This window comes from Lolium perenne, chromosome 7 (genome assembly GCF_019359855.2).
Source record: "Lolium perenne isolate Kyuss_39 chromosome 7, Kyuss_2.0, whole genome shotgun sequence".
Lineage (NCBI taxonomy): Eukaryota > Viridiplantae > Streptophyta > Magnoliopsida > Poales > Poaceae > Lolium > Lolium perenne.
This window is the reverse complement of record NC_067250.2, coordinates 181,221,560-181,293,648: the sequence shown is the minus strand read 5'-3', so window position 1 is coordinate 181,293,648 and position 72,089 is coordinate 181,221,560. Positions and strand designations below refer to the sequence as shown.

The 72,089-nt window shown below is 46.2% G+C and overlaps 3 protein-coding genes across 3 annotated transcripts; 2 read left to right on the top strand and 1 right to left on the bottom strand.

Annotated features, from left to right (window-relative positions):
* Positions 1-28,700: 28,700 nt before the first annotated feature.
* Positions 28,701-30,020, top strand: LOC127314880 (brassinosteroid-responsive RING protein 1). The gene has a single exon (XM_051345407.2). It carries the CDS (start codon positions 28,705-28,707, stop codon positions 29,455-29,457), a length of 753 nt encoding a protein of 250 aa, XP_051201367.1. The 5' UTR covers positions 28,701-28,704; the 3' UTR covers positions 29,458-30,020.
* A 24,604-nt stretch (positions 30,021-54,624) lies between these two features.
* LOC127315730 (uncharacterized) lies at positions 54,625-55,347 on the top strand. The gene has a single exon (XM_051346193.1). The coding sequence runs from the start codon at positions 54,625-54,627 to the stop codon at positions 55,345-55,347; it is 723 nt and encodes a 240-aa protein (XP_051202153.1).
* A 3,662-nt stretch (positions 55,348-59,009) lies between these two features.
* On the bottom strand, positions 59,010-68,120 carry LOC127314879 (uncharacterized). Its single transcript, XM_051345405.2, has 8 exons — positions 67,116-68,120; positions 66,598-67,028; positions 66,322-66,514; positions 60,823-60,916; positions 60,558-60,739; positions 60,233-60,477; positions 59,585-59,822; positions 59,010-59,504 (listed from the first exon to the last, which is right to left on the bottom strand). The coding sequence occupies exons 1-5, from the start codon at positions 67,323-67,325 to the stop codon at positions 60,726-60,728; spliced, it is 942 nt and encodes a 313-aa protein (XP_051201365.1). The 5' UTR covers positions 67,326-68,120; the 3' UTR covers positions 59,010-59,504; positions 59,585-59,822; positions 60,233-60,477; positions 60,558-60,725.
* Positions 68,121-72,089: the final 3,969 nt, after the last annotated feature.

Sequence of the window (72,089 nt, the reverse complement as noted above, 5' to 3'; positions counted from 1 at the left end):
GCAGGTTAGCAAATAAAATGAATTGAGAGGATATTATCAAGATCAGTCGAGCTGATCCACCAAATGGACCAAGTCCCAACATGGAACCACAAAGGCAGCTCACAAGGCTGTGTGCACGCACAACATCACACACAAGTCAGGGGAGTCACCAAAATGGTGCCAGGCTCACGCACACACAAGAAGGAGGCGAACGCACCTGGAACAGAAGCACCGCAGCGTGACCATGGCGGTACGGTGGCACGGGCCTACCACGGCAGCGCCAGGCCGCAGCCAGGCCAGGCGTCACCGGGCACAAACGCCCCAGCACCACCACGGCGAGGCACACGGCCGTGCCACCGCGTGTGATTCGCCGGCGAGCGACGAATCGCCGCGGATCACCACGGCCTTGCGAGCAGACGTGTTGGGGGCGAGAAGAGGAGGCGACGAGGACCAGATCGACGCGGTGGATCTGGTGCGCCATCGAGAGGCGGTTCAGATGCGCCCCATCTCACCGCCGGCGATGGCCGGAGGCGGCCGGAGAAATTCGGCGAAGGCGACGACGGCGCGAGTCGCCAGAGCTCGGGAGGAGTTAGGGTTTGCGCGAGAGAGCGAGGAAGGGGACGAGTGAGTCCGACCGAGCCGGACAGGCGGCTCGGGTTCGACCTAACCGCTGGGCCACCCTGACAGGTGGGCCCCAGGGGCACTTTAGTCATTTCACAAATTCAATTAAACCAGAAACTTGGAAATTAAATAGAAAATGAATAAGAGCTGTAAAAAAATAATTAAAATATGAAAACTGTTCAGCATACAATTCTCTATCAGAATAAAATATGAAAAGGAATTTTTGGAGACAAATAATAATAAGTCATAATTTGATGAATATTTAATTCATTAAAAATAAACCACTCTATTTTTAATGATAAATAAGTCCATAAATCCTTTTGGACTTTAAAAACACCTTGAGAACATTTCAAGGTAGTATTTTACCCTAAACAGAGTATCCCCAAATCATTCTTAGTAATTACCTCTTACATAAAATAATAAGCATCGGAAAGGGGGAACAAACCCTAAAAATGGAAAGCATGCATAATTGCTTCTTTAACCATTGCCCTTATCGAACAATGATGATATTTTTCAGTAACAGAGGACAATGGTCAGTCCACACCATCCAACTGCAACACTTTGCAGTGTTCAGGCAAGTTCGTCGCTTGCTCATGTCATTTGAGTATTTTTACCAAATTACTTGCAAAGTACTATGTTTATCACTATTGCATAAAAAAGCAAAACCACTATTTTCATAACTATGAATATGACTATGTGGTGGGCAATGGAACCATGGATTGTGTTGATATGGTGGAGGTTCCATTGCAAGGGTTTATATCCATCTAGGATTAAACAACAAATGTCGTCCAGTGATTCTTGTGCCGTAATACCCATGTTAACCATAAGATCTGGAGTGGGACAGAGTAGTCAAAAGCGTTTCCACCTCTCGTTCATCAACGGATGCACATTACCGTAGACACTTGATCTCGAGAGACAAGCGGTAAGGTGGGGGTCCTGTTGAAGTCCCCACGGTAATGCGGTCTATGATGGGTTGCAACTGCCGGCGAAGGAATTTATGGTAGAGCCCTGAATTGGCGTCGTGGTCGGGGGCCGTCCTTAATTGGTATAAGAGCACCGGCGAGGACCCAGGGTCGGGGATTGCAACAAAGGGTGGGTGTTCGAGGTAGTGGAGGAACATGATTAGCTAGACCTTATACCGGGCCTCACACCAAAGGAAGTGTGGACGGGAAAGCTGCCCGGTTGGCACCAAGGTTAAGATCTCTTATGGGTAAAGCAACACACCTCTGCAGAGTGTAATGAATCGTGACCTGTCACTCCCTGTTCCGGGATTTGGAACTGCGAACGCTGCCGGAAAGGAACTCCATGAAGTTCTAGTAAACCGGTGAAGGCTGACGGACATAGTTCTTCTGAATAAAAGCAACCTCTTGAAGAAATGATTATCAAAACCTGCATTAGTATTAGACTTTCTGGTCTGATATCGTAGCTAGTGCATTAAACACCTCTTTTCTATAATGAACTTGTTGAGTACGCTCGTACTCATACCACTCTTAAATCCCCTGCTTAGATTGTCTGAATCAACTTGAGGAGGACAACGACAACCCCGAAGGAGCAGGAGACATCTACTATGAAGAACCAGACCTCTCCGGAGGTATAGAAGGAGTTGACTACCTCATCGTCTACGGAGCCGGGGAGGGTTCCGGAGGAGAACAAGCATAGACCTACCTAGTAGTAGTAGTATCCGAACAGTGCAAACACTTATCACTTAACTGCTCGTGGAGAATAAATGTATAACTTAGTAAGACTTCTATATTGTAAGTTAAGTCGGGTTCACCTCGAACCTAGGAGTATCCCTCTTAGGACCCAAGAGAAGCTCCAAGATGACATGTATGTATGGCTTGTAATAATAAATGAATGAGTTATGGACCTGCTATGTTCTGTTGTACTACTCTGAGGGATGTAATATTTGCGGATTGGTACTTCGCGAATGTTATATCAACGACTGGCATACTACAACATGCAGTGGTATGCAGGGTCACCACAGTCATACCCTCTTCCATTGGAGGAGCCGCTTGGAGGAGATGAGAGCTAGGGAGAAGGGGCACCCGATCCACCCAAAAACTCTGACAGGGAGCGGACGGGGCGGCTCCGGCGAGGAGGAGGAGCTCCGGCGGCCTTGACGGGAGAGAGAGGAGAGAGAGGCGCGTGGGGGCTGGTTGTGAACCGTTTGCCCCCGCGGCCTCGTCCTCAACCCCTTCAAGACCTGCCCAGGCCGGATAATCCGGCCCTAGTTTAGGGCGGATAATCCGGCCGGGCCGGATTTTTCGGGGTGCCCTGGGGCCGGATTATCCGGTTTTCTGGAAAATTCCAGAACACCGGAAATCCTGCCTATCTTTTGTTGATTATTTGCATAGACCCATATGTGATGCAATAATGTATCACGTCACATATAAGATGCATATTTACCAATAAGATGGGGCAACCTAGATCATCCGACCGAAAATCCTCAAACTCCAAGTTTTTACCAAAACATGACATATGAGTAAGATGGAAATGGCTTATAGATGAGTGAAGGCTTGGGTTTAGAGAGCTCAAACTGTTAATGGTACATGATCACTCAAGTTTACAAGATACGAGCGAATAAGGCCAAACTTGAGTGATTTCCCATAAGAACAAGGAGTGTGTCAAATAAAATCATTAAGATCCAAATAACTCCAACTCTTCACAAAGAAGAGTGTGGTGGCCTAGGCCACCATATATGAGTGTTGTGGCATGGCACCACGAAGATAAATCTTGGGCCCAAACCACTACTCATCATTGAAGCTCACATATCAACATATGATATAAAGAGAATGATTTCTTAATGTTGGTATCATGGGGGGAGGGATAGCTCAATAATTTAAACCGCACTCCCCCTATTTCCATGCCCACATCTAAACCAGATAAAGTTTTGAGACAAAGGTGTGTTTGCAAGATGGTCAAGCTATACTCCTTGAATCAATGATATTTAGCTCATTCCTCAAATAGCAAAACCTTGCTTCATCAAGAGGCTTCGTGAATATATCGGTAAGTTGATCTTTGGTAGGAACCTAGATAAGCTCAATATCACCACGGGCAACATGATCCCTAATGAAATGATTCCGGATCTCAATATGCTTCGTTCTTGAATGTTGCACCGGATTATAGGCAATCTTGATGGCACTTTCATTGTCACATAATAGAGGCACTTTGTCACAAATGACACTGTATTCCTTTAAAGTTTGCCTCATCCATAACAATTGAGTGCATCCACTTGCAGCGGCAACATATTCTGCTTCGGCGGTGGAGAGAGATATTAGAAGACCAACACACCAAGGACCTACCAAGGAATTGGCAAGCCCCGGAAGTTGATTTCTTATCATCCTTGTCTCCCGCCCAATCTGCATCGGTGTATCCATTGAGAATAAAACTTGAGCCTTTCGGGTACCAAATACCATATCTTGGGGGTATCAACCAAATATCGAAAGATTCTTTTGAGAGCCATCATGTGGCTCTCCTTAGGAGAAGCTTGATACCTTGCACACACACCAACACTCAACACTATGTCCGGTCTAGATGCACAAAGGTAAAGCAAGGATCCAATCATGGAGCGATATACCTTTTGATCCACCTCTTTACCATTGGGATCAAGTGCAAGATGACATTTAGTAACCATAGGAGTGGCTACACCCATCAACTCGATCATCTTGAACCTCTTGAGCATGTCTTGGAGATATTTTGCTTGAATGATGAAGGTTCCTTCCCTCAATTGCTTGATCTCAAAACCAAGGAAGAACTTCATCTCTCCCATCATAGACATCTCAAACCTATCGGTCATAAGCTTTGAGAATTCATCATTGAAAGCTTTGTTAGTAGAGCCAAAGATAATATCATCAACATATAGTTGGCAAACGAAAAGCTCCCCATTGACCCTCTTAGTAAAAAGAGTGGGATCGATTAGCCCAACATCAAACCCACGGTCTACCAACAATTCTTTAAGGTTCTCGTACCAAGCTCTACGAGCTTGTTTGAGACCATAAAGTGCTTTATCAAGATTATAGACATGGTTAGGGAAGTTGAGATCCTCAAACCCCGGGGGTTGCTTAACATAAACCTCTTCATGCAAAGGACCATTAAGAAATGCACTTTTCACATCCATTTGTTAACTTAAAGTTATGATGTGATTCATAAGCAAGAAGGATACGGATGGACTCAAGGCGAGCCACGGGAGCATAAGTTTCTCCAAAGTCAATTCCTTCAACTTGAGAGAAACCTTGGGCCACCAATCTTGCCTTATTCCTCACAACATTTCCAAACTCATCTTCCTTGTTCTTGAAAATCCATTTAGTGCCTATAACATTGCGGAACCCCTTTGGCTTCTCTACTAAGGTCCACACTTTGTTGCGCTTGAAGTTGTTGAGTTCATCGTGCATAGCTTCCAACCAATCCGAATCTTCAAGGGCTTCAAAAACTTTCTTGGGTTCCACTAAGGAGATATAAGCATGATGATTGCTAAAGTTAGCCAATTGCCTTCTTGTGGTAACATTTGCCCTTAAATCACCAAGGCATGTGTGTGTTCAAGGCGTTCAAATTGTCTTTCTCTTCTTGCTGGACGACGGGCCTCGATCTCCTCCTTGGTTCTTCTTGGCCTTGGAGGTATCACTTGATCAACTTGATCATTTGGGTCCCCGTCTTGACCTTCAACTTGAGCTTCCTCAATTTATTGAGAGTGCTCAACATCATGTGCTTGATCTTGGACATTATGAGGTGAATGACACAAATTGAATGGATCCTCATTGGAGCCATCATGAAATCTTGGTTGATCTTGTCCTTGATATTGCACACAAGAGGGAGGGTCTTGTTCTTGTTCTTGGGTTGGTGCATCATTTGCTTCACTAGATGGGATTTGTTGATGTTGAGAAGATGAGGGCTCCACCGAGGTAGAGCATAGTCCTTCCCGAGGCGCCACACCGTGTCCCTCAACGGGGCGGAAAAATTCCACACCCATTCTTACTATGGCATCTTGAGGTATTTCATCACCTGCACAAACATCAACTTGCCCCACTTGGGAGCCATCATTTTCTTCGAACTTCACACTACAAGATTCGATGATAATCCCGGAGGATACATCAAAGACTATAAGTGTGAGATTCGGCACCGTAACCAACAAATATACCCTCCAAAGCTTTAGGAGCAAATTTAGATAAACGAACTCCTTTGATTTTGTAGAAGCACTTACACCCGAACACCTTGAAGTATGAGATATTAGGCTTGTTCCCAGTGAGTATTTCATATAGAGTCTTGTTCAAGCCCTTGCGGAGATAGAGCCGGTTAGAGGAGTGGCAAGCGGTGGAGATGGCTTCGGCCCAAAAGTTATGGCGGGATTTATACTCCGCCAACATAGATCTTGCCATATCCATAAGAGTCCGGTTCTTCCTCTCCGCAACACCATTTTGTTTAGGGGTGTATGCAACAGAATATTGATGTCGAATCCCCTCATCACTAAGAAAATCATTGAGTGTATAGTTCTTGAACTCGGAGCCATTGTCACTTCTTATTGCCATAATGAGGAGATTGTGTTGGCGTTGCACCTCAGTAGCAAAGTCAATGATGATTTGTTGAGTCTCATCTTTCTTCTTGAGAAAGTAGACCCAAGTTTATCTCGAATAGTCATCAACAATTACCAAGAAATATTTCTTCGTACCAAGACTTGCATGAGAGGTAGGACCAAAGAGATCCACATGAAGGAGCTCCAAGATCCTCTTGGATGAGATAATAGTCTTGCTTGGGTGCGGAGAGTCATGCATTTTGTCTTCAACACAAGCCCTACAAACACGATATTTGGAAAAAGACACATTTTCCATTAGTCCCACAATATGGTTCCCATTGTGGAGACTTTGCAAAGTTCTCATGTTGACATGGGCCAAGCGGCGATGCCACAACCAACCCACATCTGCCTTTCTGAATAGGCACATCGCACTTGTCGTGGTGGTCTCCGAAAAGTCCACCACATACAAGTTGTGTTCGCGATACCCAACGAAAGCGACTTTTAGAGTCTTGCTCCACAAGAGGACCACAATATCATTATCAATAAAGACGGCGAAACCCATCTTGCCAAGGGCGGAAACGGATAGTAAATTGTAACCAAGGGTTTTGACAAGCATGACATCCACAAGAGTAATGTTGTGTGCAACCACAACCTTGCCAAAACCCAATACCTCGGATGTAGAATTATCGCCAAAGGAGACGGTGATATTATTTATATTGGGCCTCAACTCCTTGACGAGGTTCTTGCCGCCAGTCATATGACTTGTACATCCACTATCAAGTACCCATTTTGAACCTCCGGTGGCATAGTCCTACATGAGATCAATTCTTGGATTTAGGTACCCATTTTTCAATGGGTCCTCTTTTGTTAGCAACAAGGGTCTTTGGGACCCAAATAGACCAAGCAATATAACCATCATAAGGACCAACATATTTTGCATAAACATCACCATAGTAATCTTTAAATAAAACATAGTGAGGATTAGCAACTCCCGCACCATCATCATTAATGATGTTGACCTTAGGGGCTACATCATTAGTAATAGCTTTCTTTCGTGCGGGCTTGTTTTTCTTTTTGTTAGCCTTCTTTGACTTGGCACCATAACCAAGGCCCTCCTTCCCATTGTTTGATCTTTGGTTACTCAAGAGATCATCCAAAGACAATTTACTTTGGGGAGGGGAGGCCTTAGCAAGTTCATCCTTTAACCTAGAATTTTCCTCAATAATATTTGCATGATCACATGGAGGAGTAGAGGTACTAGGTATGTCATATGAAGCAAGCCTAATTTGAAGTTGCTCATAAGACTTGGAGAGGAGAGAGTATTAACTCTTCAAGGCTTTGTGAGCCTTGTCTAGTTTATCTAGATCCTTCACAAGTTTCTCATGATCAACACCAAATTTGGCTTTTTCCTTTATAAGCACTTTAGTCTTAGCTCTAGCAAGATCTCTAGCTTTAGTGAGCTTGTTAATTTTATCTTGAGGCTCTTCAAGGTTTTCTAGCCTCTCTTCAAGAGAAGCTATGGTTTCTGAAAGATCGAGAAGTCGCCTAGAGGGGGGGTGAATAGGCAATTAAAAAACTATTGCGGATTTGTCTTGTAAGAATGCGGAATTAAACTATCGTTTAGTTTACAAGCACAAACCCTAAATATGCTAAGCTCAACTAAGTGTAACAATAGCAACTAGAGCTAAGCAAGATAGGCACAAGATATATGTAGCACAAGTGATACCAAGGTATATGTACTTCAAGCACGATGGCTATCACAAGGAAAGAGAGCTCGGGTATAGAAATAACCGAGGCACGTGGAGACGAGGATGTATTCCCGTGTTCCCTTGCTTTGCAACAAGGTACGTCACGTTTGGAGGAGTGGAGGTCCCACGAAGGATTCCCCGCGCCACGAAGGCTCACCCTATTCTCCGAACCACACCCACAAAGGATTATGGCCCTTTCCTTATGGTTAGCTTTTCCTCCACTCCGGAGATGGCAAGCTCCACAACCACTTCACAAGCTCCACGAAGGAGAAGCTCGGGCCCCTTCACAATCTTCCACGAAGAGATCACCGGGACACCAACCAAGCCAACTAGGAGGTCACCCTCCAAGAGTAACAAGCTCATGGTCTCTCACTCGAACAAATCGTGGTGGAGAGCTCAACACTATGCAATGATGCAAAGCAAGAACACCGGAGGTGTTCAAGTCCTTCACACTCAAATCCCACCAAAGCAACGAATGCTAGGATGAGATTGGAGAGGAAAAACAAGGGGGAAAGTCAACCAAAGACTCCAAGATCTAGATCCCAAGAGATTCCCTCACTTAGAGAAGAAATGGTTTGGTGGAAGTGTAGATCTAGATCCCCTCTCTCAAATCCTCAAATATGAGCAAGAATGGTTGGAGGAATCAAGAGGGAGAGCAAGTTCTTCAAATAGCAACAATGGAGGTGAGAGAGAGAGAAGAACTAGTTGCTCAAGGTGGAAGAAGAGCTATTTATAGCATGGGAGCAAATAAAACTGTTGGGGGGAAAAAGACAAGAAAAACGGGCAAAAAACAGCTCTAAAAAGTGGCCCAGCCGGCTGCCAGGCCGGCTGACCGGATTCTGCGCTGAGGCAGCCGGCGGCCCAGCCGGTCCGGCCGGCCCAGCAGCCGGGTGAGGCTGGGTGTGCGCTGTGCGGCGGAAAGGCCTGGGGCGCGCGGGGCGAGCGGCCACAGGGCAGCGGCGCGCGGCGGGCGGCGGCCCAATACCGCGTGGGCGGCGCAGAGGCAGGCCGCGCGGGGGAGGCGCCGCGTGGGCTGGGGAGGCTGTGTGGGCCGCCGGCGGGAAGGCGGCCCGGAGTGGGTTCCGGCCGGGCCGGGGAGGGCGCCGGGCAGGCCGGTCGGCGGACCGGGCCTGCTGCCGGTTACAGGCCCAACGCCCCTGGATGTGGCCCGGAAGGCACCAGCCCCAGACCCGGCGCGGACCGGGCAGGCCAGCGGCCGGGCCGGTCAGGCCGGTCGGTCGGCCGGTCCATTTCCCTTTTTTTCTTCATTTCTTTTTCTTCTTTTCTCTTTTTCCTTTTTCCCTTTTCTTTAATAACAAATGCTCCCGAACTCCGAATCGCATGAAACCAATTTTGTTTGGAAGATAACAACGAATGCTATCTTATGGAAAGTGAAAACCCAAGAATCTGTAGGAGGGGATTTTATCATGAATATAAAAGGTACAACCTTATATCATGAATAACCGGTAAAATCACCCAACCTTGAAAATGCAATAGAAGATGCATGCGAACTCCGTTTTCGATGAACTTGGGCTTGTTGTAAAGCTAGCAACAAGCTCAAAAACCTCACACCAAGAAATACCAAGAAGCAATAAGGATGTGCAAAGTATGCAAAGGATTGAGCTCCCTAAGACGATGTGATCAAGTTACCCAACCGAGAGCCCCTCTTAATAGTGCGGCTATCTATCCTATAATCCGGTCTCCCATCAACCACCTCGAGACCGGTAAAAGGAAAACCTATCAAGGTCATACCTTTGCCTTGCGCATCCCGCTTGATCTTGATGATAACACTTCACGCTCCACTCAAGCCGGAATGCATCACTTGATCATTGTCGCTTCGTGTATACTCACAAATGCTCCCCCATACACTATGATGGGAAAGCTCCATTGATGCACATCTTCACAAGTCCATTAACATCAAATGGACGGCAAGCTTCAAGTATGTGATTCACTTGAGACGCTCATCTTGAACTTTCCCAACTCAACCTTGTATCTTCACATACTCACATAAGATAGAGCATAGCTAATATTGAGTCCCACATAAGAACTCCATCTTCATTTCTTCTTATTGATCATATCACATATATATATCTTCATACCGATGATCTTGATGCCAATACACAAGATATACCTTTATCTTCATGGCATCCATACTTGAATCCAACACATGGAGAGCAAGTAGTACCTATGGAATATTCCTTCATATAAACTCAATGAAAACATTAGTCCATAGGGGTTGTCATTAATTACCAAAACCACACATAGGGGCAATGTACCCTTACAATCTCCCCCATTTTGGTAATTGATGACAACCACAATAAGAGGGTTTATATAATGAATATTAGTGACAAGTACGCAACTTATCCGAGAATAAGTTGTATACAAGAGGTTGTATTTGATATGGTCAAGTAGCACAAAGCTACTAGCTCATATCAAAACCGGCTCTACTCACACAACTACAACAAATGCAATGGATGTGAGTAGAACCAATATATATAGAGAAAACTCCCCCACAATGTATGCACGTGTGATGAACATGAATTCATTGCATACATTGTCAAGATTAACCTTTGGGATAGTTTCCACTATATATATACAACCATGCAAGACATATAAATGTGGAATGCATGAGAGGCAAAACACTTAAGCACAAACCAAACTTAAGTATAAAACCATTCCCTTAAACCCTCTAAACTTCTCCCCCATTGGCATCGATTGTCAAAATGGGTGAAAAATTTAGAAGGCCAATATAATGTGAGTTCCTCCCCAAAGTGTGCACTTCTCATAATTTGAGTGGAATCAAGTGCACATATCCAATGATGAATACTTGAAGGAAGTCAAACTATATTGAGGATCAAAGATTGCATAAAGATAACATGGTGAAATGAGCTTCAACAAGTAAAGCAAGCAATCAAAGATCCAATTGGACAAACAAAAATATCATGATAAGAGAGATATAGTGCTCTAAAAATAATAAAGCTCCCCAAGGTTCGTGCACAATTTATAATGTTTGCATTTGAATACAATATGCACAAACATGGAATCCTCACTTCCTATATATCATTTAGAACATAACTAAGATAAAGTGAATATGCTTATCAAGAACAACTTGAGTCCAACAATTACGAGATATGAGTGCATGAAGAAAAACAAATAAACCAAGCACTCATAAATCTTCTTTACCAACAACACTAAAATCAAAAGGATAAGAAGATGGTTGGCAAAGAACAAGGATATCAAGGTGATGGATTAGCCCTCTTATGTATATGAGTTTCTAAAGTGGACAAAGTGATCCATAAAGAAACATGCACACACGAGAGGTTAATAAAGTAAATAAAACAAGATATCCAAGATGAAGTCATAAAATATACCAAAGGATGTTTGCTTAAGAAGCATATATAGCCAATGGCTCCAATTTTCACTTATGGTATATATGAATGAACTTCAACCAAGTTAAACCTCAAAAGCATTACAACTAACAATAAGGGAAGTAGAGCTAGTTGGAGTGTTTTGAGAAAGGCAACAAGTATCACAAATACGGATTTATTTCACAAATTCATCAATATTGCACACAAGAGCTCTTTGAGGAATTGATATGCAATAAATTGCTAGAGGGCATATTTGTGATAGGTGAATCATAAAATATGATATATATGTAACCTATCATATGCATCTTCTCAAATTACTCAAATGTTCAATAAGAAGTTTTACTTTAAAAGGGTTTTTCAAGAACCGCAATATTTTTGAAATAAATAATTTCATGCCAAGATACAACCTACAAGAGGTTGGATGCTATATGAGAATGCATGAATAAGATACTTGTTACCGAGATAGCAATGGCTTGATGTAGTAGATAAGAGTTCATCGATCATCCTAGCTTGACTCCAATTCTCATATGGTGACAACACCTTCCTTATAGATGAGACAAGCCTCCATTGCATCTCCAATGTACCTAAAACATTATTCAAGTACATCTTGGTCCCCAAACTTATTGGGTCCAACATGGTTAGACAAACCACAATATATAGGACACACTCCATATAAATATGTGCATATTTAGATGAAATTTGAATTTTATGCACATCTTAGCCATTTAGGATTTGATGGAGTATACCCTATATAATGGATCAAACAAAGCAAGCATGCTACAAATATAAACAAATTACATATAAGCACACATAAAGACTTTAAAGATCCAAGAAAGATATACTTTAGACAAAACACCAAATGAATCGAATAAGGCATAAAGGTGTAACCAAACAAATTTGTTGTCCAAATTATATCAAAGACGCAAATCACAAAAGATTTGTTCAACAAAGTTCAACAAATGAACTAAGAAGAAACCATTGAGCATAAAGGATGAAATAAAGCAAACATGCTCAAGGATATATCTCATTCAAGCAAATAGAATATGTAAGAAGGAATGAGATAGCAAACTCCCCAAAAGAGCAAGGTTCAAACAAAATAAACCAAACCCTATACACTTTTCACAATGGCACAATGTACCGTAAGGAAAAGGTTTGTCTTCCAAAACAAACACTTGATGTGAATCAAGAGAATTTATCAAAAGATTTTTCAAAGGGACACGGAAGACACGTGGGAGCAACAACGATTTCTTGGAAATAATATAAGGAAATAAGAAGCAATCCAAGGTGAAGGTGATCCATAAATTCAACCACATATAAGGTTATCAATTGTCAAAGACAATGAGTATATTGGAAATAATTTCCGGTGGTGAATTGACAAGGATAGTAAGGATCAACTTCACAATAAAAGGCATAGGATAAGTATATAGAATTAAGCACTATGCATGGATGAAGATTCTTGATAGCTTCAATTAGTCAAACAATCACGCACGGCAATGATTAGAATAACTTGAAGCAAATGGTGTCCCAAATAAGATATAGAGATATGTATTTGAGGAAAACCGTACCAAGGATCTCTTACTCAAACAAGAACCAAAAGATGAGCAATAAAAGCTTTTTACTACAAGTGGAGCTTGTTTGAGCAAACATGCCACCTAGGAGCAAGATAGTTAAGAGCATCAACTTTAAGTGGCAAAACCTCATATGTTCACATTTTCTAGGCTTGTGATATGTACAAAACATATTACTCCCCCATAATGTGATAAAACATTTCTTCTAAACACGAGGCAATTAAAAATCGATTAGAGATGATTAATGGACATTTAGAATTTGAATTTCTCATGAGTATGACACACCACATAGTGACTAGATAATCTTGCAATATCAATACTAAGTGGTGCTACCCATATACACACATTTTATAGAAAGAGAGATGCACAAAGCATATCACTCCCCCAAAATGGGATGCTCCATTAATCACTCAAAGAGAGCCAAATAAGATATCATCAAGATGCATTAGGCTCAAAACAATACATAAGTATATGATGAGTCAAACAAACATACTTGAATACACAAGATAAGCAAGTAAGACACAACACATACATACACATATTTGGTACAAAACCAAACATGCAAAGGGGCAAGTAACTTACAATAAACATGAAGAGTTGAAGTATAAGTTACCGCAAAGAGGAACATTGGATATAAGATATAGATGATAATCCATACGACTTGGCTTGGTAAAAATACAATATATGAAGATCCCTTAATTCTTCATGAAGTAGCCAAATCTCCAATGCCCTCCACTTGTACCTATTGATCAAGTTTGAGATTGTTGGTCCCCAACCAAGTTGGGTCCTAAGAGGTTAGTCACAATAGGCTTGGCAACCCAAATGGTTCTTTTCTTGAAACCACTTTGAGTTCCAACAAACTTGGCAAACACATTGCCATCCTTATCCTTCCCTAGAGAATAATCATCATCAACAATTATAGGGTTAGATAAGGTACCACCTAAGCAAGAAGAAGCAAAGTGCCCCTTCTCACGACATAAGTAGCAAGTGTTCCCCTTTCTCTTCTTTATTGATTTCTTCTCTTGGGGAACAATATCTTGATTCTTCTTGGGAAGTGCCCTATCTTCAACTTGAGGTCGAGCATGAGCTTGACCTTGACCTTGTGGCCGTTTCCCTTGTTGTTTCTCACTCAAGTGCTTCTTTTTCTTCAATGGGCATGATCTAACATGATGCCCTTCAACCTTGCACTTGAAGCAAACCAACTTGGCCGGATCCTTGACTTTGTCTTGGCCCTTCTTCTTGTTGCTCTTGCTCTTGGACTTGTTCTTGTTATTGGAGTTGAATCCAAGTCCACTTTTGTCATTGGGGGATTGTTGCACACTTAGCATCTTGTCAAGTGCGGATTTCCCTTCATGACGCTTTTCCAAGTCTTTCTTCAAAGAAAGGACTTGAGCCTCGAGCTCTTTTATTTCCTCTACATGGTTAGTAGAAATACAAGTACTAGAGGAAGTAGAAGCTTCATTGTTAGAGCAACAAGGCAAAGTGAGTAATCCAACACAAGGTGTATCACTAGTTTGACTAGATGGATTACAAGGACTAGCACATGGCAATATAGCATTTGTAGTAGAGATTGTGCTAACATCCATATGAGGCTCACAAGATGTTACCTTAGTGATTCTTGCCTCATGAGCTAACTTTAGCCCATCATAGGAAATTAGAAGTTCATCATGAGAGCTTGAGAGCTTTTTATGACTTTCTTCCAATTCCCTATAATTGCTAGTTAGCAACTCAAGTTGAGCCCTTAGCTCAACATTCTCCTTTAAGGTCGATGCTTCACAAGAATTAGAGTTAGTAGCACAAGCATCAACAATAGTTTTCTCATTTTCATGCATATAGGATTCAATTTTTTGTGTAAGCATGAAATTAGCATGCTTCTCATCTTTTAGCTCATGCTTGAGGAGAGTGAATCTCATTTCCCCATTTTCAACATGGGACTCCAACTCCACTATGGTTTCCCTATATTTATTCAAGGTATCCATAGAGTGTTCGAGATAAGCACGAGCTTCTTTATTACCACGAAGAGAAGCATATACCATTGCCATATCATGCACCAAGATATTATGTTCTTCATCATTATCATCATCATCACTCTCATCATTAGAGGGTGTGTTAGGAGTCAAAGTAGGAGATACCTTTGGTCCATTTGCCATAAGGCACATGTGCATACCGGAGGATGAAGATGAAGATATTCTTGAATCCTCATTTGAAATCATGTCTTGATCCATAGAGTGTTCGGTTTCCTCTACAATGTTAGTCAACAAGCAACTAGAGGAAATAGAAACATTTTGATTATGGGAGCAAGACAAGGCAAGCATATCCTCATGAGATCTATGTAAGCAATTTACACATGATATGCAAGGACTATCAACACAAGCATGTAGATTATTTTCAATGCAAGATGTGTTTAAGTCCAAAGAGGAAACATTGCAACGAGATAGAGATGAAGAGTCATCACTATTGAGCACAATATCAACATTGCAATTTCCCTCACCACTCACCATATCATTACCTTGTGTCTTGCAACACGTTGGTGAAGTGGAAGAAGATGATGACTCATCACGGCCGGAGGTGGAAGCAACTTGGAGCTCTTCATGATGTGAAGAAGAAGAGAGCTCCTCGGAGTCACCACCGACCAAATGAGAAGTGGATCCACCAAACATTTCTTTAAGCTTGATCCACATCTCATGAGACGACTTTCGCTTTATATATATCAAGAACCTACGAAAATCGGGTCTCAAGGAGAATAAAAGCTCATTAGATACTTGAGCTTCAAGATGTAAGTTTTTCTCATCCTCTAAAGATAGATTTTGAGGATCCATCGGAGGAGAAAAACCTACATCTAGAAATTGCTCAATGTTTGGACACAAGGTCCGAAGTTTACAAAGCAAGCAATTTCGCCACAAATGATAATTTGTGCCAACAAAGATAATTGTGTCATTGTGCACTAAATTACTAGCCGACATCTTTACTCTCAAGGCGGTGTAGCCTAAAACAAGGAGAGACCTTGCTCTGATACCAATTGAAAGATCGAGATGTCGCCTAGAGGGGGGGGGGGGGTGAATAGGCAATTAAAAAACTATTGCGGATTTGTCTTGTAAGAATGCGGAATTAAACTATCGTTTAGTTTACAAGCACAAACCCTAAATATGCTAAGCTCAACTAAGTGTAACAATAGCAACTAGAGCTAAGCAAGATAGGCACAAGATATATGTAGCACAAGTGATAGCAAGGTATATGTACTTCAAGCACGATGGCTATCACAAGGAAAGAGAGCTCGGGTATAGAAATAACCGAGGCACGCGGAGACGAGGATGTATTCCCGTGTTCCCTTGCTTTGCAACAAGGTACGTCACGTTTGGAGGAGTGGAGGTCCCACGAAGGATTCCCCGCGCCACGAAGGCTCACCCTATTCTCCGAACCACACCCACGAAGGATTATGGCCCTTTCCTTATGGTTAGCTTTTCCTCCGCTCCGGAGATGGCAAGCTCCACAACCACTTCACAAGCTCCACGAAGGAGAAGCTCGGGCCCCTTCACAATCTTCCACGAAGAGATCACCGGGACACCAACCAAGCCAACTAGGAGGTCACCCTCCAAGAGTAACAAGCTCACGGTCTCTCACTCGAACACATCGTGGTGGAGAGCTCAACACTATGCAATGATGCAAAGCAAGAACACCGGAGGTGTTCAAGTCCTTCACACTCAAATCCCACCAAAGCAACGAATGCTAGGATGAGATTGGAGAAGAAGAACAAGGGGGAAAGTCAACCAAAGACTCCAAGATCTAGATCCCAAGAGATTCCCTCACTTAGAGAAGAAATGGTTTGGTGGAAGTGTAGATCTAGATCCCCTCTCTCAAATCCTCAAATATGAGCAAGAATGGTTGGAGGAATCAAGAGGGAGAGCAAGTTCTTCAAATAGCAACAATGGAGGTGAGAGAGAGAGAAGAACTAGTTGCTCAAGGTGGAAGAAGAGCTATTTATAGCATGGGAGCAAATAAAACTGTTGGGGGGGAAAAGACAAGAAAAACGGGCAAAAAACAGCTCTAAAAAGTGGCCCAGCCGGCTGCCAGGCCGGCTGACCGGATTCTGCACTGAGGCAGCCGGCGGCCCAGCCGGTCCGGCCGGCCCAGCAGCCGGGTGAGGCTGGGCGTGCGCTGTGCGGCGGAAAGGCCTGGGGCGCGCGGGGCGAGCGGCCCAGCGAGGCGCGCGGGCGGGCAGGCGGCCCAATACCGCGTGGGCGGCGCGGAGGCAGGCCGCGCGGGGAGGCGCCGCGTGGGCTGGGGAGGCTGTGTGGGCCGCCGGCGGGAAGGCGGCCCGGAGTGGGTTCCGGCCGGGCCGGGAGGCGCCGGGCAGGCCGGTCGGCGGGCCGGGCCTGCTGCCGGCTGAGCCCAACGCCCTGGATGTGGCCGGAAGGCACCAGCCCCCACCGGCGCGGACCGGGCAGGCCGGCGGCCGGGCCGGTCAGGCCGGTCGGTCGGCCGGTCCATTTCCCTTTTTTTCTTCATTTCTTTTTCTTCTTTTCTCTTTTTCCTTTTTCCCTTTTCTTTAATAACAAATGCTCCCGAACTCCGAATCGCATGAAACCAATTTTGTTTGGAAGATAACAACGAATGCTATCTTATGGAAAGTGAAAACCCAAGAATCTGTAGGAGGGGATTTTATCATGAATATAAAAGGTACAACCTTATATCATGAATAACCGGTAAAATCACCCAACCTTGAAAATGCAATAGAAGATGCATGCGAACTCCGTTTTCGATGAACTTGGGCTTGTTGTAAAGCTAGCAACAAGCTCAAGAACCTCACACCGAGAAATACCAAGAAGCAATAAGGATGTGCAAAGTATGCAAAGGATTGAGCTCCCTAAGACGATGTGATCAAGTTACCCAACCGAGAGCCCCTCTTAATAGTGCGGCTATCTATCCTATAATCCGGTCTCCCATCAACCACCTCGAGACCGGTAAAAGGAAAACCCATCAAGGTCATAACTTTGCCTTGCGCATCCCGCTTGATCTTGATGATAACACTTCACGCTCCACTCAAGCCGGAATGCATCACTTGATCATTGTCGCTTCGTGTATACTCACAAATGCTCCCCCATACACTATGATGGGAAAGCTCCATTGATGCACATCTTCACAAGTCCATTAACATCAAATGGACGGCAAGCTTCAAGTATGTGATTCACTTGAGACGCTCATCTTGAACTTGCCCAACTCAACCTTGTATCTTCACATACTCACATAAGATAGAGCATGGCTAATATTGAGTCCCACATAAGAACTCCATCTTCATTTCTTCTTATTGATCATATCACATATATATATCTTCATACCGATGATCTTGATGCCAATGCACAAGATATACCTTTTTCTTCATGGCATCCATACTTGAATCCAACACATGGAGAGCAAGTAGTACCTATGGAATATTCCTTCATATAAACTCAATGAAAACATTAGTCCATAGGGGTTGTCATTAATTACCAAAACCACACATAGGGGCAATGTACCCTTACAGTTTCTTGACTTTCGTCAAGAGCATTTTTAAGAGCATGAATTTCAAGGGAGTTTTCTCTCTCTATTTGACATTTTTTCTCAAGAGTATCATTTAGTTGTGCTAGACGAATCATGAGATTGGAAACATGCTTTCTAGTATCACCTTGTAAGTTAAGAATGAACTCATCAAACTCTAGCATTTCTTGTTTCACTTTTAAACTAGCAAGATCAACCCCTAGATCATTTGACATGTTAGGCATAGAGGGGTTAGGGGATGATACCTCGGAGGATTTAGCCATGAGGCAACTTTCTTCTTCCACATGAATGACCTCATTGGGAGATTCACTTGGTGATGAAGAGTTAGTGGAGAGGGAGGCAAGGGAAACCAATCCATTTGAGGTTGCATCTTCTTCATCATCAACATCATCATCTTCGGAGGTATACTCTTCTTGAGTTGATAGCACAATAGATGTGTCCAAGGTGGACCTTGCCATGAAGCAATGTGCATTCTTGATATGAGGATTCTCATTGGGGGATTCAAAGAGAGATGAAGAGGGAATGTTGGTAGTGACAATGGCGGCCACTTCCTTTGAGCTTTCTTCTTCATCATCATCACTAGAACTTTCAACTTCATCGGAAGAATATTCTTCTTTAGTCACTAGCACAATCCTTGAGGGCCTCTTGCCCTTCTTGCTCTTGTTATAGAATTTCTTGTTGGGGGCCTTTGAATCTTTGCCCTTTGACTCTTTGCTCTTGTCCTTGGGAATGAGCCTTCCACCATGGGTTTCTCTATGCTCATAGGGACAATCGGCTATGAAATGGCGCTTGTCACCACAATTGTAGCACGATCTTGTTTTTGGCCCCGAGCTCTTGAATCCACTTGAGTTGCTTCTCTTGATGTTGTCTTCCTTGGCCTTGGACGGATCCACCCAAAAGGTTTTTGCATGGAATGCCATGTGGTCGTTGTAGTGGTATTCCAAATCATCCGGATAGGACATACTCCAAGATGCCCTATATGGTTCTTGAGGGTTCACATCTTCAACGGAGTTAACCGCCAAGGCAAGGTTGGTCCCTTTTGACATCCCAAGAGCACGATTGCGAGAATCATGAGAGTTTTGCTCAAGAACCTTGAGAGCTTGCATCTCGTGCACGGCTTGTTGAGAAGTGAGAGAGGAAAAGCATTCTCTCCCAACAAGAGTCTTGACATCAATGGGTTCAAACGGCATCATGCAATCGATGTACTTATCCTTGATCCAAGAGTCATTGATGTGGGTAGCACCCACATTCCGGAAAGCATCGGCAGGTGAGAAGTCTTCCATACATGGCTTCATGATCTTCATCCGGTAGCCTCAAGAAACCTTCGGCTTTATTCCGAAGAGAATTATACTTGTTCCTTCTCATGCTATCACTTCCAATGCAACTAGCGGCCAAACCATCCCAAGCTTCCTTGGTGGTGGTTAAATTCCGAACACGAGACAATTCCTTTGTCCCCACACTAGTTTGAATCATGTGCAAGGCAGTGTTATTGAGTTGACTATCAACCGCTTCTCTTCTAGTCAACTTGTCGGGGTTGTAGGGCTTGAAGCCTTCCACGATGATTCTCCAAAGTTCATTGGAGGCACTGCGAACATGAGAGCGAAACTCAAATTGCCAATTATCGAAATCTTTAACGGAAAACTTAGGTGGGTCGGCCCGAATGTTTGTATGAGGATGGGGAACCGGTATATCGGGAGATAGAAAAGGTGGAGCCACTCGATTGTAGCTCTCACCTCCACTAGTTCCCCTAGGAGATGCAATGGGAGTTTTGATAGTGGTTAAGTTATCACCATCCACGGGTTTGGTAGAGGAGGGTAATGCCGAAGCATCTCCCTCTTCTAACCCACCCGTGTCCTTTGCCTCTACGTTGGGGATGATGGGGGGAGCCGCGGGAAAGCGGTCGTTAAACATTTTCATCAATATTTCCATTTGGGTTTGCATGGTGGACCTCAAGGATGTCTCCACCGACTTGAGATCATCCATGGAGACCGGCTTTTCGGCCCCCTCCGAGTGTTCATCATCCGACATACTCTTAGGCGGTTAAACCCGAAATAAGAGCCGAGGCTCTGATACCAATTGAAAGGATCGTATGCTGCACCTAGATGGGAGGTGAATAGGTGCTAACCAATTTTTAGTTCTTTTTAAATTTAGGCTTGACAAAAAGGTAAATTCTCTAGATATGCAACTAAGTGAATTTACCTATATGACAAGACTAACAACTAAGCACGGTATAGCTACGCAATATATGAGATAGAATAGGATAGAGGTAACCGAGAGTGGAGCACGCGATGACACGGAGATGATTCCCGTAGTTCCCTTCCTTTGCAAGAAGGTACGTCTACGTTTGGAGGAGTGTGGTTGCTACGAAAGCCAAACCAACAGCCACGAAGGCTTCACTCAGATCTCCTGTGAGCAACGCCACGAAGGCCTAGCCCACTTCCACTAAGGGATTTCCTCGAGGCGGAAACCGGGCCTTTACAAGGTTCTTGGGGCACACATCCACAACCGAATTGGAGGCTCCCAAATCTGTAACAACACAACAATCAACAACAATACATCAACAACAATTAACTAGGGATCCAAAGAGGAACACTAGCAAGAGGGCCCTCAAGCATATGAGGGTGAAATGTAAATCGCTTCGGTGAGGATGTAGATCGGTGTCTTCTCCTTCGAATCTCCAAAGATCAAGAGCTTTGGTTGGGGGAGGGAGGAGATATTGCAAATCTTGTGTTCTTGAGGTGGCTCTAATGGTGGTGAGACTTGACAGAATTTCTTCAATGATTGAGCAGGTTGGAAGGAAGAAGAAGGGGGGTATAAATACCCCTTCTCAAAATCCAGCCGTTGGGAGCTTTCGAGGCCGGATAATCCGGCCTAAGTTGGGGCCGGATAATCTGCCCCCCCCCCCCAAAAAAGATCCGGCCTGATGGAAATTCCGGTCAAATGTCCGGTGAAAATCCGGCCTCATGCCAGGGGAGTACTGAGCCGCGTCGCCTCTGGTCCTTAGCCAAATCTTGGGGGCAAATATCCGGCCCGGATTATCCGGCCCAAAATGTCCGGCCTGGGGAGTTTCTTGTCAAAAGTCCGGTGAAATGTCCGGGGCAGTACTGAGCCGAAATGCGTTGAGTCCTTAGCCAAAAACAGGGGGCTGGATATTTTGCAAATATCCGGCCCTGATTATCCGGCCTGGTATAACCTTGACAACTTCCTTTTGACTTGTGTTTCCACACAAGACACTCACAAACATGTATGCATGTAATCTCTGCACCACTTCATCAAACATTAGTGTATCTCATATATTGACATGAAACACTTCAAAATATAATATGTGAGAGATGTTCTTTCAGTGGTGGCCCAACTCCCTGTGTGGCATCAATGCGTGCTGTTGCGGCTACTTTAAACCTCCGTCGACACCACCGTCTCCGCCCAATCCTAGCCTCCGTGACACAAACCCATCGACGCCTGAAGAAACACACCGCTCGAATCCATGGCGCACAACTACGAGGTCGGCTGAAGCGGCGCCGGTGGCAAGCGTTCCCACCAGTTTACCCTCGACGAGGTGAACGTGCACTACAAGCACCACATCCCGGTGCCGATTCAGTACCGACTTCCGCACGGCTGGCACCTGTCCACCGTCGGCTACGCGGTGCCGCCGCGTCCTACAGATGGACCGGAGCTGCGCTCTCTCATCGAGGAATGGCGAGCACAGATGACACCGGAGAATAGGTAGCGACGAGCCCAGAGTGGCAGCGTGTGTTTCGGCAGGAGCGCGACTTCGAGGTCGCTAGGTCTGCTGGCCCTGACGCCGGGCAGTTCAAACGCACTGGAAGCCGGAGCAGGTGGTACGGCGGCGACATCGATGGGACGCTTGCTGCGTACAGCTATCGGCCGCGAATCCACAGCGACCCGCCTCGCTGGCAGTTGTACTTCCCACAGGCGCATCACATGGTGGTGGCGCTCGCGCGAGCCTCAAGGCAGCATCGGGCGCTTCTCGATCTGGTTCGTCCAGGTCCGGCGGCCGGAAGCTCCTCCGCACGAAGAGAAGGATGACGCCAGTGAAGAAGGAGGCGCCGCTGGCGCGCGCACCGAGGCGGTGTTGGGCGCTTCCCGATCTAGTTCGTTCGGGTCCGGCGGCCGGTAGCTCCTCCGCACTGACGAGAAAGACGACGCCGGTGAAGAAGGAGGCGCCTGGATTGCTTCCACGCGGACACCTCGTACTCCGCCGCCCCAAGGAGGAAGTCGTGCACCCGCCAGCGGCGGTGAAGAAGTGGTGGGAAATGGAGCTCGAGGCGCGGGCGGCCTATCACAGCCCCATGACCCGGTGGACGCGCTGTGCCAGCTTAAAAAAAAGTTCAAAATTGAAAATGTTAAAAATAAAAGAAGCTCAAAATGAAAAGGTTCCAAATTGTAAAAAATACAAAAAATGATCGAAAAAATTCAAAACTAGCATAAAACTGAAGAAAACAGGAAAAGGCAAAGGAAGCAGCAGAAATTCGAAAAAAAAAAGGCAGCGAAAAAACTAAAAAAGCCCACGAAAAAGTAAAAAAAATGAAAACATTCGAACCAGCTAATGGGCCTAGGAAAGCGTGTCTTCACAGGTGGCCTTGATCATCGGGGTAGCAATGAGCGGTGAATAGGTTTTCTAGGTGAGTGGGAGCGCCGCATAGAGCTGAAAAGCGGGTGGGCCAGCTCTGTTGGTGAGACAAGCAAAAATACCCCCCTCCCTAGTCTGTTTCCCCCATTTTCCATAATTCCCCCCACATTCCCCCGTCCCTCCTGCCATTTCCCTTCCGCGCATCCTCGCCACCTCGACCACACCGATATGCCACCGAAGAAATTCGTCATCCCTCACTCCAATGACGCGCCACCGAACAAGCCGAGGAAGCCAAAGTAAGTGTGAGGATAACGTTCCAAGCCTACCGTGAGGATAACGAAGACGCGGCGTTCAAGTTCATCCATGTCTTCAAAAAGAATTGAGACTTACGAGAAGTGGGCCAAGATTCAGGTGGCTCTCGCCAAGGCCAAGGATGGTGTCTTCGACCAACCGCGACGTCATCAGTGGCCTCCGAGGGGCGCCCCATTGGGAACAAGAATGCGAAGCGGGCAAGGGATGCAGCACCGGCCGTGAATCATCCATTGAGAAGTGCATGATCGACATCGCCCTGAGGGAGAAAATAAGGCCAAAAGGGAAGAGAAGACTGAATGCAAGATGGGCGACAACGCTGGAGAAGTAAGAAGTGAAGGTTGGCAGAGCCCAAAATATAATTTGTTCGAACATTATAAACTTTAACTGGGATTCACGTAAACATTCACAGTCCTTGTGGAAGCATAACACCCGGATTTGTTATCCCCGTCCATCGAGAAATGCATCTCCGACGCTGCTGTGAGGGAGGAAAACAAGGCCAATAGGGAAGAGAAGACTTGTGTAAGTAAGGTGGATGGTGATGTCTGAGAAAGAAAAGTAAGAAGTGAAGACGGGCAGGCGTGATCCAGAATATAGCATTCGAAATTGTAATTTTAACTGGTATTCAATTAAATAACACGCGGATTTGTCCTCACCCCGACTTGTATAAAAATGGCAGGAACAGGAACACGCGCGCACATGCTGTGTCATGCACCTGTCCGAAACAAAGTTTGCCCCAAAATCAATAATTCCGACCCTCCTCTCTCTTCCACAGCTGCAGCTATACGCGGGGCCACCATCTGGCCTTTCACGCGCGCACACCCATATGATATGCATATGCTATGCCTTTGCTGAGGGCAGCACGAGGCCGCGGCCCTACCGCACACATGGCTTGCCCCTCCATCTAATCAACCCAACCAAACCCGAAGCAAGATCGAGAAGATTCCTCAACTGTACAAGGCACACAGCAACGGATCCAAGCCAACTCTCTCACAGGATCGATCGATCGATGGCGACCTCGATGCCCTCTGCTCTGCTCGCAATTCCCAAATGAACCCAACCGAACCAACGGCGGCGGAGCAGTGGAGTAGATAGATCTTCATCCGAGTCTGTGCCCAACCGAACCGCTGCTAAGACACATCATCGACGTAGTCGTACTACAGCAGCGGAACGGGAATCTCTCTCTCTCTCTCGTCTAACCAACAGCAGCTGCAGCAGCGGTCAAGTGAGACAGCACATGTGTGCGTGCGCGTACGTGCGGCCCATATAACAATCCCTAATTGCTACGCCTACCACGCCAAAGGCTATTTTCTTTGTGCCAACCAATAATATGGCACGGCAAACTAGCATTAGCTCATGTCCGTGCCTTTCTTTTAAAAAATGTTCCGGAAAGAAGAATCTACTACTCCCTACGTTCCATAAAACTTGTCAGAATTTGCCTAAATTAAAATAGTATAAAAATTTAGACAAATCTCAAACAACTTTCGTGAAAAGGAGGGAGTATAATTATGTAAAATGTTGCGACGATTAGGGCTAAAAACGGAACGAAAATAGACGGAAACAAGTTTTATCATTTTTATTCCGTCTATCTTTTTAAAATCGTAAACAAAAACCCCCAAAATGACTATGGAAACGAAAATCACCAGATGCGAATACGGAACGGATATGAGACAGATTCATTACTGAAACGGAAAAACACAATAATGGTATAATCACTCGGTATCTAGACTGAAAGACACAACAAGTCATCGTACAGGGAGACATATCGTCGAGGGAGACAAGTCATCGAACACTCTAGGGGGCGGTCTAGTCACATGGTTGCATGCATGCAATTATACTAGGGTAATTACGGTTAGTATTTAGTGGACCTAATACGTGGCATGACCTAGTTTCATGTGTAAATGTAAGCCTACATAGAGCACTGGTCTCTCTAGGTTATATATCCGAAAACTTTTCGTATCTGTTTTTCTAGAATTTTCTTGCCGTGTATGTTTTCATTAAAAATGGATCCCCTTTTCCTTTGTCATTTTCGTTTATGGTTTTTTAGTTTCCTTTTCTTTTTCGCAAAAATAGTGCTTTCCTTTTAAAAATAATTATCTCCATTTATTTTCTTCGGAAACGAATTAAAAGTTGTAGCACTAGTTTCATTTTCGACACAACGGTAATGTTATCCCGGGAGCAAACCGAACAAAAAGGGCTTCACGATCGTTCCAACAAATGGAAAAAAGTGAAACTCGTGCCGCTCCAAATAGAGTCAAACGACCACATGTTGCCTACAGGGATCTCTGGGATCGATCACTAGCGAAACAAAATGCTGGCTTGAGGAACCCTCTCGACCACGACAATGAACACTTAATGCGTCTTTCGTGCCGACAGAAACGAATACGGCGGAAAACGACCTTGCGAACAACTGCCACGATGCATTCCTACTCCGTTTTCATTTATTTCGCGTTGTAGGTTTAGTCACACCCAACTTTTACACGATTAAGATGAAAACAAGAGAATGAATATCAATAATTATAATGCTAAATAGAGTGAACTCTTTGGAGCTTGAGCACTATTTTTTTCTTGGAGGCATTGTCTTGGTGGTGTTTGTGATTCTACAAATATATAAAACCCCGTAGCGTGACTTTTTTAGCTTCTTTTTCCGGATGTATGCATATGTACTACCGTTAGTGTATAACATTTTCGCAGACGTTAGTGTATAACATTTCTACAAAGACAACGCCCGCACTATATAAATTGTTTCACAAAAGCAACGTCTCGAAAAAGGGAATAGTGCACAAGGGAGATCTTAGGTTTTCACACTCCAGATTGTCAGTGGTCTCTAGATAATGCCTTCAGCAAGAAAGCGATTTACATTGCTAGGTAAAACCAATGAAGGTTAGGCCTAGGATTTTAATCCAAAAAAATTGAGATTCCGTACTCAAGGAGCAACACCAAAAAAAAAAGAGTTACCTAGTGCTGCCACCACTACTTTCAAAGGTACCTACAACAAGTCACCAATCACCATGCTCACATGCGTCATGGTTTAGATTGGAACATCACCCCGAACTATTAGAGCGCATAGCGGTTTGGCCCAGCATGACACTCCATCAGCCAGTGCCTTACTGGCCTAGATCTAGAGATCCCACATCCACTAAGGCATGAGGCCTAACTCAAGCACAAAGACTAGCTTGAAGGGTTAGGTTTGTTCTAAGTTGGTCTCTTCCATTGTCAACTTTTGATGTGGGACTAAACCTAATAGCAACCATATCCGCACAATGGCCTTTGAATCAATATCTTCATTGCATCCAAGACTTCAAATCCTCCATTACTTAGCAATCTAAAAATCGAAATGAACCATCGAGACTTTCTTGTCTTCCAATCGTAGAGGCCTTGACATTTCCCACCTCTACCAACACCATGGAAATTGCGACACATATGTCGATGATGACATTTCTCGTGGTATCAATCGATAGGGGAACTTTGAGACACGCCCCCTCGAAGTCGGACGGGTTGATGTTTCCATATCGAGGATGACCGACAACATGTAGATCAGCGAGTTGGGCAGGAAAAGACCACTAGGTTCACCATCCTACCTTCCTTTTCCCATCCCTGAGCTTGAATCTGTGCACGGGGTCATGAGGTCGACCACACCCATGTGACACCACTCCAAACCCCCTCTTGGCCGATCAACGCCGCCACCCGGAGTCACCACTCCCACATCCTCGCGTTGCATCCAGCCGCTGACCTCTCAACATAACATCCCTACGCCCTTACGATGTGAGACCCACCATCACCGCGTCTGGTCAGCGGCAGCGATGAGTGGTGGGACGGGGGAGGGGGCCTCTTGCTGCGACGGCGGCTAGGGTTCGCCCAGTGCTCGGTTTGTGTCACCCATCTGTATTTGCAACAAAGACACACGACTCTACAGCTAGTAACAATTTCCAGTGCACTTAGGGCATCTCCAGCGGCGCGACGCAAACGGACGCTGAGCGACCGTTTGTGTCCGCCGTGACCGGAAATGCGTCTGGCACCACCTCCAGCGTGGCGACGCAAAGTGACCGGGCCGTCCGCGGAGACGCAAACCTGGCCCACTCCGCGGACACTCGGCGGTCGCGGAAAATGTCCGCTCGGTCCTCGCACGGGCCCGCCTGGCAGCGGCACAACTGCTTCGTCTTCCGCGGCATTACTTCCGGGCGGCGCGCTGCAGCCTTTGCAGGGCCGCGTTAATGAAGTGCCTCGGCTTCCGCGAGCGTGCGCAGCATCGATGCGTCTTCTCCGCCAGTACTGGCACCGAGGCGTCGCTTCGGCAGTCTGCGGCCGCGTTATGGCGATGCCTCGCGTGGCTCGCGGCCGTCGCCTACCTCTGCGCACGTAGTAATAGCGATGCCACGCGTGGCGCGGCCGTCGCCCTGCCTCCGCGCTATATATACAGGGGTTCATCATGAGCACCTCCTCCCCACAAACCCTAGCCGCCGCTGCCGTAGCGCCGCTTCCTCTCAAGCAGATCCACCATGAGCAGCGCCAGACGCGGCCAGGCTGCCACGCCTCCACCTCCACCTTCACCTCCCACTCCACCTCCTCCGGCGTCGAGCTCCTCCGAGGAGTTCGACTCTGACGACAGCACGGGCGACCTCCTCGACCGGTCGGGGACGCCGCGGCCACGGCACTCGCGGCGCAGAAGCGAGAGGAGGAGGCGGCGAGCCACGCGGCGTTGGACGCCGAGCTGGGCAGCCCGCGAGCTCGCGGCTGCCGCTGCAGCCGAGGACTCCGACTCGGAGATATCTTGGTCATCCGATGACCCTGATGCGCTGACGCCGGAGGAGAGGGCGGCGGAGCAGCGGGCCCTCGTCGAGTCTTTCGAGACGCTCAAGGACGAGGCCGCCAACGCGAGGCTGGAGCAGTGCCTGCAAGAGGACGCGGCGGCGCACCGAGCCATAGTGGCCGCGCGGGAGGCGACGGAGAAGCAGGCGACGGAAGCGACGCAACGACGGTGCCGGCCCGTCAGGAAGCAAGTAGTCTAGGCCTATAGATCTACTTTGCATAGTTTTTATGCATTTTTATGTACTCCCCCCGATTCATATTAATTGACTTCAATATAGATGTATCTAGAACTAAAATGTGTCTAGATACATCCATATTAGAGTCAATTAATATGAACCGGAGGGAGTACTACTTTCAATGTTTATACTATGTTGCAATTCAAAAAATGGGCCGCCCCGGTGGGAGCACACCCAGACACAAACGGACGAGCGGACAAAATATGTCCGCGGGGCGACGCAAACGGACGCTCGCGACCACTTTTGGGCGTCCGAAATGCGTCGCGCCGCTGAGATACCCTCAATCAAGCAATTTCGGGTAGGCGATAATTAAGGTGATGGATGGAGAGCACATCAGATAGTAGGAGCGTAGCACTGGTAGTGAGTGTCACGGGCAGACAAGGTCTATAAATCTTCCAACCGTGCATGTAGCCCGTCTATTCTCGCTTCTTGACATGTTTATAGCTAGGTTTTGTTCCTACGCGCGCGTAGCTAGCAGAGCACCACCCTCCAAACCTAGCCTGCCTGCGCACGAAACCACCACTCCTCCTCCACCTCTCTTTCACTCTCTTATATATAGACCCCACCTCTCTCTCCTCCACCTCCCGTCTTCTTCCTCCCTCCCATCTCTCTCTCTCTCCACCTACAAGCGTGCGCCCGTGCGTGCCGGCCGCCCGCCCGCCATGGGGTTCCCGTCGGTCTGCTACTGCGTCATCCTGCCGCAGCCGCTCATCCTCGTGCTGCAGCTGCTCGACTTCCTCCGGCACGCCGTGCTGCTCTGCCTCTCCTCGCTCGGCCTCGCCGCGCCGCCGGCGGCCGACGACCACCCCGCCTACGCGCCGCCGCCGGACCTCTGGGCATCGGAGGAGGACGACGATGCGGCTACGTCGCCGTACCTGGCCACCGGCCCGGCTCCCGCGCCGGCCGTCATCAAGGCGCGCCTCCCGGCCGTCCGGTACGCCGACCTCAGGAGCCGCCGCTCGGCCGCCGCCGGTGGGGCCGCTGCGTCGACGACGTGCTGCGCCGTGTGCCTGGGCGCGCTCGAGGCGCGGCACCGCGTCCGCGAGCTCGGCAACTGCGCGCACGCCTTCCACAAGGCGTGCATCGATAAGTGGGTCGACAAGGGCCAGGCCACCTGCCCCCTGTGCCGGGCCCTCCTGCTCCCAATCGATGCCGACGCCGGCGAGCTGTCCTCCTACTCCTTCTGATCTCAAGCTCCACGAAACACCCTGCTGGCTGCTGCAGCCTGGACGCCGGCGGCCGGCACCGAAAGAGATAGCCCGGACAGGTCAGGCCCGTATAGCGAGCTAGCCGCTGCGCCTCTCCATCAATCCATCCATCCATCCGTGGTCGGTCTGTCCATGTGGATCCATGCTCTTTCACGAGAGAAAAATCCAAAGAGACGAAGGGAGGCGTGGTGGTGGAGTATTATTGGTAGGTGAGGCACTAATTATGAGGAGGACAGGGATGGCTACCTGCATTGGATCTGGTGAAATGCCCACTATACATAGCACTAGCAGCAGATCCGTTTGCTTTCTCCACCTCACCCGCTTCACTTTTTTTTTATCTTCTTTTTGTAATCTTCCTTTCCTTTCGCTTTTCTTCTCTTCCCTTTTTGTTAGGGTTTCTATTCTTCCTATTAACTTATTTTTGTAAGGGAGGAATTCAGAGAGATCAAGATCAAGAAAGAGAGATGTACATAGCTTCCTCCACTCCACTTGACAGTACTGCAAGAATTAATAAGAATTGTCTCTCACATCCGTCAACTTAATTACCTCAGTGTGATTGCTATCGCATCTTTACAATATCTGCATGCGTTTGAGCTCCCTGCTTATTCTTTGCAACTTGTGGAGTAACAAAGTGGTATATGTGGATTGCACCTGTGAAAACAAAGCATGGTTTGTATGTACTCGATCGCCCGGTGTTTCCAATGCATATGTTGCTATCGTGTTTGGTGTTTTGGGGTTAGGCCTCACGTCACTGCTGTGTAGGGGGGACAATTAGGATAAGCATTGCGTGAAGCTTTTGCCACTACGTACTGGTACTGCCCCCCAAATACTTCTTTCCACATGACCGGCTTTTATCCTTTTTTTAGGTAGTGGACTATCTCTATTTGAGAAACCGTATCAAATAACAAGCATTGAGAAAATAATAACTATGTCGTCGTCTTCGTAGTGCTCCACCGGCCCCAATACTAAACTGTACTACGTTTAAGAGACTAGTCGTGAACTTCTGATTGCCAATACCTCGAATTCGTGGGTAGATTTATCCACTATAAACTACCCATAGATTAAAGTGCCGATGCACATAGTCACTAGAGGAGAACTGTGCCCATCAACAAAATATAATTCATTCGATCATTGTTCTTTGTGCATAGGGCTAATAAAATAAATACTGTCTGTTTCTCGATAAGTTGACATTAGGCTAGTCTTCAATAGCCATCTTTGACTACTATTTTCTATTGCCACATAGAGTATTGAGCAAAAACTACAAAACTTATATATTGTCGTAGTTTTTACAACGAAACTTGAAGATATTTTTAAATTTCTAATCCGGATATTTTAAAGGGTATTGGTATTTGGTAATCATGGATATGAAACTTTTGACTCAACACATGTGAATGACCGGTTTAGGCTATTTCCAACGCAGCACGGATTTTCCGTTGTGCATGATATATATGTTGCATGTTTCATCCCCATTGATTTGGTGCTTCGGGATTCGTTTTGGAATGTTTCATAAATTTCACCGCATTACAGAACATAATGAAACGTTGTGAACCATGCACGCTATCTACGTACCGTGCATGGTAGAAATTCATTTATGGCTCCCACTGTTCCACCATGCCACTTCTGCCAACTTATCACAGCAATTTTTTGTCCATGTGACGTATAATTGTGCTTAAGTTACGGCTGCCATATTAACATGTCGGTAACTCTCGTAGTATTACCCAATTAGGGTTGTAAAATATAATAAGGCTATATCAACTATAATAGATACAAAATATATTTAAGAAATAATGCATATTAGGATAATTGTCTCTAAAAAACTATCATATTGATCCTAGGAGAACACGTTAACACTACAAGAAAGCCCCCCATACCTGACATTTTTTTGGACGGCACAAGCAAAAGTTACGTGCAAAAGTTTTTTCCCAACGGATGGGCTTGCTTGACGGCAAAAAAGGTTGGCTCACAGATTTTCACCGTGGTAGATCCTATAGTTGCAGATAATTACGCAGTGGTAGGTGGTAGCCAAGCCTGACTCCAATTAATGCAACAATAGATTAAGGGAGGCTCATACTAGACATGGATTGTGGGCAACGTGTTGACTGGTCAACTACATCATTGACCGGTGTGAACCACCACTGTCAATAGGGGTGTAAACGGATCGGATCGGATATTGCTATTTGCATATCTGTTACCATACTTTTTACAGATTTGGATCGGAGGGATAATGGCCGGATGCGAATTCAAATGCGGATTATATCGGATTACGGATATGGAGCGTATTCGGAGCAGTCTCGGATCGGAAGCGGATATTCGATAAAATAAACACATAAAATGAGAAATATTATTCTTTGATGTAAAAAAGTAAGCAAAAAAACATTAACAATGGACTATATCCAAAGGTGCACATTTTGTTTGTACAACAAATCAACTTGCGTATTGATACATGATGACCCACAAGTATAGGGTATCGCAATAGTCTTCGAGGAAAGTAAAACCCAAATTTATTGATTCGACACAAGGGAGACAAAGAATACTTAAAAGTTTTAATAGCGGAGTTGTCAATTCAGCTGCACCTGGAAAAGCACTAGTAACAGGGGTGATGTGAAAGCAGCAGTAACATGAGAGCAATAACAATAGTAACACAGCAGTAGCAGTCACATAGAGGCAATGGCACCGGAAAATATTCCAGTGCGTAGTTGACTGTAGAGCAATGATGATGACAGAAGGACGGGGGTTCTCAGCTATCTACACTAGTGATAACTCTCCAAACAAATAACATGTGTTGGGTGAACAAATTACAGTTGGGCAATTAATAATTGTGATTTCATGCTATGATAAGATAAAGTTTACTGTAGTATTTAATTGGGCATTACAACATGATTCATAGACCAACGACATCTATGACGAATAATCCACCTTCAGGTTAGCATCCGCAACCCTTTCAGTATTAAGTTACAGGCAACAGATTATTGCATTAAGTAAAGTGTGTAAAGTAAACAATAGAATTATCCTTGGATAAAGCATTGTTGTTTTTTCCCTAGTAGCAACAGCACATCTACAATATTAGGAGTTATTGTCACTCTCCCGGATTATTAGAGGCATGAACCCACTATCGAGCATAAATACTCCCTCTTGGAGATACAGACAACTACTTGATCAGGGTAACCACAAGTACCAGAGAGCATGCAAGATCTTAAATAAACAATAGTATGATAACATGATGAACAATTTGATCACAATTCCACAATGTATCAGATCCCAACAAACACAACACCAGGTACATCATATGAATCTCAATCATGTAAGGCGACTCATGAGATCATTATATTGAAGTACATGGGAGAGGGAGTACCAACTAGCTACAGCCAAGAACCCGTAGTCCATGTGGGAAATACTCACTAACCATCATGGAGTCGAAGTGGAGGCGGTGGAGTCGATGGAGATGGCTCCGGGGGTCAATCCCCGTCTCGACAGGGTGCCGGAATAGGAACTTCTGACCCCTGAAACTTGTCTTCAATGGCGGCGGAGCTGCGGAACTCTTCGGGGAATATGACTCTGATATTTAGGGTTTTCGCATCGAAGGCAATATATAGGCAGAAGGGCGAGGTCGGTGGGTGCCCGAGGGGCCCACACCACCCCTAGACGTGACCAGGGTGGGGGCCGCGCCCAGGCATGGTGTGGCCTCCTCCTGCCTCTCCTCCATCTCTGCTTTGGACTCCGTCTTCGTGTCGGTAAAATAGGAAATTCGGCTTTCGTTTCGTCCAATTCCGATAATATTTCCTGTACAACTTTTCTGTATACAAAAATAGCAGAAAACAGGACCTGGCACTGTGGCATCTTGTTAATAGGTTAGTTCCAGAAAATGCATAAAAGTGCCACGAAGTGTAAACAAAACATATAAAAATTGGTGTAAAACAAGCATGGAGCATCAAAAATTATAGATACGTTTGCAACGTATCAGCATCCCCAAGCTTAACTCCTGCTCGTCCTCGAGTAGGTAAGTGATAACAAAAATAATTTTTGAGGTGACATGCAGCCAGCACAATCTTGATCAAGTTATTGTAAAAGCATTATGAACTGAGATCAAAGTACTCTAATCATACACATGATAGATATAATTATTACAATAGAACTTAGCAACTATGTTACAACGTGAGAAGTAACTCAAACAAAAGATCGTGAATAATAGTGCACTGAAAGCAACTATTTGTTTTTTAGCATAGAGAAAACATAGCAAAGTGGTATTCAGCTTGTCCTTTATGAAGTAGCAAAACATAAATGCCAGGATGTCTTTAAAGTTCAAAGGGTGACTAGATACAAGTTATTTGAGAACAAGCAATAACATAATCATGAATCAATCAATAATAAAGTGTGGGACTATTCACATTATACTCAGAATGACAACTATGCTCTCTTAATTAGTGCATAAAGTTAGAAGATGAAGACTCAACATAAAAGTAAAAGAAAGACCCTTCGCAGAGGGAAGCAGAGATTTTTCATGTGCTAGAGATTTTTATTTGAATAAAACAAAGGTATTGAACATATAATTTTGAGAGGTATGTATGTCTATGTCAACGACTGGTTTCAAATGATCTATCATACCTTCAGTTTAATGGCTTCAAGAGCGGCTCCCATAGAGAGAACAATAAATTTCCTCTTCTCCTTTGTTTGAACAAGCTAAGTTCATGATTTATCAAGTACATAGTGTTAGGAGATTATGATTATGCGTTTTATTTAAGTGGGATGGGCACCCGCGCCTGCTCATTTTTGCAATATTAAGGACTAGCACATTATGCATGCTAGTCAAGGTGTGAAGCCATAATAAACATCAAAAATATGATAAAGCATTCAACACTTCCTCATGAGCTAAAACAAAACACAAAACAGGTAATAATTTTTGAAGGTTTAAAGGTAGCACACAAGCAATTTACTTTGGAGTGGCGGTGAAATACCACATATAGGTAGATATGGTGGACACAATTGGCAAACTTTGGTTTTTGCTAGTTGGATGCACGAGTATAGCTCATACTCATTACAGGTGAAGGCTAGCAAAAGAATGGGAGCGACCAACTAAGAGAGCAATAATGGCCATAATCATGCATAGTGACAAAACATTATTAATCAAATCATAAACTGATATTACAAGTCACAAACTAAATGATCATATAGGCTTGAGGTGAATGGTTTGTAGTCATAACATCGTGTAAGCATGTGCCAAGTCAACCCAATAAGTCTTCAAAGGAGAATACCACAATATTATGCTTTTGTATGATGGAAACAACACATGATTCTTTCAATGACACATTAAGCAATCTCAGCTATTTGAGACAAGTCATGCTACAACAATAATTACTAAGCATATGGTTAAAATAACATCCACCATGACACGCCAAAGTCTATGCCACAGTCTAAACAAGCTTTTCTTTGCATCACTATAAACATGAAACATTTTCTCGTCTCCAACACCAATCAATTTATTTGAAACAACTCTCATAGATAATAATGAATAAAGGCCAGAGAGCTAATTACACCTTACTAAAGAAAACTAACAAGCTCTGAACAAAATACGAGTGGAAACCAGAGCTAAACGCAGTACTAGAAAAAGAGAACACTCGCAAAACAATAAGAGTGAAAGCTAGAGTGTTCTGTGCAATGAAAACGAAGTGTGTCATTCTCCAAAACTAATATGCTGGGATCCAATCATATGCTAAAGCAAAAAAAACAAAATAAATACGCTCCAAGAACAACACATAGCATATGAAGAAATAAAAATATAGTGTCTTGAAAGATGACCTGATACTTTTGTTGATGAAGAGGGGGATGCCTTAGTGATACGTCCATTTTGCATCACTATTTTATATCATAATTTACTGTTATTCATTGATATATTTCATATTTAGAGATGATACTTATGTTATTTCACCTATTTTGCATGTTTCATGATTATTGGAGAATCACTCACCGGAGTTAGGATTCTGCTGGAAAAAGCACTGTCAGAATGCAATATTTCTGAAGATCAACAATTGACGGAAATTACACCGAAGATCTTATTTCTCCAGAAGATGGAGCCAGCCAAAAGGAGGGGCCGAGGAGGGCCACCATGGGCCCCCCATAGGCCGGCGTGGGCCCTACCCTGGCCGCGCCGCCTTGTGGGGAGGGGGCCCACAGCCCCCCTCGGCCGCCTCTCCTTCGTGTACTTCTTCTACCCAAAAACCTAAGGTGTTGGGGGTAATCGCGAAGAGTCACAGCCGCCTCTGCGGGGCGGAAAACACCAGAGAGAAAAGAGCTCTCCGGCATGCTGAAATCCGCCGGGGAAATTCCCTCCCGGAGGGGGAAAATTGACGCCATCGTCACCGTCATCGAGCTGGACTTCATTGGGATCATCATCACCATCATCTCCACCGCCGTCACTGTCATCTCCATCGCTGCACCTCGTCACCGCTGTAACATCTAGGGTTGAATCTTGATTGTTTCATAGGGGAAACTCTCCCGGTATTGATTACTCCTTGTTATTGATGCTATTGAGTGAAACCATTGAACCAAGGTTTATGTTCAGATTGTTATTCATCATCATATCACCTCTGATCATGTTCCATATGATGTCTCGTGAGTAGTTCGTTTAGTTCTTGAGGACATGGGTGAAGTCTAAATGTTAGTAGTGAACTATGTTGAGTAATATTCAATGGTTTGATATTTAAGTTGTGGTGTTATTCTTCTAGTGGTGTCAAGTGAACGTCAACTACATGATACTTCACCTTTATGGGCCTAGGGGAATACATCTTGTATTCGTTTGCTAATTGTGGGGTTGCCGGAGTGACAGCAACCCGAACCCACGTTGGTATATCGATGCAGGAGGGATAGCAGGATCTCAGAGTTTAAGGCTGTGGTTAGATTTATCTTAATTACTTTCTTGTATTTGCGGATGCTTGCAAGGGGTATAATCACAAGTATGTATTAGTCCTAGGAAGGGCGGTGCATTAGCATAGGTTCACCCACACAACACTTATCAAAACAATGAAGATTAATCAACTATATGAAGCGAAAGCACTAGACTAAATTCCCGTGTGTCCTCAAGAACGTTTGGTCATCATAAGTAAACAAACCGGCTTGTCCTTTGTGCTAAAAAGGATTGGGCCACTCGCTGCAATTATTACTCTCGCATTTTACTTACTTGTACTTTATTTATCTGCTATATCAAAACCCCCTGAATACTTGTCTGTGAGCATTTACAGTGAATCCTTCATCGAAACTGCTTGTCAACACCTTCTGCTCCTCGTTGGGTTCGACACTCTTATTTATCTAAAGTACTACGATACACCCCCTATACTTGTGGGTCATCAAGACTATTTTCTGGCGCCGTTGCCGGGGAGTGAAGCGCTATTGGTAAGTGGAATTGGTAAGGGAAACTTTTACTGTACGTGCTGATTTTATTTCTGCCTGCTGCTATAATTCATTATGGAGAGATCTTCTCTTGAATTCCTATTTGGAAAATCTACTACTACTGCAAAGGTAGTGGATGAGGCGCCAGGTGAGAAAGAGGTTCCATACAAAATACCTATGAAAATTATTGAACGTGTTGTGGATAACCGCTATGAAGGGGATGGAGTTGTCCATCCTGGAGATCATTTACTGTTTTTACATGAATTATGCGGGTTATTCAAATGTGCAGGTATTGCTATGGATGAAGTTAGGAAGAAACTATTCTCTATATCGATGTCTGGTATAGCGGCGCATTGGTATAAATTGTTGAAGAATGGGGATTCTCTTGATTGGAAGGATATTGTGCCTCTATTTTATTCTAAATTCTATCCTCCAAGTGAAATTCACAAAGACCGGAACCGCATATATAATTTCTGGCCTCATGATGGAGAGAATATTTCCCAAGCATGGGGGAGATTGAAGTCTTTAATGCTCAAATGCCCCATTCATGAGCTTCCTAGTAATATCATCATTGATAATTTCTATGCAAGACTTTCTTTTCAAGATAAAACCTTGTTGGATACTACTTGTTCTGGATCATTTACACGCAACAAAGAGGAGTTTAAATGGGACCTTCTTGATCGGATTCAGGAGAATACAGAAGGATGGGAGAACGACAAAGATAGAGTCAGGTATAATTATGATTATGAATGCATTGAAACTTTTATGGATACTGATAAATTTCGTAATATGAGTGCTACTTATGGTCTTGACTCTCAAGTTGTTGCAAATTTTTATAGAGCTTTTGCCTCTCATTTTGAATTGCCTAGGAAGAATTTTGATAAGTATCATGAACCTTACAAAGATAAAATTGATTCACCTATAGATAAATGTGTTGAAATTGAAACTGTTGATCATATTCTTCCTGAAGCTTATATTGAAAAAACTCATTTCCCTGCTAAAATGAAGGAGTATTCTGTTATAACTAGTGCGGTTAATAAAAGTGCAAAGAAACCTATAGAACCTGAAGAGCAAATAAAGGTTGAACCTGCTATTGCAATAGTTAAAGATCTTGTGACTGAAAATGTAGAAGATGGTCATATTATTTTCTGTGAAGATGCTTCTAATATTGTTTCACATCCTAATAAGTCTAGGAAAGCCAGTGTTCCTATGCTCTCTGTTAGAATTGGTGATCATTGTTATTATGGTTTATGCGACATTGGTGCAAGTATTAGTGCCATTCCTTATGAGCTTTACACGGAAATCATGCATGAAATTGGTTCTTGTGAACTTGAAGATATTGATGTGGTTATTCGGCTAGCTAATAGAGAAACTATCTCTCCTATTGGTATTGTTTGAGATGTGGAAGTTCTATGTGGTAAGATTAAATATCCTGCTGACTTTTTGGTACTTGGTTCTGCTGCTAGTAAGCCTTGTCCTATTATTTTTGGTAGACCTTTTCTAAATACTTGTGGAGCTGTTATAGATTGCAAGAAGGAGAAAATTGTAACTAAATTTGCTGGTGAATCTTATGAGTTTAATTTCTCTAAATTTTCCAAAACTCCATATAAAGCTGATTTGCCTAATAATGATTTTAGAGTTGAACAGTGTGCATCTATTGCTCTTGCTCCTAATAATCCTTTGCAACAACATTTGGAGGATAGTGAGAGTGAAGTCTTTAGGGAAGAAAGGAATGAGCTTGATGAAATTTTCCTTCGTCAACCTATTCTTAAACATGACTTGCCGGTTGAAGATCTAGGTACAACACCACCACCAAAGGAAGATCATGTTTTTGATTTAAAACCATTCCCTGATAATCTTAAGTATGCTCATATTGATGATAAGAAAATATATCCTGTTATTATTAGTTCTAAGCTTTCAGAGTTTGAGGAAGAAAGGTTATTGGAAATATTGAAGAAACACTGAGGAGCTATTGGCTACACTCTTGACGACTTGAAGGGGATTTCTCCCTCTATTTGCCAACATGCCATCAACATGGAAGATGATGCAAAGCCTGTTGCTGAACATCAGCGTCGTCTAATTCCTAAGATGAAGGATGTGGTAAGGAATGAGGTATTAAAACTTCTTGAAGCTGGTATTATATATCCTATTGCTGATAGTAGATGGGTTAGTCCTGTGCACTATGTTCCTAAGAAAGGAGGAATAAATGTTGTGCCTAATGATAATGATGAGCTCATCCCTCAAAGAGTAGTTGTAGGGTATAGAATGTGCATTGATTATCGAAAAGTTAATAAAGTTACTAAGAAAGATCATTACCCTTTACCTTTTATTGATAAAATGTTAGAAAGGTTATCTAAAAATACTCATTTTTGCTTTCTTGATGGTTATTCTGGGTTTTCACAAATTGTTGTTAAAACTAAAGATTAAGAGAAAACCACTTTCACTTGTCCCTATGGAACTTATGCTTATAGGCGTATGCCTTTTGGTTTATGTAATGCTCCTGCTACTTTTCAAAGATGCATGTCTGCTATTTTTCATGGCTTTTGTGAGAAGATTGTAGAGGTATTCATGGATGATTTTTCTGTCTATGGGAATTCTTTCGATAATTGCTTGCGAAACCTTGATAAAGTTTTGCAGAGATGTGAAGAAACTAACCTTGTTCTTAATTGGGAGAAATGCCACTTTATGGTTAATGAAGGAATTGTATTGGAACATAAAATTTCTGAGAGAGGTATTGAAGTTGATAGAGCTAAAGTGGAAGCAATTGAGAAGATGCCCTATCCAAGGGATGTTAAAGGTATTCGTAGTGTTCTTGGTCATGTTGGGTTTTATAGGAGATTTATTAAAGATTTCTCTAAGATTTCAAAGCCTCTTACTAATCTTCTTCAAAAAGATGTACCTTTTGTTTTTGATGATGATTGTAAGGAAGCTTTTGAAACTCTAAAGAAAGCCTTGACAACTGCTCCTGTAGTTGAACCTCATGATTGGAATTTACCTTTTGAAATTATGTGTGATGCTAGTGATTTTGCTGTAGGTGCTGTCCTTGGACAGCGAGTAGATAAAAAATTGAATGTTATTCATTATGCTAGTAAAACTCTTGATGCTGCTCAAAGAAATTATGCTACAACTGAAAAAGAATTATTAGTTGTAGTTTTTGCTTGCGACAAGTTTAGACCTTATATTGTTGATTCAAAAGTTACAATTCATACTGATCATGCTGCAATTAGGTACCTTATGGAAAAGAAAGATGCTAAGCCAAGGCTTATTAGATGGGTGCTTCTTTTGCAAGAATTTGAATTACATATTATAGATAGGAAAGGTGCTGATAATCCTGTTGCTGATAATTTGTCTAGATTGGAAAATATTGCTTATGATCCTGTTCCTGTTAATGATAGTTTTCCAAATGAACAATTGGCTGTAATAAAGGTGAGCTCGCGAGACAGTCCTTGGTGACAAGGTATCAACTTGTCAATGCCTATGGATTGTAGGCTAGGGTTTAGTTGGAAGTAGAGGGCAAGTAGATCTCGAAGGTTTCAGCCGAAAAGTACTCGACGGTTATGAAAACTAGGGTTTGTAAAACAATGATTCGATGATCTCCTCGTCCCTCGACTCCCCCTTATATAGGAGGCGGAGCCGAGGGATTCGTGTAGTACAAGTTACATAGTCCGGGAAGGTTTCTAACTCATCCCGCAAGATTACAAATAACACTTCCTAATACAACTCTATCTTTCCTTAAATACATCTTGGGCTCCCGAATCTTCTTATTCTTCGAGTAGTGGGCCTTCAATAAATCCCGGGTACTATCTTCGGCAGGCCCATTTGGGATGCCTATGTCAGTAGCCCCCGAGATTTTGCTTGAATCGTAGAGTCAGGGAAAATCTCCACTGTTTATTTTTATTCGACAGCTTCAACCTTTCTATATTTCTTCACATAAAATTCTATATTGTACAGGGATAATGGTAGTTGGGGCTAGTTCATCTGATGGATCAGGTACTAGTTAACTGCTCTCGTGGCAATCCGCAAAAACCTACTTCAAGATCACGTCCCTGGACATGACCTCGGGATACTGGTGTAAACTTCGACAGGCGCCGCTTAAGGTCTTACCATTCTGTCGAGTCCCAGTAAAATTTATCGGGTACCTAACGCGTCCGTTAGGATTTTTCTTCATATCTGTTGATACGGATAAAAGTAGCAGAGCGCAGTCTTTGGCGATGCCACGCCCAGCAGAACGGATCTGGGGTCTTACCTTCGCAAATTTGCGGCATTCAGAAATTGATCGCAACTTTGGCGTTCTGAGAATATATTGTCGAGTGCTTTTCCGGCTGTTGGAATGACACATTTTATCGAGTCAAAGATGACTTATATTGCTCTCCCGATGGGAGTATATGTAGAGTTAGTTATAACTCGAAATATACTCTTTTGCTCTTCTATCTTTCTTTTTTTCTCTTTCTTTCTTTCTTTTATAATTTCATCGGGCACGCGAACAGCGTTCCCGATGGGAGTAGCCCCCGAGGCTACAGCCAAGGACTTGTTCTTGGTTGTAGGCTCCACGCCTCATGCCGCTATATTCTCCTTTTATCTCCCGAAGTTTTTCAATTTCTCGGGTGCGCGAACAGCGCTCCCGATGGGAGTAGCCCCCGAGGCTATGAACAAATATTTGTATTTGGTCATAGGCTCATGCCACTTCTATGTTGTCTTTCTAGATCTTTTTTGTTTTTTCCAAAGTAGCCCCCGAGCATTTGATCAGAAACTTGTATTTGATCAAAGGCTCAATCATTATTTTTCCGTGTCGCCTTTTATGAAGCTGTTGAGTCGAATTTTTCCTTCTGTCAAGATGACGTTGTTGCTGACGATAGCCACGATTGCCTGTTAAAAATTTGCGACAAGCCTTTTCTCGCTGCCATGCGGGCCCAATTAATCCGCTATCTTGACCCGTCGTGCAAGTGGGGGACACACGTCCTCCGCTTTTTCTGGCACATACACCGTAACTTCCGCGACGTTGAATTACTTATTTACCCTTGATGCCACGTGGCTATCATCTGTCACACATTTTCCTTATCCAACGGTTCGTCGTTTCACCGCACCCCTATATAAATTCATCTTCTTCCTCCTTGGACACTTCCGCCCGGGCCGTCTTCCTTCTCTCATCTGCAAATCTCCCCTTTCAATCCACAACCTCCTGAGCTCCTCACCTCCAAACTGCGAATCCTGCGCCATTGTTGATGCCACCTCATCGCTTGACAAGGCACAGCACGCCGGAATCCTCCATGGCCGCCGTGGATCTCGGAACGGCGGAGTGGGAAAGATCCAAAATTTCCACTCAAGACGTCAACCTGCTGAAGAAACTGGGGATCACCAAGAAACCCCAGGCATTGCGCTTCCCCAGCGAGGAGAGCTACCCAACCCCTCCAATGGGGTACCGGGTAAGCTTTGTCGACCACCTCATCCGCGGTCTCTCCGCCCCGATCCATCCTTTTCTCCGTGGACTTCTTTTTGTCTATGGTTTGCAACTCCACCACCTCACGCCGAATTCAATCCTCCACATCTCCATTTTCATCACTTTGTGCGAGGCCTTCCTTGGCGTCCAGCCTAACTGGGCACTATGGAAGCGCATTTTTTTCTGCCGCCGCAATGGCTCGCCCAATGTCGCCTATAATATAGGCGGCGTTGTAATTTCTGTTCGTCCCACTGTCGACTACTTCGACGTCAAGCTTCCTGACTCAGTTCAAGGATGGCGCAAGAAGTGGTTGTACATTCAGGAGGAGAACCACGGATGTGCGGAAGACAACATCCCTCCTTTTGATGGCGCCGAAAAAATCTTTCGCCGCCGCTCATGGGACGCGGAGGCCACCGAAGAAGAAAGGGCGTCGACAGAAACCTTGATGGCTCGTATCCACGAGTTACAAAATACTCGCGGCAAGGAGTTATCGGGTATCCAAATCACTGCATACTTTCTTAGGGCCAGGGTGCAGCCGCTTCAGGCTCGCAAGCATCCTCTCTGGAAATATGCCGGCGACAAGGACGTAGATCGGTTGTCGGTGAATTTGGAGGTCAAGGACTTAGAAAGACTTGTCCGAAAAAATTCATCTCTCAACAAAAAAGATGCTGTCCCTTCTTCTTGTCGAGTGACGCCATTCAGCGCCGCCAATCCACTTCCCGAGGTATTCTTTGTCTAATTGTCTTGTTGTTGCTTTGCTATCTTTTTTTGTAACTTTATTTCTGATATTGCTCCCTGTTTTGTTTTGCACAGAATCATCCAGACCTTGTCTCGCTTCCTCCTCTCCCTGAAGGTGGAGAAGTCGAAGAAAGGGCCATTGTCACTGATGACAATCAGGAAGCTCCATCTTTTGTGAATGAACCCGTGGATTCTCGAAAATCTGCGAGTTCTTCCGAAGGTACTGCGTCGGCACAATCTCCTCCTCCCGCTGTCTCCCTGAAAGGCAAAAGGAAAAGGAATGATGTCGAAGATTCCGGCACTTCTAAAGCCGAAGAAGTTGACCCTTCTCATCAGAAGGCAGCTTATGATCCTTATCTTGAATCCCTCGTCAGCTCGTAAGTCATTTTTATTTCTCCTTATTTCTGTACTCGAAATGTTTATCTTGTCTTGCTTTTTATGCTGTCGATTTTGAATCACAGTGATGATGAGGAAGAAGTACCAACTGTTGACGTGGCTCCTCGGACGAGCACGTCACATACATTACTTGCCTCGGACACGCTAGTTGAAGGAGAAGAATCCTCGCCTCCTCAACGAAACGTCGTCACCACTACTCCGCCATCAAGCCCCCTTGCTCCTTCGCCAAAAAGGACAAGGATTGAAACAATTCTTGAGCCTACCCCTCAATTGGGCAGCTCTTCTACCCTTCTCTTGGATGATGTAATTTTCTTGCCGCTGTCTATATTTCCTCTATTTTGCTTTTTCACGCCTTCACTTTGTTTTCATACTGGTATTTCTCTTTCTTTGTTCTTCTTTGACATCCCATGATCAAAGAGCTTATCCGCATCGGATCCCAATTCATTGGGTACCGTGAGTATGCCAACAGAGCTGAAGGTAATAACTTTTTTGCTGTCGTTGTTTTTGACTTCTTGCTCCTGTCATTTGTCGCAACTTTTTTGACCTTTCTTGTTTTTCTTTTTTATTTCGACAGAGAAACTTGCAGAGGCCAACAAGCGGGCCGACGCACTTGCTCAGGAACTAGAGCAAAGTGAAGTGGCCCGCAAGAAAGCCAAACTTGTTGCTAGCGAAGCCAAAGCAGAGGCTGATGAAGCCAAAGCAAAAGCTGCTAGTGTCGAGGAACTGCAGAAAAGACTTGAGGATGCTGAAACTGCTTTAAACGAGCATAAAGCTGCACAGGCTGCTCGTGAGCAGGGGATCCTCAAGCGCCTGAAATCACAAAGTCGACGCACTCAAAGTAATATTATTGATCCCTTCTATTTTTATGAGACCCGCTGTTTCTTGTTTTTGACCAACGTTTTGTTTCCTGTGGCAGACCAAACAAACCAAGAGTTTGACCTGGAAAATCCCGACAATGATCCTCTCCTTGACGCACTTTCTTATCTGGAGCTTCATGGATCCGAAATTCGTGAAGGCGTGGCGAATGCTAATGCGGGACTGTCGACTCTGTTCCCCTACTTCTTCCCGAAGAAAGAGGAGCCCCCGACTTTTCTTGCCCTTGCCAAGAGCTTCAATTCATCAGAGGACCTTGGACTGAAGATGCGCCAGGAAAACATGAAGATTCTTTGTCGAAATCTTGTTGCCCTGGTCGCTGACAGCCAACAAACTGTTGATTGGATGAAGGTTGGCGACACCGATCAGATAGAGCAGTCAAGATGGAGGTCGTTGATTAAGGCAGCCAAGCCCAACACGAAGAAAATCTTGGCCTATCTCGGGATCAAACCAGCTTCAACTCCTAGCTCATCAAGGCCGGAGGTCTAGTTGCATGCCTCTTTGTTTTTTCTTTCTCTGTTTCTTTTGCTCTTGTCGCCAGTTTAGGTGTGGCGATAATTATCCTGGTAGTCCTTTAGGAGAATCTTCTTTTGTAATGCCTATGTAAATATTTCTAGAAATTAATGAAATTCCCTCTGGCACTATCATTGATCCTGGCGCTTTCTTTTCCAGTTAATATTTGACAACTATTCGACCAATCCTTGCTCTGCCGATGCTTCTCCCGCTTCTTCCTTCTCGAAGAAAATGCCAATCGCTGATAACTCTCTCGAAGGTTCTTCAAGCAAACATTCGTCAGAAGATTTGCAAGAACTTCGACAGCAACTTCAATCCATGAAGAAGAAAACTCTCGCAATGATGGAACAGTCTCGAAAAGCGTCTGAACAAGAAAAACTTGCTCTCCAACAAGCCAAAGAAGCTGTGGCTGCCAAGGATACTGCTGTATTGGAAGCAAAGGAAGCCACTACCCGAGAAAATAGCATGCTCGAGCTAATGTTGGAGGCTAGCACAGATATGTTAGGTATGTTTTTCCAACCTCGCAATGCCTCCTCTTTATTTTACTGTGCCTCCCTTCAAATTTTTTGCCTTGTCGCTTTAATAGGCTCAGTTCTTGATGCTGCCGCCGAAGATCGAAGAGTACTCGAGAGAACAAATCTTCTCGTCAATCTTTCCCTTAACCATGGCTGTTTATTCTGGGCCTCCCCTGAACGAACCCAGCAAATTGTCAGGTTTCAAGATCGTGCTTGCCAAGTGCGCGAATTTCTCAATTTTTGCACGACAACATTAACTCTTGTTTACAAAACTCTGTTTCCTCGGAATGAAATTCCCAAGACTCTTCCTGAATTGCTGGAGGTTTTCAGAGATGCTCCCCGCATTCATAATTTTGTGCGAGCTCAGTTGACTGCTGGAGCAAGGTTCGCCATGATTATGATAAACATTTGCCATCCAAAATTAGACCTGACGAAAGTTGTTGCTGATTGCCTGGCCAAGAAATCGCGGCGAAAAAATGATATTGACTCAATCAATGAGATGGTAACTCCTGTGGCTGAGTCGATGGTAGATGAACTCCTTCGGATGGACTCAGAATTCTTCATCAAGGGGTCCTATGCTGAGCATAAAACAACCAGAGGCTTGTCCATAGATAGTATTCTAGGTTTTGACTGATTTGTACTATATTGAACAACATTATGTCTATATCTTTTTTGATTCCCGAAGAAATTTGTTGTATATTGTAAACTGCTCTGTATTGTTGGAGCCCCCGAGCCTTCTGGCTAGAGTTGTACTGTTTTTTCCATCTCGAAGATTTTTCCTCCTGTCATAATAAGATATCTCTGTTTTTTCATTGATGGGTGGAAAGCCCCCGAGTGTCGTGGTGTCAAAGTTCTATATTTTTGTTGCGAGGTTCTTGGACCAAAGCAATAAGTTTTTGGCGCGTACACTATATTTATAATTTTATTAGCTTCTGATATTTGGCGAGGTATTTAGTGTACCAAGGCGAAATATTTTGGTAAGTCTAATATATCTATATTGTATGTATTTTGAAAATTTGAAGGCATTGAGCCCCCGAGCGTGTCGAAGAATAAGAAATATATCTCCACTATCTTTGTTATATTGCAGCACCGCGAGCCCGCCTCATTAAAAACCTTTCCGGCCCCACTCGGTGCCCCGAAAAGGAAAAGAGTGCGTCTGAAAACTCGCGGGCGTTTTAGTACATTGTATTTTTACAGAAGAGGACTATATTTCGACTCTAGGCGTAGAACCGCCTGAGCTGTGCTACGTTCTAGGGGTTTTTCTCGGGAACCCCCGTCTTCTTGTCCTTGATCCTGTATGCGCCTCCGTCGATAACTTCTGTGACAACGTAAGGTCCCAACCATAGCGACTCGAGTTTTTCAGTGCGCTCTTGATTGAGTCGCAGAACTAAGTCTCCGACTTGAAAAGATCTTGGTCTCAAACGTCGACTGTGGTAATTTTTCAGGTCCTGCTGATATTTGGTTACCCTTGATAATACTTCGTCTCGAGCTTCGTCGAGTGCGTCGACGTCGTCTTCCAATGCCTTCCTGGAAGCTTCTTCATTATACTCTGTGACTCTAGGGGAGTCATGCTCTATTTCTATTGGCAGTACTGCCTCTGCTCCATGAACAAGGAAAAACGGGGTCTCCTGTGTCGCTGTATTTGGTGTTGTTCGGATGCTCCATAACACACTTGGTAGTTCTTCTGGCCAGGTATGTCGAGCTTTTTCCAGTGGTCCTAATAGGCGTTTCTTGATGCCATTGCAGATGATGCCATTGGCTTTCTCGACTTGACCATTGGTTTGAGGATGTGCAACTGACGCGAAGTGTAATTTGATGCCTACCTCTGCACAGTACGCCTTGAACTCCTTTGACGTAAAGTTGCTGCCATTGTCTGTAACGATGCTATGAGGTACTCCAAACCGAAAAACAATGTCCTTCACGAATTTTATTGCTGATGCTGCATCTGGTGAATTTATCGGCTTTGCTTCTATCCACTTGGTGAATTTATCGACAGCAACCAGCAAGTACTCATATCCTCCTGGCGAAGCTTTATGCAATTTGCCCACCATATCGAGTCCCCATTGGGCAAAAGGCCACGACAATGGTATTGGTGTTAGCTCTGCTGCTGGAGAGTGAGGTTTTGCGGCAAACCTTTGACACGCGTCGCAAGTTCTTACTATTTCCTTAGCGTCCTCGATTGCTGTCAACCAGTAGAATCCTGCCCGAAAAACCTTGGCTGCAATAGCTCGACTACTTGCGTGGTGGCCACATACTCCTTCGTGTACATCCTTCAGAATTATTCTTCCTTCTTCGGGTGTGACGCACCTTTGCAGGACGCCTGATATACTTCGCTTGTATAATTCCCCTTTGATCACTGTAAAAGCTTTAGATCGTCGAATAACTCGCCTTGCCTCAACTGGATCATCGGGTATTTCTTTCCTGAGGATGTATGATATATATGCTTGCATCCAAGGAATTTGTACCATCATCACAAGCTCTTGGTCCTCTTCGTCCTCCGTGGTTTCTTTGAGGGGTGCCGAAGTTTTCCCTTCTTTTGCTTTTTTCTGCACCTTTTTTGGCTTCGTGGATCTCTCCGCTATTTCTTCCCAAAATACTCCTGGCGGGATTGGGAGGCACTGCGACCCGATGTTTGCGAGAACGTCGGCTTCATCATTGCTCAATCTACTGATGTGATTTACCTCGCATCTATCAAACAGCTCCTCGAGCTCATTGTACACCTCCTTGTATGCCATCATGCTATCATTGACTGCATCACATTGGTTCATAACTTGCTGAGCCACCAATTGTGAATCACCAAAGATTTTTAGTCGAGTTGCACCGCAAGCTTTCGCCATCTTCATCCCGTGTATGAGGGCTTCATATTCTGCTTCATTGTTAGATGCGCTAGGGAACGTCATCCGAAGGACGTACTTCAACTTGTCGCCTTCAGGTGATATAAGTACTACTCCTGCACCAGCTCCTTCTACTCTCTTGGACCCATCGAAGTTCATGGTCCAGGTTCTCGACAAATCTGGGGGTCCCGTGTTTTGTAGCTCCATCCACTCTGCAATGAAATCTGGCAGAACTTTTGACTTGATTGCCTTTCTTTTTTCATACGTGATGTCCCGAGGGGAAAGTTCTATTCCCCAAAGGGAGACATGCCCTGTAGCTTCTGGATTGTTCAGTATATTTGAGATAGGTGCTTCATTGACTACTATTATCGGGTGTGCCGAAAAATAGTGGCGCAACTTCCTTGCCGTTGCAATTACTCCATATGCTAGTTTTTGGTACTGCGGGTACCGTTGTTTAGAAGGCGACAGAACTTCGCTGATGAAATATACTGGCCTTTGCACTCCATGGAGTTTTCCTTCTTCTTCTCTTTCGACAACTAACACCGTGCTCACCACTTGGGGCGTGGCTGCAATATACAGCAGGAGAGGTTCCTTTTCCTTCGGCGCCACCAAAATTGGTGGTGTCGAGATTGTGCGCTTCAAATCCTCGAAAGCTCTGTCGGCCTCTTCGTTCCACCGAAATTTATCTCCTTGTTTTATCAGAGCGTAGAATGGTAACGCTTTTTCTCCTAGCCTGGCGACGAATCTGCTCAAAGCTGCGACTCGCCCAGTTAGCTGCTGTATTTCTTTCAACTTTGTTGGCTTCCTCATTGTTACGATGGCTTGTATTTTATCGGGATTTGCTTCAATCCCTCTTGCTGAAACTAGAAACCCCAGAAGTTCTCCTGCTGGGACGCCAAAAGAACACTTCGTCGGGTTCAGTTTGAGGCAGAATTTGTCAAGGTTGTCAAAGGTTTCCTTGAGATCCTCGATCAGCGTTGCCCCCTTTTTTGATGTTATGACGACGTCGTCGATGTATACTTGCACGTTTTTCCCAATCTGTGTCGCCAAACACTTCTGCATCATCCTCTGATATGTTGCTCCCGCATTTTTTAGACCAAAGGGCATTGTTCTGTAGCAAAACACGCCGTAGGGTGTAATAAACGCGGTCTTTACTTCATCTTCTTCTTTCAATCTGATCTGGTTATAACCAGAATATGCGTCCAGGAAGGAAAGACGTTCACATCCAGCCGTGGAGTCGATAATTTGATCGATCCTCGGGAGGGGAAAGTGATCCTTTGGACAATGTTTATTGAGACACGTAAAGTCGACGCACATGCGAATGACCTTAGTGTTTTTCTTCGGCACCAACACAGGATTTGCTACCCATGTGGCTTCTGTGAATATCTCTTTGATAAAACCAGCTTCTCGTAGTCGATTGATTTACGATGACATAGCTTTGCGGTTTGGTTCCGAAAAACGCCGCAAAGGTTGTTTGATTGGTCTCGCTAATGGATCCAAGTTTAGGTGGTGCTCGGCAAGTTCCCTGGGTACTCCTGGCATGTCAGCTGGACACCATGCGAAGATTTTCCAGTTCTCACGGAGGAACTCGACGAGCGCGCTTTCCTATGCGAGGTCCATGTCGTTTGCGATGGATGTCGTCTTTTTCGGGTCTGTCGGGTGAATCTGCACCTCCTTAGAATTTTTCTCGGTGTTGAAGGTTGATTCTTTGTTTGGCCTTCCAACATCTGGCAGCACGTCGTAGTCAGTCATACTCCTTGACGCAAGGTACTCAGCTTGCATCCCGAAAGTTTCTGATAGCCGGTGAAAATCCTTATCGCATTTGTCGGCTAAGGCGAAGCTTCCCTTGACTGTGATTGGTCCCTTTGGTCCAGGCAACCTCCACAGTAGGTATGTGTAATGTGGCACCGCCATAAATCTAGCATAGGCTGGTCGTCCCAACAAAGCGTGGTATTGTGACGGAAAATCCACGACTTCAAATTCCAGCCTCTCGATTCTATAATTCTCTCGGGTTCCAAACTGAACGTCGAGATTGATCTTCCCCAATGGATAACTTGGTTTCTTTGGTGTGATGCCGTGGAACCTTGTGTCTGTTGGCTTCAAGTTTGCTAAGGAAATGTTCATCTTCCTCAATGTATCTGCATACATAAGGTTTAGGCTGCTGCCGCCGTCTATGAACACTCGAGAGACATCAAATCCCGCAATAACTGCTGGCAGAATAAGTGCTGACTGCCCTGGTCGAGGAACTTGCTGCGGATGATCTGCTATGGTGAAGCCAATATCTTGTCCTGACCAATTAAGATACTCGACTGTTGGTGGAGGCATTTTTTCTGCCATAAACACCTGTCGTGAGATTACTTTCTGAGCTCTATTGGATGGCCTTCCCTTCTGAATCATCGACACCGCTCCGTTGGAGTTAGGATCAACATAGGGTGGTGGTGGAGGTGCTGCCGCTACTCTGAGCTGATGCCGATTGTCGTCTGTAATCGCGGGAGGAGGCGGCAAGTGAATCTCGCTCCTGGGTTCTCGAGGATTTCTCTGTGTTGCCCGCGCGTTAGCGTGCTCTGCATACCTTAGCATTGCCTGAAAATTTCGACAGTCTTTCTGCAGGTGCCCTGACTGTCTTTTGCCGTTGCTGTCGAGGAAAAAGTGCATCTGACACGGCCCATTCATCATCTCTTCAGGGGACACGAAAGGCCTTGGGAACCTAGGTCCGCTATTTTGCCTGTTGTTGCGAGCATCATCCCTGTTATCACCTCGCTGTTCACTGCTTCTCTGATAATCATCTCTGTTGTTTCCTCCTGTATTTGCCCGAAAACTTGCCGAAATTTGCCCTGGAGCGTCATAGTTCGGGTACTGCCGAGGAAATCGTCGCCTCGGTTGATAATTTCGACCACGGTCCTCCTCTGGCGACCTGTGCCGTTTGTTGTGGACAGCATCTTCTCCATCTGCCCATCTGTTTGCTATTTCCATTAACGCGGATACTGCCTTTGGGTTGGTCCTTCCCAAATCCTCGACGAAATCTCCACGCCTGATTCCTGCGACAAACGCGTCTATCGCTCTCTCGTCAGATATATTTTCTGCCGAGTTTTTGATGATGTTCCACCTTTGGATGTATTTTCTCATTGGCTCATCCGGCTTTTGTCGACATGCTCTCAACTCCTCCAACGACGCAGGTTTCTTGCATGTGGACCGGAAGTTCTTGACGAACACGTCCTCAAAGCTTTCCCAGCTGTCGATAGATCCTGGGGTAAGTTTCTTTATCCAAGATCGTGCGGCTCCACTCAAATGCACCTGGATGCTTTGCATAGCTGTTGCTCTGGTTCCTCCTGTGAGCTTTACTGTCTCGAGATAATCAACTAGCCAGTCCTCTGGATCTTGAAGGCTGTCGAATTTCTTGAAGTTGTCGGGTAACTTGAATCCTGAAGGAACTCGAGTTTTTCGGACTCTCCTCGTGAAGCATGGCAAGCCGCACATATCTTCGTCATTAAGCTCCGGGGATTGCCGATGTTCCCTTCTGCTTTGCCGCGCTCTATCGACCCTTGCTTGTGCTGCCGTGTCTCTTGCTCCACTTGGTCCTTCAGGTGCTGCCGCTGTTGCTGCTGCAGGTCGTGGACTATTTTGCCTTGCCGCTCCTTCGGGAGGCGTTGATACAAACGCTGTCCCCATAGCTCCAACTCCTGCTGCCGCCATATTGTATAGTGTTTCCCTTGGATCACCTGGAGGTGGTTTAGATGCAAGGATAAAAGCATGTGTCGCCATATACCCAGCCTCTGGTGTCTTAGGGATGATGTTTCCTCTTGTATCTATCGACATAAAAGACATGTCGAGGTTTTGGACCAAGTGCTCTCTTTCTGCTTCGGGTATATGTTGCAACCTTGATCTTGCTCTGTTCCGAGCCTCCCTGTGGCTATCACCCGAAGTTCTAGATTGTCGACTTAGATCTGCCCTTCTCCTGCTGGATGCAGAAGCCGCTTCCTTTCTTCTGTTTAACTCAGCTGTCTGTTTTTCCAATTCTCTTGCGGCTCGTGCCAGCCTATATTGATATGCTTGCAATTCCTCTGGTGTGGCTGTGGTGGCCATTGGTTCTGAACCGTTCATAGCTCTCGCGGCTCTATCCCATGCTGCTTGCGAAAGTTGAACTCTGTCTCGTGGCTGTGGCCCGACGTATTTATTGCCCAGGCCTTGTCGCAGATTGGAGGGATCGACGTATGGATTTCCCAGATCGTCGAAAGCCTCAGACGTTTCCTCTTGATCTTCAATGGCATAAATCTGATGATATTTTGTATTCAGATCTATGTTGGGTTTGGTGACATCATCGTTGAGATTGATGAAGACCTTGCCCACTGTGATAGATTTGTCGATGAAGTCGTAACTGTCGACATCGCTTGAGCCATCGCTTATATATGAGTCCGCAGATGACTCAAACGACATGTCGTTGCAGATCTTGGCGAGTTTCTCTCTTGCTCTGGTGCTGACGTAGCGTGTCGACGAAGTTTCTTCTTCTCCTGATTCAGTTGACGATGTATAGCTTGAAAAATCGGAATCGACCGCCGACGATCCCGACGAAATCGGAATTTCGACGCGATACGATCCTTCCTTCTCGACGCGAAAGTGAAACCTTCCAAACGTCATCTCCATGGGCTCCGCCAGATACGCATATGCATCCAAACGGGAGGGTGGGTGAGGAACAAAATCGACAGGACCAGCAGCGATCTGTTTACCTCGATCCATGGTGTTGCTTGCGGTTGACGATGTCGAAGATCTTGAACGTGCCATCGAGATCAGATCCCTACGCCTCTAGTCCCCACGGTCGGCGCCAATTGACAAGGTATCAACTTGTCAATGCCTATGGATTGTAGGCTAGGGTTTAGTTGGAAGTAGAGGGCAAGTAGATCTCGAAGGTTTCAGCCGAAAAGTACTCGACGGTTATGAAAACTAGGGTTTGTAAAACAATGATTCGATGATCTCCTCGTCCCTCGACTCCCCCTTATATAGGAGGCGGAGCCGAGGGATTCGTGTAGTACAAGTTACATAGTCCGGGAAGGTTTCTAACTCATCCCGCAAGATTACAAATAACACTTCCTAATACAACTCTATCTTTCCTTAAATACATCTTGGGCTCCCGAATCTTCTTATTCTTCGAGTAGTGGGCCTTCAGTAAATCCCGGGTACTATCTTCGGCAGGCCCATTTGGGATGCCTATGTCACTTGGTATGCTGATTATGCTAACTTTATTGTTTCCAAGTACTTGCCTCCGACCTTTTCAGCTCAGCAAAGGAGGAAATTCTTTTATGACTTGAGGCATTATTTTTGGGATGACCCACACTTATATAAAGAAGGAGTGGATGGTATTATGCGAAGATGTGTTCCCGAATATGAACAACAAGAGATATTGAGTAAGTGTCATGGTAGTGTTTATGGAGGACATCACGCCGGAGATAGAACCACGCAAAAGGTTCTACAATCAGGTTTCTATTGGCCAACTCTCTTTAAAGATGCAAGAAAGTTTATTTTATCTTGTGATGAATGAAATAAAAACAGTCGCTTTTAACAGATGCATCAAGGCCCTGCTATATTTTGATATGATTAATAAACTAAGGAGTTGACCATTTGCAGTTGAGTTTATATTCTCGGCCATGTATGGTTGTTTTGGAAGCATATAGCCATATAGGCCATCGAGACCTGGATCATGAGGAGGATGCCTCAGCCAAGAAGTGATCATTTCGAGTAGGACGGAGGCGGCAGAGGAGATAACTCACATGATTTGTGTGTGATTTAAAATATAAAACTCTTCAGCTTATCAAACCGATCAAGATCATCAAGGCTTAGGGCATATCAGAGTCACTGCATGACAGGAGCTTACGTTAGAAAAATAAGTACGACACTCTCAAATAGTCATGCCTCTACCACCGTCCTTCTAGGTACCAATGCCAATATTTTCTCCACGTGTAGGACATATTGTAATGGAATTTTATTTTATGAATTAATCTAAAGAACATTCTAAATCTAAACTGTTTGTTACATTGATCTGCTCCCAGTATATCCGATAGTACTAATTCTCATAGGAAAGTGCACCAGAGAACTTATCCTTTGCACCTAATTAATTTCATCTGCTGTACGGAGTAGTATTACACTGCTATAAGCCAGGAATTAGTTCTTCAAATCTACAGATCAAGGAATTACCCGAGAGATGAAAAAAAAAACAGATCTGAAACCTGTCAACTCACCATGCAGTGCAGCTTTCTATGCATGCTCGTGGCCGGACACCTAGGAATTTGGATTTTGCTCGGCGGCAGCTAAACATAGATCGTCGACTGAGGCGAGGACTTTCTCGCTGCTGCCGCAGAATCGATGGGATACGTGCGACAAATTAACTTTCGTCGGAATATCTAGAAGGAGATCAGGCTTAAGATATTCAATGAGACCAGAGGCACGACGACACGTCAACATGGCAGTCATGGCGCCACCAGCTATTCCAGAATTTCTGAAAGGATCCGAAGTTCCAATTACCTTCAACCGAGAGGATCACCCGCCAGCAGTGTACCGACCAGGGCACGCTGCCCTTGTACTCGATGCCCAAATTGGCAACTACGCCATGACCAAGGTCTTCATGGATGGAGGTAGTGGCCTCAACATAATCTTCACGGATACCCTGCGAAGGATGAACAAGGCAGTCGATAATCTGCCTGAATCGACAAACACCTTCCATGGCATCGTCCCAGGCAGAGCGGTACACCCAAAAGGTACAGTCCAACTCGACGTTACATTCGGAACACCTGAACACTTCAGAACTGAGTCGATTGAGTTCGAAGTCGTCGACTGGAAATCACAATATCACGCTATACTTGGGCGTCCGACGTTTGCAAGATTCATGGCTGTCCCACACTACGCTTATCTCAAGCTCAAGATGCCAGGCCCAAAGGGAGTGATAACAGTCAATGGAAATTTCCAAAGATCGGATTCATGCGATCGAGACTTCAGCAAAATCTCTGAGATGTACGGGATAGAGAAGACACTCGCAGAACTTGAGATCACCAATGATCGCACGCTCCTGCCAGAACACAAGAGGATGGCATCCGATAGAGAATTCAGTGCTACAGACGACACAAGGAAGCACCAGGTGCACCCGACTGACCCCTCCAAGACGGTCAATGTATCGTCAAGTCTAACTGTCGCATAGGAAAGCGCGCTTGTCAAATTCCTCCGTGAGAACTGGGAAATATTTGCATGGTCTCCATCTGACATGCCAGGTATTCCCAGGGAATTTGCCGAGCACTCTTTACAAATTAAACCAGGTTTCAAGCCAATCAAGCAAACTATGCGTCGTTTTTCCGATCCAAAAAGAGACGCAATCGAAGCAGAAGTCGACAGGTTGCGTGCAGCCAAATTCATTCGAGAACTCAAAAAAGCAGACTGGATAGCAAATCCCGTGTTAGTGGACAAAAAGAACTCAGAAATAAAGCGAATGTGTGTGGATTTCACATCTCTGAACAAATGCTGCCCAAAGGATCACTTTCCATTGCCTCGAATCGACCAGATTATCGACTCGACGGCAGGGTGCGCACGATTGTCCTTTTTGGATGCATACTCTGGTTATCACCAGATCCGGATGAAAAAGGAAGATGAAGAGAAAACAGCGTTCATAACTCCACTCGGAGTCTTCTGCTACACGACAATGCCGTTTGGTCTCAAAAACGCGGGTGCAACTTACCAGCGCATGATGCAAAACTGCCTCGCAGAGCAAATTGGGAAGAACGTACAAGTTTATGTAGATGATATCGTCGTCAAAACTCAAAACGAGGATACTCTAATCAAGGATCTCCAAGAAACATTCAACAATCTCAATCGATACAACATCAAGCTTAACCTGAAGAAGTGTACTTTTGGTGTGCCAGCTGGGCAGCTCCTCGGTTATTTGGTATCAGCACGGGGAATCGAAGCAGACCCTGAAAAGATTCAGGCCATAATCACGATGAAGAGACCAACCAAGCTTCATGAAGTACAGCAGCTAGCCGGTCGAGTAGCAGCACTTAGCAGGTTCATCAGTAAGTTAGGAGAAAGAGCACTCCCGTTTTACAAACTGATGAAGAAGGCGGAAAAATTCGAGTGGACAGACGAGGCGGATGCAGCTCTTCAAGACCTCAAAAAGATGCTCACAAGCCCTCCGATTCTGGTAGCACCTAGAAAGCATGAACCACTCTATCTTTACGTCTCTGCTACCAATCGAGTGGTCAGTACAGTTTTAGTAGTCGACAGGATGGAAGAAGGGCATAGCCAGAGCATACAGCGGCCAGTCTACTACGTAAGTGAAGTCCTCTCCCCATCTAAACAACGCTACCCGCAATACCAGAAACTGGCATACGCCGTGTTCATGACCTCCAGGAAACTCGCACACTATTTCTCCGATCACCCGATTACCGTGGTTAACAAGTCAGCTATCGGAGACGTCCTCACAAACCCCAATGCAACGGGTCGAGTAGCAAAATGGCTCATCGAGCTAGGACCACTAGGCATCAGGTATGAGCACCCGAAGGCCATCAAAGCACAAGTCCTGCCAGACTTCCATACCGAGTGGATCGAAGCACAACTTCCAGGAGTACCTGATGTCTCTAATTCATGGACGATGTATTTTGATGGATCCAAGAAGAATGAAGGAGCAGGAGCAGGAGTGGTGCTCATCTCACCAAAAGGAGACAAGCTACGCTATGTACTACAAATGGGATTTGAGTTTCCATCCAACAATGAAGCAGAATACGAGGCGCTAATTCACGGCATGCGCATGGCGAAAGCTATGGGTTGTACTCGAATAATGATTTACGGCGATTCCAAACTAGTAGTACATCAAACAATGAAGGCCTGCGATTCAATCGCGGATAACATGACACTCTACCACGACCTCTACAACATAATGGAAGGAAGCTTTGAAGGATGCGAGTTGCGGCACATAGGAAGAGAAAGCAACGAGGAAGCAGACAAACTCGCAAATATCGCATCCACAAAAGCGCCAATACCACCAGGTGTTTTCTTCGAAAGACTTGAGCATAGGTCAATCGATAAGCGACCATCGTCATCGGCACCCGCCACAGGCAAAGGTAATATCCCAAGCACAAAAGATCCTCCAGTCGAGGTACTACTCATCGAACCTACATGGACCCAACCTTTCCTAGCATACATTCTCCGCAATGAATTGCCTAAAGACACAAACGAGTCCAGGCGCATCATACGGCGAGCAAAATCATACACCATCATTAACGGGGAGCTGTACAAACGCAGCACGTCAGGTATATTCCAAAGATGCATTGCATTCGAAGATGGCAAAGATCTCCTTCGAGATATTCATGCAGGTACTTGCGGACACCACGCAGGCAGTCGATCCATCGTAGCCAAAGCCTTCCGAGCAGGGTTTTACTGGCCGACAGCGTTAAGTGACGCAGAAGATATTGTCAAAAGGTGCATCGGGTGTCAGAAGTTCGCAACACGACCCCATGCACCCGCATCAGCGCTCAAAACCATACCACTGGCGTGGCCGTTTGCTCAATGGGGCCTTGACATGGTAGGGCCACTCAAAAAGTCATCCAAAGGAGGTCACACGCACCTACTCGTCGCAGTCGACAAGTTTACAAAGTGGATCGAAGCTATCCCTATCACAAGCTCGATAGCTTCCACGGCGGTCCGTTTCATCCAATCGATTATATATCGGTATGGAGTGATGGACAGTATACCAACTTCACAGCAGAAGAGTTTCAATCTTTTTGCAAGGAGCAAGGAGTCATGCTAAACTATGCTTCAGTCGCGCATCCGCAATCGAACGGACAGGTCGAGAAAGCTAATGGTCTCGTGTGCAGTGGCATCAAGAAAAGGCTGCTGGTCCCACTCAAAAGGGCTGCGGGTGCATGGGTTGAAGAACTTGACGCAGTACTATAGAGCCTGCGCACTACGCCAAACGCCTCCACCCAATACACACCATTCTTCATGGTCTACGGTTCGGAAGCAATACTGCCTTCAGACGTCAAATTTCAGGCACCACGGGTGGAAGCATACGAGGAAGCTGATGCAAACAAGGCACTCGAAGACGCAAACGATCTCCTGGAAGAGGCACGCAACACAGCCTTGGCACGAACAGCAGTTTACCAACAAGACCTACGCAACTACCATAGCCGTCGATTGCGCACACGATCCTTCATGGTGGGAGACTTGGTGCTACGTGAGAAGCAGAAAAAGGTTCACAAGTTGGCATCACCATGGGAAGGACCTTACATTATCACAGAAGTTATTAGCGATGGAGGAGCATATCGACTAAAAAACCCCAAGACTGGAGAAGAAGTATCAAACCCGTGGAACGTGGCGCACTTGCGTCGGTTTTATGCATAGGTCTCCTAGTCATATATGTAATACTCGACATGTCGGAAGAGCCAGCAGGTTTCAGACGCACTCTTTCCCTTACCAGGGTACCTAAGGGAACTGGAAGGTTTTTAATGAGGCGGCCTGCTGGTCGAACATCAGAATCTCGAATAAAGACATATTTTCCTCCATAAGTTGTGTTCAAAAGTCTCTCATATTTCTGCAAATTAACAGTCAAAAATACACCTTTAGTACAAAAACACAAAAACCCCACTCGACATGCTCGGGGGCTGGGTTCATATTCGAAACCCCACTCGACATGCTCGGGGGCTGGGTTCATATTCGAAACCCCACTCGACATGCTCGGGGGCTGGGTTTATATTCAAAAACCCCACTCGAAATACTCGGGGGCTGTTTCATACTCAAAACTCACTCATAACAATTGGAAGCGCAAAGGAATATATACACTTATCACGAATCTTAGACATAAAGCATGTTCAAAAATTGTCTATTCGTTCTTTATCTCCGTTACAGGGCCAAAGAATTGATCTCGACAACGACTTATAAAGTTTTCAGCTGCAGGGTATGTCTCACCTAGACACGATTGAGAAATAAGTTCACCTGGAGCAGGTGGCTGTAGGGAAAATTTAGGCCTACGGCTGCGTATATAGGCCATGGTAGCATTGGCTCCAAGCACAGCAAGGTTCATCAAGGATTCTTTAACTGATTCTGAAACTCGAAAGATATCAATCAAAGGGAATAATCCTTGCGGCTGCGGCCCACCAGGAAAAAGTGCACGATTCAAACTGGCAAAGATGCGCCTGCATATCTCGAGTATTTGGGCGTTTCTCCATACCCGGTCCTTCAAGGTAAGTAAAGCACGCGCGTGAACTTTGTCCAGAAGGAAATATTGACGGCCATTCGAAGGATCTTCAATCGCATTCTCCAGCAATCGAGAAACTCTCCTATCCTCTTGCTCGAAGTTGGGAACAAATGCTGCAAGTGCAAAAAGGATAAGGATAGCACTCAAAAGAAAGGGGAACTATCAAAGAGGATCGACAAGTCAAGTCAATAACCTTCGAGTTGGCGGTTTACAGATTCCACCTCCTCCATCACATAATTCTCTCGTTGGGTAGCAAAGCTTGGGCGTGAATTAATAAGATCGAGTTCAGCCTGCTTTTCGGCTAGCTCTTGTTCCAATTCTTTTATTCGATTCCTAGCATCATCCAAAGCTCGGGAGTTTCTCCTCGAATAGCTGGCATTGCGATTGGCAGTTCGAGAAGAGGAAGGAACATCTACAGCACAAACTTCATCCTGATTCATAAGGAATACAAATTCATCGTCACAAAACATATGAGAGATCATACATAAGTTAGCACAAAAGAAATCATAACATATAACCGTGCAAGCATGGGATAGAAGGATTCGAGTAGATTCATAATTACATCCCAAAAGGTGAAGAAAAGTAGCAAAGGTGCATGCTAATCCTAAGCACGAGAGGCAGATTCTGTCTTGGTCTTGCGCGACTGAGTTCTAATGACTTCAGCATGGCGCTCCATGGTCTGGATGCACACCTCACTCAGGCGAGTGGCTGTGTCAGTCACATCTTTGAAGGACAATGGTTTCCCATTGGACCTCTTCGGATACTCAGACAAAGAGCGCTCGAAGTCCACCTCTACGCCATTCCCTAACAAAAGCTTGAGGGTGTACTCTGAGCCGCGTACCGTGCATCCGCGAGCAAAGTCCATGACTGCTGTTGTCCCAGCACCAAAAGCGCCCGCAAGATCTTCGACTGAAGATGGCACATCAGCAGCAGGGATCATCTCCTTGTGCAGGAAGCCAAGTGCACCAGAAGCAGCAACAAGATCAGTCGAGGTCTTGGATAAGACCATCTCCAGATCAGCAATCGCATCTTCAAGTGATACTTCAGCATGGGATGGCTCTGAAGAAGAAGCAGCAGCGTCAACACCTGCAACAGAAGAATAATTAAGGTTAGCGTATGACGAAAATAGACAAATTATGAAATTGAGCAGAAAGAACCAGGTTTACCTATGGCAGAACGTGCCAATGAAGACAGTCGACTGAGGATATCCTTCTCACGAGTGAGAGCTGCATCTTGGGCTTCCTTGAGTGCCTTCTTAGAATCAGCCTCTTGAGTCTCGAGCTTGGCCTTCAAGTTTTTCAGCTCCCCTCAAGGGTGCCTACTCGCTCTTCAGTCTATTTTTGCTTCCCTGCAGACGATTACATCAAAAGTGTTATTCAAATTAGAGAGTTAGCAAAACACTCGATGAAAGCAAAAGAGCCATAAAATTACCAAAAAGCTCAGATGCAGAAATCTTCAAGGAGTCCCTTTCCTTTTCAACACGAACAAGGGTTTGTACCCATGTGGAAAGGGCAGCATACATCGGCTACGCAAGAAAGTAAGAGCAAAAGCTTAGAAATTCAGAGCTACGCCGATCCTAATCCGTCGCTGGCACCGCCTCACCTTCGCCACCTTCCGCAAGTACAGGTACAGCGTCCGCCTCTATCTTGAGCGTCTGACGCCGCAGGCCTGGTCCTTCGACACCGTGCAGCGGGCGCTGCCGTGCTGCCTCATCCACTCCATCACGGAGGACACGCAGGCCAAGAGCGACCTGTCGTTCTACGTGGTCGAGGCATGGGTGGACAAGTTGGAGGACGTGCCAACGGAGACCATCATCGACATCCATGAGCCGCGCCCCTGCGTCGACCCTCTCGCGCACGTCCCGCTGCCTCCAGGCTTCTCCTCCCCGGACGCCCCCATCCCCGGGGCGGGCTCGCCTACCACGAGATGCAACGCTGACCTCTGGCGCTCCGTCCCGCCGCGGATCCTCAGCACCACCATCCTTGTCCACCTCGATAGCTCCATGTTCATCAGGCCGGCGCCTTCCTCACGGGGCCATTGGTCCAGAGACGACGACGACTACTACGACGGCGACGATGACTCCACCAGGACCGACGAGGAGGCCTACCCCTGGACCTTTGGGGTTCCTGACGACGTCTGGCACCAAAGGATCGAGGCGGCCTCGTCGGGCGCGGCCGCTGGCCAGCACAGGCCCCGCCCACGCAATGGAGGAGGACGGCGGCGCAACTTGACGCCGGCAGGCTTCGACGCCGTCCCGCTGCCGGACCCCGCCCGGGTAAGCGGGCCCGAGGGCCCCATCAACGTCACCTCGCTGCCACAACCTGACAAAGGTACGGAGAAGGGGGCCGCCAGCCCCACCATCGCAGATGGAGGCCACCAGGACGGGACAGTCCTCACGCGCCCTGCCCCGACAGCTGCTCGCCCTGACCAGCCCACTACGCGGGTTCTCCAGGTCAACGAGGGCACGGGCGCCACTGCCGTGCCTCCCAAGCAGGCCACGCTGCTCCCAGAAGATGAGGTGGAGGATGCTTTGCAGCAGCTGCAGCTACAGGACAACTCCGTTCTGGGGCTGGACTGCTCCCCGCTGCCGATGCTGGCCACGCCTCCTGCGCCGCAGCGCGTGACCGAGCGCCAGGACGAGACGACCCCGACCGCCCGTGACGCGCTGGCCACGCCGGTCAGCATCGGCCCGGGCCAGCCCCGGACATGGTGACTCCTCGGCGGCCCACCACTCCACGCCTACGGATGGGCTGCTGGAGCGGGTCTGCAGCCCGCCGGAGCTGCGCGCTACCACCTCTGCCGCGGCTCCACCAAGGTTGACACGACGCCGCCGCCCACCTGCATCGGCAACCAGACGCAGCCATCGCAACCTGAACAGGAAGAAGCAGCTCACAGGGTCCGGCAACTCAACCATGCGGCTCGCTCGCAAGCTAATCATCAGCAAGAAAGGCCTGGCGATCGCGGAGCCGGGCGAGGAGGAAGAACAAGAGGCTGTCGATGCATACTCCACTGCCTTCGACGAGCCGATCGACGATGAGAAGATTGAAGCACTATCCGCCTTGGCCAAGAGCGGCCACGCCAAGAAAAACCGCCACAGGAGCCGTCTTTGTCGGTCCGATCTCCCTAGATGATTAGCCACAACATCTTAGTCTGGAACGTCCGCGGCCTGAACAGCCCGGCTCGTCGTGCTGTAGTCGGAGAGGAGTAGTGTCTCTGTATCACCCCGCCATTGTTTGTTTCCAAGAATCAAAGTTAGCTGTTGTTGACCCCGCCATCATGAATGATCTTGTGGACCGAGCCTCTCGGAGTTCTTGTTCTCTCCAGCTTTGGGTACTCGTGGAGGTGTCATCCTTGCATGGAACCCAGACCTAGTAGACGTGGCGCAGCTTTCGATCCAGGACCTCCTTCATCGCCGCATCCTGTTGTCGGAGGGCTGATGGAGTTTCTTTCAATCTGCTAGATGTCTATGGACCCCAAACGGTCCCGGATAAACTGCAATTCCTTGATGATCTGAAGCAGTTCTGCCCGGCATCAACTCCGGTCTTGATAGTGGGCGATTTCAACCTCATTTTACAAGCGACGACAAGAACACCAACAATTTCAACCGTCGAACGATGGCAGCCTTCCGACGGTTCACTAATGAACTAGAGCTGGAAGATTTATACCTCCACGGAAGACGGTATACGTGGTCTAATGAACAGCAGATGCGATACAAGTTAAGCTGGACAGAGCCCTTATGAATGATGGATGGAGCTCGGAACACCCAAAGCGTATCCTGCAAGCACTATCGTCGACCTTTCCGATCACTTGTCCTTTGCTGCTCACCACCGATGCAACCCACACACCGCCCGCCACTTCCGTTTTGAAAACTATTGGACAAGCATGGAAGGCTTTGAGGAAACTTGATCACTATTTCTTGGTCACAAGCCACGGAGTGTTCGGACCCCTTCCTGTTTGCTTCATTGTAAACTCACGAGGCTTGCTAGGGCTCTCAAGAAATGGAGCAGCCAAGCCATTGGAGATCTAAAGCTAAGGACAGCCATCACCAGCGAGCGAGCTGATTGGGAGGCTTGACCGCGCCATGGACAACCGCAGCGACGGATTCCGAGCGGAGGTTCCGAAACAGCTGAAGCTAAACCTACTCGGCATCGCGGCGCTACAACGCTCTCATTGGCGGCAGCGATCGCGGCTTGCTTGGCTAAAGGAAGGGGACGCCAACACAAGGTTCTTCCACTCCAAAGCTTCGGCGAGGAACCGGAAGAAGCTTATCTTGTCCCTTTCACGGGCGACGAGGTCATTACAAGCCAAGAGGACAAGCTGCTGCACATCCATCGGTACTTCTGGAGCTGATTGGCTCAAGATCCCAGCGTGCACACTCCCTAAACCTGCACGAATTGGGCTGTGTTCCAACACAACTCCAAGAAGCTGGAGGTGGACATCACAGAAGATGAGGTAAGAGCTGGAGTATTGGATATAAACGGAGACAAGGCCCCTGGGCCAGATGGGTTCACGGGGCATTTCTTCCAGAAGTGTTGGACCACTATCAAAAAGGATTTGATGTCTGCAATTCAAGCCTTTGCACGTATGCAAACCTCTGAGTTTGACTGCCTTAATGGAGCGACTATGATTCTCATTCCGAAAAAGGCCGGTGCAGCACAGACTAAAGATTACAGGCCCATCGGTCTCATTACCTTCTTCGCCAAACTTGTGGCCAAGATTACAGCTAGACGGCTGCAACCGAGGATGAACGACCTTGTCACCCCAGCTCAGAGTGCTTTCATCAAGGGTCGTGTCATACATGACAACTTCACTTTGGTCAAAGGCCTTGCGAGATCATATTTCTTGAGGAAGAACCCGGCCTTGCTGCTCAAGTTGGATATTGAGAAGGCATTTGATAGTGTGTCCTGGGAATTCTTGCTAGAGGTTCTTGAAGCAAAGGGTTTTGGGGTCAAATGGAGGAACTGGATCACGGCGTTGCTAGCAACCGCCTCAACAAGGGTTTTGGTCAACGGAGAGCTCACGGAGATCATTTGGCACCGTCGAGGGCTCCGGCAGGGTGACCCCTTATCCCCTCTTCTTTTCGTCCTCACCATGGACGTGCTCTCAACCCTATTGGATGCTTTGACGGATGTGGGGCGTTTAAGCCTATTGGGGCGGCTGCAGGATTCCGAGCTTCTCTTTACGCCGACGATGTCATCATGTTCTTAAACCCCTCCATGGACGAGGTCTTAGCGGCTAGGCGTCTGCTAGATGTCTTCGGTGAAGCAAGTGGTCTAAAAACAAACTTCACCAAGAGCTCCCTCTCACCCATCCGCTGCAACGGAATCAACCCGCAACCCCTCGCCGATGAGCTACAGCATGGGCGACAAATCTACCCTGCACCTACTTGGGCTTGCCACTCACCGTCACAAGATTGACACTCAATGATCTCCATCCGATCATTTACAAGATGCTAAACAAGATGGCGACTTGGAACCGGATCTCATCTATGGCTGGGCGCCTAACACTTCTCAGCTCGGTGATATATGCCATGCCGGTGTTCCAAATCATGGCGGTACACCCTCCGGTCTGGTTCATAAAGAAGATTGCAAAAGCTGCCAGGGGGTTCCTATGGGCAAACAAGGAGGTGGCGACCGCCGGTAAATGCCTCGCTAACTGGAAACTAGTATGCTCTCCGAAGGCTTATGGTGGCCTGGGTATCACAGATTTGGCCGCCCGAAGCATTGCCCTCAGATGCCGGTGGCTTTGGCAGAAGTGGATGGATCCTACCAAACCATGGACCGGCCTCCCGCTGCCCATCGACGACAAGGTCACAGCCCTCTTCGAAGCATCAACTACCGTCCTCCTAGGAGATGGTCAAGCAACTCAATTCTGGACTGACAAGTGGCACTCGCGAGGCACATTCAGGACGACCTTACCCGATCTTTTCCAGCTGTGCACCTTGCGGTCCATCTCTGTCTCAAGCGAACTGGAACATGTAAAATGGATCAAGCACTGTGAAGCACCTTGTCCCCGGCCGCCATCCAACGGTTCGTCCGTCTGCGGACGCTACTCAGACCGGTCACTCTTACGGTTGGTTTAGCGGACCAACTTGTCTGGAAATGGACAGCCGATGGAAGCTACTCTGCACGCTCAGCCTATGAAGCGCAATTTGTGGGCCTCATCAAACCCACATTCCCTCAGATGATCTGGCGATCGGACGCGCCACCGAAGTGCAAACTATATGCATGGCTGGCTGTGCAAGGCAAGTGTATGACAGCGGATGTCCTAGCAAAGAAAGGATGCCCCCATGACCCTTTGTGCTGCCTGTGCCGAGCTGAACCTGAAACGGCGCTGCACCTTCTAGCGACGTGCCCCTTCTCTTTGCAAGTCTGGGACATGGTTTTGGACAAGGCCGAGCTACCTCTCACCCTTGCGCCCGGACAAGCAACGAGTCTTGCTGATTGGATCTGCAGCTCCAAGAGCAAGGTGGAGATAGGCAAGAGGAAGATGTGGACCTCGGTCATCCCTCTGGTGTGGTGGTGCCTCTGGAAAGAACGAAACGGAAGGATTTTCCGCCACGAGAGTAACCCACATGCTTGTTTTCCAAAACATTCTAACAGAAGCCAATTCATGGATCGATGCGGGGCGGCGCAGAGTCCTAGCTCTCGCAGATAGACCCCGGGAGCCAGACTAGCTGGGCTTGTTTTCTTTTCTTTCCCTTCAGGAGAGCAAAGCTCGCCTTTCCTCTTAGTTCCCCCTTTTTTAGTTTCTCTCTGTTTCTGGCTTTTTAGCCTTTTGTACCCCCGGGAACTCTTCTTCCCGCTTGTACTCCTCTCCTTCTAAGCGCAATGAAAGCAGGCTGACTGCCTTTCGTCAAAAAAAAAAAAAAAAAAAAAGAGTTAATCGAAGAACAAGCTACATATTCAAAACTTGTGGAGAAGAGCGTACATGATCAGTCCAGGAACTAGAGGAAGAAGCTAGGGTACCAGCATCGACTATAGCCTTCTCCTGGTTGGCAGCTTCAACTAGAGGAGCAGCTGGAGCAACCAAAGAGGTAGTAGCTGCGTCGACCTGCTGGGTGATCATAGGTTGTGGATCATTCGTAGTATCCACAACAGGAGGAGAGGGTGGTGATTTGCCACTACACACGATAAGAGAAAGATTACGAAGCAGAAAAGCAGCAAACGAAACTGTCACTCAAAAATTATATGCTAAAAAACAAACCTGGATTCTTCATCATCTGATTCAGGCTCTTCGTCAAGAGCAAGTGCTCCTATGAAAGGAGCGCTGCTCGAAGGAGGAGGAGGACGTGAAGCAAGAGGAGAAGTAGCCAGAGGAATACTTTTCACAGGCGAGTGAGTACCCGAGTTACGGGTACCAGCTTGATCATGTTCATCAGATGCTTCGCTTGGAGAATCACTCGCCAATCGAAGCCGCTTCGCCTTGCGGGTGTTCAAAATTTCCTCCGAATCAGCTGCAACTTCGGTTGCGAGCTGACTAACTTCATCGCCAGCTTCAACCTCCAAGTTTTCGACTGGAGTAGTATGCGCTGAAGCAGGCTCGGTTGCAGGCATGCAAAGATCTTCTTGTGCCATGGTCTCTGAAGTAGGACCGGCCTCAGGCAAAGGTGGCAGGGAGGAAGCAATCGAATGATCCTGCAATCAAAATTCAAAGTTTAGAGCAAGTAAATTCGTAAGTAAATTCGTATACGCATGATACAGCGCGTAACGTAACATACATACCTCAGGTAGCACATTGCCTGGTCCATAAGGCAAAACCTTGAAGGAGAAGTTAATCGACTCTGAAGCCTTGATGCTAGTGATCTTCTTCACTTGGGCACTGAGCTCCTTTTCGGACAACTCCTCTTGACTCATTCTGGTAGAGTCGAGTGGCCCCTCATATTGCCACATAGGGTGGGCACGGAGACGCAGGGGCCACACTAGCATCTTCATGTATGTGCTAATCAACTGAATCCTAGACACGCTGGTCAGCAGATCAGGTAACTTCGCGAGTAGAGGAGCAGCTTCCTTGGCCTCAGCATCAGACACTAGATGATCCCAGGCCGCCGTCTTGGAAGGCTGAGTCTCAGTCAAAAAGGGAGGAAGAACCTCCTGGTCGATTGGCACATAAAACCATCGTGTCCTCCAGCCTTATGCGGAGTCGACTGCCTTCAAGTCGAAATAATTCGACCCACTCAGAGCCTGGATATTGAAGCCACCAACAGGGCATGGACGCCCTCCTCTGCAGTTGGCGCGCACCTGGAATAGGTGTTTCCACAGAGGCCAGCTTGGGGATACTCCCAAGAAGCACTCGCAAATGACCACAAAGCACGTAATGTGCAGCAGCCCATTGGGAGTCAGATCATGCAGCTGTATGCCATAGGCATACAGCAATCCTCGCACAAAATCATGCAAGGGGAAAGAGATGCCGCGGGGAAGAAACTCCGCAAAGCAAACACGCTCGCCGGCGCGAGGAGCAGGGCGTACCTCCAAGCCAGCGGCACGGGCGGCAAGTTGATCAGAAGGTGGTAGCCAACCCTTTTGACGGAACTCATCGAGGTGGGTCTCGTTGATGGAGGTGCGTGACCAATCGCCCGGTGACTTGGTGCGGGCAGTGGTGGCGCCACCGGCCGCAGTCAAACTCTTCCCTTTCCCGGCAGTCTCGGCGGCAGCACTGCGCTTGGTCTTCTTGGGTGCCATGGGGAAGAAACGGATCGAGGCGAAGCTTGAGCGCAGAGCAATGGCGGGCGATGTGCGCGGAGGAAGAAGGGGCAAATGGCAGGGTAAAAAAAATCCAGAAGAGAAAGATGGGATATTTACTGTGTTACACAAAAGAATCACAACCGTCCAAAGCAAAATCTAGATGACACGTGTCACCCACGAAGAACAACCGTCGCAGCCCACGCCGCCCACTACGCACGCAAAATAAGGAAGTCATCATGACTCCGCGAAAATTTCGCCACGAGCGGTCAAATCGGAACAGAGATAGCGTCTCCTGTTGGTCAAAACCCTGGTAATGGGCCCACAAGGTTATGTCCTGTCAAAAATTTGACAGGCACGCCGCAGATGTCATGCATGACGTCAAGCACACGAGAAGAAGAGAAATAAACATAAACGCAAATCGACTGATATCATATATCGGATATGGTCGAGTGACAAGTTCAAAAGTACAATCGACGCACAATACAGAACGCAATCGACAAAGGATTTGACTGCTACATGTACTCCCATGGGAGCATATATCAAAAATTCTTCGATTGAGAACATGCAGAACATAATTTAAGATTGTCCTCTATTGCAAACAATAAACCACAATCTCGGGGGCTACTCCCATGGGAGCGCTGTCGCGCTCCCATAAAACTTCTAAAAAGGTAAAAACTACTCACTCGACAAAGCTGACTCGACTTATTGATTTCGGCAAAGTTCTTTAATTTCATAAGCATAACTCATAAAATTCCCGGACTATGTCAATCGAAAAAGTCTCGGATGTTGCATACGCAAATGCAAAGGTAAGACCTGCCGATATTAATCGAGCTGGGCTAAGGGACACTCTGGCAGTGTTTTCCCTTAAGTTTTTCCGTGTCAACAGACATGATGAAAATCCTGACGGACGCGTCGGGTAGCAAATATAATCTGCAGAACGAATCAGTAAGACCCCCAGCGGCCTGAGTCGAATCTGTCCAGTATGTTCCAGGTTCGAGTCCGGGGACTCGAATCTGATTGAAGGCTAGTATGGTGTTGCCCTAATGAGCAGTTAACTGACATCGTTGATTCGAGTAAGTTCAGGCCTACTAAGTCAAAATCCCTAGGCAAATACATCAAAAATGTTCCAGATTCGAGACCGGGGACTCGAGTTTGATTGAAAGCTGGTATGGTTTTACCCGAATGCGTAGTTAACTGAACTCAACTTTCTTCGAGTGAGTCAGGCCTGCCAAGCTGTAATCCCCAGGCAAAAGTTGATTCGAGTGTGTTCCAGATTCGAGTCCGGGGACTTGGGTCTGATTGAAAGCTAGTAAGGTTTTACCCGAATGAGTAGTTAACCAGTTTGAGTATTCTGGGCCTACTATGCTAAATCCCCAAGATTGCATAAAAACATATACACTGTTCAGAAAAGACACATGTGGAGTGCATCCATGATTCTCCGTAATCAAGCAAGCACTCGGGGGCTACTGACATGGATATACCCTTCGGGTACCCCGACGTGAAGGTACCTGGTACAGGCGAAGCCCAGTAGAGGCCCAGAATTGAAGAAGCCCGTGAAGAAAGAAGCCAGACGAAGAGAAGTTTCCTAAATTAGATGAATCATAGTCGGTTAGAACTTTCCATATGTAAACCTAGTCGGTTACGTATCCAGGACCTGGCCTCCTATATAAAGTCCAGGAGGGTAACCGAGGAAGTTAAGCAACTCATAACCATCACAATCCCGACGAGACAAACAGCTCGCCGGACCCCTGTAACCACATATTCACCAGTTCCAATCCAGACAAGCAGGAGTAAGGGTTTTACCTCAATCGAGGGCCCCGAACCTGGGTAAACTCTCGCTTGTCAGCCGTCGAGTCTACCAGTACTACGCGTTCTCTACCACATAATCAACCCTAGGTACCTAACCATAGGATTTGCCGAGGACACCCCTCGTCACCACCACTATGGCAGAAATCGCCACCGTCCTGCGTGTCCAAGATCATGAGTCCAACACTATCGTTGCGTCGTGTCGCCGAGACTCGCCGTGTTTGATGCAGTAAATGCAACACTGGTCCGGTTTCAGACCCCTCCAACCAGAGCATGCTCCAAAACGATGCCCCAAACAGGGAGAACGACATGTGTCGTCGTCGTCCGGTAGGCCTAGATATGAGGTTTCTCCCGGAGCATCTGGGCGGGGGGCTAGTCTTTGCGGCAACGACGCCTTCAGTAAGGGAACAACGCTCGCGGCGGCCGCCGTCATTAGCCATGTGAACCTTTTTATACGGTTTGGTATTTGCCCACCGACACATGGAAGGAACTCAAACGATCTGTGAGATGCTGGCAAGCAAATCATGCTTGGACAAGACCCGTGACCCGCGTTGTGGTTTCTCGATCGTAGACACACGTCTGTCTGGATCTGAGGCTTAAAAGGTGTTAGATCAGCTTCTTAATCCGTAGACCGTACTGTTGTTTTATGGTGATCCAAATTCGTGTATACTGATAAAGGCCAACTTGTGATGACGAGGAGAGCGAAGCGCCCCGGAGGCCCGTCCGGGATGCACGGAAAGGGGTGCGAGGGCGGCAGCCCCCCACGGTACGGTACGGATCGTTTCCGAGTCAGATTGCAGCTGACTTAGGGTTTTGCCCACTATAAATAAATCTTGTAAGCTACCGGTTGGGGTAAGCCATACATTGTAAACCCACGGTGTTTATAAACTCACCCGTTATAGTGAAATATTGCTGGCTGGTGCCTGTGGTTTTTTCTCCTCCATTGTTGGAGAGGTTTTACACGTTAAATCTCGTGTCCCGTTGGTTTGATCTTCCGCTATTTCATCATTTTTTCTATCGTTTATAACACGTACGTCCATTGCTGTCGTGCGGTTCGGCCGGCAGGTTAGTTAAGCTTCCTGCACCGTGGATGTTTGTGTGTTTGTTTGATTGGACGCTGAGGGGTATGTGTGGCCAACCGGCCAGGGTGATCGAACTGTCATGTTTTCTGATCGGCCGTACCGTACGGGTCGTACCTAATGTTCAGTTTTTTTCTTCTTAAACTGTCCGTACTAATGCTTTAGTTGGGGAAACAAACGCAGGCAGGTTGTTGTTTGGTGTAGCAAGTGATTAGCAGATAAGACCAACGTGCGCTCTACCGAACTCGAGAAAAACAAGATGTTTGTTTAGAAAGGGAGGTTGGGTGGTAGATGGGCCCAAACGGAAGTGGCGTTTGGGTTTTGTAGCCCACGTGCTCAGCCTTTCGTCGGCCGGGTCGATCCAAGCATTTGCACCTCACTAGAGGCGTCTGTTCGTGCCGCCGACCCCTTTGCTGCACCCCCTAAAAAACACGAATATATATTCCTTCTCAGAGAAAATATTCGAGATTCCTGTGCGTTGCACGCGTCCGTGAAGAGGTTACCCTGAGGAACCAAAAAAATTAATGGTGTGTGCAGAAACACAGTGCGTTACCTGAATTTCTGCAGGAGGAGACAGCACGGACAGGAATGGTGTGTGCAGAAACCAAACACATTTCATGTACCGGCAGCTGCACAGGTTAGATCTGGTTAATTCACTAGCGAACTAACACGAGCAACATGGTTGCTTCATAACGAGACATTACTGTCAGTTCTATTTTGAGACTTGCAAGCCTAAACCAGGTACCAAGCATGACCAGAGCAGCATCACCAAACGAGACGACCCATTGCATCAACATGACCGGCAGTTCATAGACAAACGGATTCATGTCTGCGCCCAGAAGAGACGACACCACCCGGCTCGGCGCTACCTCAAGTTTGCCGCAGCACCGGCGAACGAGCTGCATGCCCCGTCTTCAACCACCGCCGGCACCACATGCACTCCAACAAGGTGTCGCACCTGTTAATTGACACTGTTCGAGACATCATACAACTTTATGATGATTCACACTAGTCAACGTCACCGGTGATAAGCAACCCTTAACAATTGCGCATTTCCCCGTCTGAACCTTGGCGACCACTCACGGTGTCACAACCTGCTTCAGTCGAGTAAATGAACGAATTCTCGCAA

Excerpts from the sequence above, each read along its gene's own strand:
- LOC127314880 (XM_051345407.2), top strand. The coding sequence starts at position 28,705 with ATGTTTATAGCTAGGTTTTGTTCCTACGCGCGCGTAGCTAGCAGAGCA.
- LOC127315730 (XM_051346193.1), top strand. The coding sequence starts at position 54,625 with ATGGCGCCACCAGCTATTCCAGAATTTCTGAAAGGATCCGAAGTTCCA.
- LOC127314879 (XM_051345405.2), bottom strand. The coding sequence starts at position 67,325 with ATGAAGATGCTAGTGTGGCCCCTGCGTCTCCGTGCCCACCCTATGTGG. Across the intron at positions 66,515-66,597 it reads TCAGATGATGAAGAATCCAG|TGGCAAATCACCACCCTCTC; the intron begins GTTTGTTTTTTA and ends TATCGTGTGTAG. Across the intron at positions 60,917-66,321 it reads CTAGTTCCTGGACTGATCAT|CCGATGTATGCTGCCCTTTC; the intron begins GTACGCTCTTCT and ends TTTCTTGCGTAG.